The 72,089-nt window shown below is 43.3% G+C and overlaps 1 protein-coding gene across 1 annotated transcript; it reads right to left on the bottom strand.

The window, feature by feature from the left end:
- Positions 1 to 33,865: 33,865 nt before the first annotated feature.
- LOC147724769 (secreted Ly-6/uPAR-related protein 1-like) lies at positions 33,866 to 71,742 on the bottom strand. The gene is made up of 3 exons (XM_086967061.1): positions 71,588 to 71,742; positions 67,118 to 67,222; positions 33,866 to 34,336 (listed from the first exon to the last, which is right to left on the bottom strand). Exons 1-3 carry the CDS (start codon positions 71,637 to 71,639, stop codon positions 34,095 to 34,097), a joined length of 399 nt encoding a protein of 132 aa, XP_086823187.1. The 5' UTR covers positions 71,640 to 71,742; the 3' UTR covers positions 33,866 to 34,094.
- Between the last annotated feature and the right edge of the window lie 347 nt (positions 71,743 to 72,089).

Raw genomic sequence — 72,089 nt, 5'->3', positions numbered from 1 at the left:
CACTGCGACAGTTCTCCGACACGCAGAGGACGAGTTGAGTCAAATCCAGTCTGTATGGGGAGTGATGCGTCGATTCTTTGGGACGGTTCTGGTTTACAGGTGATGCATGGGGAAAGCATGCAGCACAGGTACGATGTGTGGAAAGGTATAGAGACAAAATATCGACTCCAAAATATCGACTGGACATAATATCGAGTTTTAAATATAGACTGGACAAAATATCGACTGGACATAATATCGACTACAAAAATATCGTTTTTCAGGTAAGTGAAGTAATATCGACTGTGTAAAATATAGATAGCAAAAATATCGATTTTTTAATAATATATAATATTTTATAGTGTATTTTTATGTAATAATATGTGTGAATAGTGTGTATTAATGTTATTAAATATTTTATTACATGAATTTTGTTTTGTTAATAATTGCGTAATGTAATTCTGTAGCGGGTTGTGGGTTTATAGGGGAATAGGTTGGGAAGTAATTTAATAATAATTAATTAATTAATATATGTGTGTTAATATTTTGAATTAATAATTAATTGATAATTAATAATATTAATTATTTAATTAATTAATATAATTTTGAATATATTTTGTATTAGTAAATAATTGTTAATTAATTATTTGTAATTAGTTAATTACATTAATTAGAGTACATTTTTAATATATATAATTTTGTGTTATTTTTAAGTAATTAATTTTGAAAAAATAATATTAATTATTAAAATAATTACACCTAATGTTCTAATATATTTATTTTATTGTTATTGTTAATTAATAATTAATTGGTAATTAAATAATATTGATACATTTTGGGTAAAGGAGCATTTTTAGGGTTCAGGGTCAGTTTTCAGTTCATGGGTAAAGGGGTATTTTTAGGGTTCAGGGTCAGTTTTCAGTTCATGGGTAAAGGGGTATTTTTAGGGTTCAGGGTCAGTTTTCAGTTCATGGGTAAAGGGGTATTTTTAGGGTTCAGGGTCAGTTTTCAGTTCATGGGTAAAGGGGTATTTTTAGGGTTCAGGGTCAGTTTTCAGTTCATGGGTAAAGGGGTATTTTTAGGGTTCAGGGTCAGTTTTCAGTTTTTGGGTAAAGGGGTATTTTTAGGGTTCAGGGTCAGTTTTCAGTTTTTGGGTAAAGGGGCATTTTTAGGGTTCAGGGTCAGTTTTCAGTTTTTGGGTAAAGGGGTATTTTTAGGGTTCAGGGTCAGTTTTGGGTTTTTGGGTAAAGGGGTATTTTTAGGGTTCAGGGTCAGTTTGGGGTTTTTGGGTAAAGGGGTATTTTTAGGGTTCAGGGTCAACAAATAAGATTTTAAAAAATTATTTTTATTATTTTCATTTATTATTTAATTATTATAATTTAATTTAAGTCGTTTTAAGTATATTTTAGTAATTAAAATTTAATATTAATTTAATTTAACACTGTTTTTAATAAAGTCGATATTTTTTACATCTATATTTTTGTTAACGATATTTTGTACTCGATATTTTTGTACTTACCTGTTTGTAGATACAAACTCGATATTTTGACTGTCGATATTTTGTCCACGATATTTTGGCAAGTCGATATTTTGTCAGTCGATATTATTTCAGTGATCCGTGTGGAAATCCGGGATGCATTGGCATTCTGTCAGCAGAGTCGAGCGGCGCTGCATCGGTCCTCTTCAGCCGCAATCCCTTGATGCATCGATTCTGGCAGCGGCGACAGGCACTGCAACGGTTTTTGGAGTGGCACGGCGATGCGTGGAAATTCTTCTCGCGCCATGGAGATGCGTTGAGAAAGCAGCAGCAAGAAGAGCGATGCCTCGATTTTAGCAGTTCTTCACTTTTCTTCTTTCTTCTAGCTACCAAACCACAGCAACAACCTCCAGAGGCACACAACTGGTACAGGCACCACTTGGCAGGCTACAACTCACAGCAGCAGAGTTCAGGGGTGCTGGGGGTGAAGTCTTTGTGTCCCTGAGACTTCTGAACATGGCCTGTCCCCATGAACACCCCCAAAAAATCGAAAAACACAGAAAAATCAGCACAATCCCAAACCATCCAGGCCCTCCATGATGTTTAAATTCAAGACACCCCACATAAAGACTAGGCCCATGCAACACTCACTACCCCTGGTGAAAAGCCCACAACAGCAGGCCAAAAAAACGAAATTCACAGAAAAATCAGCACAATCCCAAACAATCCAGGCCCTCCATGATGTTTAAATTCAAGACACCCCACAGAAAGACTAGGCCCATGCAACACTCACTACCCCTGGTGAAAAGGCCACAACAACAGGCCAAAAAAATGAAAATCACAGAAAAATCAGCACAATCCCAAGCCATCCAGCCCCTCCATGATGTTTAAATTCAAAACACCCCACAGAAAGACTCAGTCCACCCACCACTGAGTACCCCTGGGCAAAAGGCCCCAAAACAGCCCAAAAATCGAAAATTCCAAAATTGTAGTTGCAGCAACCGTAATGCCCCAAACAAACTTACTTGTGAAATTTCTAATCCAAAAGTGATCCAAAGAAAGTCAAAAAGGCCTCAAATCCAAATATCCAGCAGCATCCACAAAAAGTAATCCTTCCAGCTCCCAATCCAAATGAAAAGTGACCAGGAGATGGACAAAGCACTGGAAGGAGCCTGCTGGACAGGAACAGGAAGTTGAAGACAGTGGGGCACTTCCTTCCTCCCCCCCCCCTTCCCCAAAATGGACTCCTGGCAAAAAAAGTGCAGGCAAATGTCAACCTGAGGAGTTATTCAGATAAAGATCATCATTTTCAGAAGGTTTATGCTGCTTGCTGGTGGATTTCTTGTGCAGAATTGCAAATTTTGTATTTTCGCGAGTGCGAGATTGTTGCTGCTCGCCGCATCTACAAGGTCGCAATTGCGAAGTCCCGCGATACGTGATCACGGCGTACTCGCGTTGACAAACTCTCGCTGTGCAAGTTGGCAAGCCGCGATGACGTAATCGCGCCCGCCAAATTCCCGCGGGATCTCGCAGCAAGATCCAAAATGGCGCAGCACTCGCAAAATATCGAGAAAAACAACTCGGCAAACGCTGAATGACGGTAAGTAAATGCAGCGCGCCGCAAAATTGTATCATCAAGAAAAAAATATCCGCTGTGTGCGAATTTGCGGATTTTCGGTAAATTCGCGAGCGTTCGCGGATAGCGAATTTACCGAAAATCCGCAAAATCCGCGTGCGTAACGGATTTTCCGCCCATGCTTACGCGGTAGACAAGAGCTTTGCTGCTTATCCGTAAGAACATGCCCCAGATTAGATTAAAACCTCGCCACTGAATTAGCCTAAGCAAAAAAATATTTTTTTAAAATAGATAGACTAACTTAAATTTATTGCTTGCTTTATCACGGTAGGAACAAGCCAGCAAACAGGACCCGCCCCCCAGAAACAAAGCCTATAAAATTACAGATACCGGGTAAGAGCAGCAGGTCGCTTTTATAATTTATAGATAGCTCAGTGACTAATAGGTTTTAAAGTAATGAACAGATCGTTGTTTTGGTTGCAGACAATTGAAAAAATACCTGCAAATCTTGGACAGCTCGTCACAAATCAAATAGAAGACACAGTAGTGGATCATATTTTTACCAAAGAATATACAAATCAAAGGTAAAAAATTAACTAGTGCTTGAACATACTAGATGAGAAAGTGTAGTATATTAATGGCAATATAGGGTAAGCCTGTTTTTCTTTCCTACAGGAAGCACAGTTGGGTATAAAGGTACCAGAGAGGTGACTTCTAGAGAGTAAAAAAAGAACGAGGATAAGATGGTAAATATAACAAAGTGGCAGTTAAACAAAAAAAACTTTTTATCCCCAACTATAATCAAATAAGATAATGTAAAACATGTATCCACATTTCAGTAATGACCAGACCAAGATGAAGGTTTGAACGTTTTATGCAAGAAAACCCACGAAAGTAAAATCCTGTGTTATGTGAACAGGTAAATAAGAACAGTAGATAACATAAATAAATAATGTATAGGGTTGTATCAGTCAAATACTGGGTTTGGATCTATAGAGATAAACGTTCGGACAATACAACCCAAAAATTAAATCACGAGTGAAAGAAGGGAAATTAGATGCTGTCAATAGGAAGGATGTTGTGACCAATATGGATTATGAGTGGGCTAGAATAGACAGTAACAACAATTGGTTGAATGGATGTAATATGGAGGGCTATTAAATTCAAATGTATTTGTAGAAAACATGAACTATAAAGATGAGGAAGAAGAGATTGTGTAGTATGGTAACTATTATGTGTTTTTATGCTAGGTACATTAGGACCGCTTGTAATGCAATCATTAAATGTAAATGTAAGGTGTTTTGTAAAATAGTAAAATGAAACATATGCAAGACACTGATGGAAATATGTTTATCCGCAGGAGGTCTATGTAAGCGGCAACCAACCAGTGCCCAAAAATAGGAGAGACTGATTAATGTAGTCTTGATAAAGATGGTAAAACATCAATAAAAACCATTGAAACGCGTCGACGCCCCTCTGCACGATCAAGGGACCAAAAACCTAGCCTGTAGACAAAGAATCAAATATGTCCAGGACCTGGTTTTGTTTATGTCAAATCTCAAAAAGTGCACAATTTAATGACAAGTTTTAAGTCTTTGTATTCTGTTGCTGCAGCAGGGGTGATTTTGCGCCTAAAGGTGGTTTTGCTGTTAGACTTAATTTGTGATGCTAAAAGTGTTTCGTAATTCTTGCTGATTTTGTTGCAAGGGTGGGTTTGCACCTTAATGTGATTTAGTACTTACATTGATTTTACTCTTAAATGTAATAACACCATGTTGCTTACTTTGCACGAAACATGAGTATTAGAACTAATTTGACAGCTAAATGTGTTTTCTACCCCTAAATGTTGTCCACTCTTATGCTGATTTTGCACATTTATATGATGCCATCCAAAAATAATGTCACATTGTTGCATATCTTTTAAAGCTGCTGCATTTCACTCTCTACCAAATTATATTTTAGACATACATGTGATACTACACAGCTGAAGATTTTGCACCAAAGGTGATTTTACAACTGTGTTTGTGCATGTCAATGTGATTTTTGCTACTAAGCGTGCTTTTTCACCCAAAGTAACTTCTCACTCTTGCTGAAATTGCTCCAAGGGCAGTATTCCACGTTCATGTGATATTGCAGCTACATTTGATTTTGTACATTGATATGATTTATCACCTAAATGTGATTTTGCTCCTAAATGTGATTTGTTTTCCTAAAAGTACTTTCACTATCCTGCTGATATTGCTGTAAGGGTGATTCTGCACATTTATGTGGTTTGGAACGTAAATATGATTTTGCTCCTATATCCAATACCACCATACTGGGTGAATTGCAGTTACATTTGACTTTGCCCCCAAATGGGCCTTTGTACCAACATATGTTTTGCACCTAAACATTCTCCATCGTACCAAGGTTGATTCTGCTTGTAATTTGGATTTTTGCTACTACAATTGTTTCCACACCCCAGCCGATGTTGCACAAACTGTCATTTTATAAATGTATTATGATATTGCACCTACATTTGATTTTACTCCCAAATGTGATACCACAGTACTACTTGATTTGCACTAAGTGCACATTTGCACCTAAATGTGATTTTGGGCCAGATGTAAGTAGCTAAACGTTTGCGATTACCAAATAGTGAATTTTTGTGATTCGCTATTTAGTAACCACAAACACCAATATACGAAAGTGCGCTTTACACTTTCTGCGATTCCCAGTGGGTCGCAAATAGACCTACCTTATTAATGTTCATTAGGTAGGTCTCAGTTTGCAACCCATTGGGAATCGCAAAAAAACACAGGGCTGCTAGCCTGTTCGGGTCAGCAGACCACCATGTCTGTGATTGCTTTTCAATAATGCAGTCCTTTTTGTTTTTTAAATGCAGCCTGTCTTCCTTGAAGTGAAAGGGTATGTGTTTCAAAAAGAAAACGAAAAGTTTCCTTTCCTTTTTTTAAGAGTAGGCAGTGGTCCGTGGGACTACTGCCTGCTCTTAAATTTTTTTTTACAAACATTATCAAAGGAGAAGGGGCTCCTGGGGGACCTCTTACCGTTTGTTAATGAATTACCATTTACTTGAAGTAGGCGGTAAAATGCGAATGTTTTGCGACCACATTTCGGTCTCAAAACATTCCCACATACCACTGTGATTCGGCATTAGGAAGGGATGCCCTAAATACGCCCCTTAGTAACACCAAATCACAAACCCAATTTGCGATTCAGTAATAGGTCACCAAACCGCAAATAGGGCTTTGTACATTTAAAAATGCTTTTTTGCAGTTGCAAATGGCCTGATTCTGTGAATCGAGCTGCTTGTGACCTCAAATAAGCTTTGTACTTCTGGGCCATTGTACCTAGAGGCAATTTTGCCTATGATAGTGTTAGGTTTCAGTCTCAGACTAGGGCTCTCCAGGAGTCAGTCCTACAGATATAGATTATCGGCCAGTTAGGGCATGATTTTAAAAAAGGCCTTAAAAAATTGCAACAACAGCATAAATATACACAAGCCTGGAAGCTAAGGAGAATGGGTATCTGGAAAATAGAAGGATCCGTGCAGCCCAAAGAGAGTATTACACAGCAGTCAAGACTGCGAAAGGTGCTTACTTTACGGCTAGGATCCTAAAAGCAGATAACAATGATAAGGAAATCTTTGCTATAGTCCAAAGCTTTCTTTCACCTATAGCGGAGCATAAAAAGATCCCGGTTTCCGCAGAATGGTGTGAGGAGCTCTCCTCCTTCTTTATCAATAAAATCAGGCTTATTGAAGAGAGATTAGTTATGAGTACTGCTGCCTCACACCCCCCGGAGCCGGCACATAGCGCCCCCGCTAGCAGCTGCCTTTCCAAATTCACTATGGTGGAACAATTGGACATTCTAACACTTTTAAAATCCTTAAAATCAGGTTCCCCCTCGGATCCTTGCCCGGCAAGAGTTCTGGTGGGAGTAGCAGACTGTGTAGGCTCGGAGTCACTACTCTGATTAATTGGTCTCTACAATCGGCAGTGGTACCTAAGCAGTGGAAGCAAGCCAAACTCTTGCCTCTCCTGAAGAAACCCTCGGCAGACCCCACTACGGCAGCCAACTACCGCCCCATCTCCCTGCTCCCGGCACTGGCGAAAGTCTGCGAAAAGGTTGCCTTTCGGCAGCTGAATGCCTTCGTGGAGGAGTCTGGTGCGTTACATCCAGCCCAGTCGGGCTTTAGGTCTTCCTTCAGTAGTGAGACAGCTCTGGTGGAGGTGGTGGAAGCCATTAGGGAGTGCACGGACAAGGGTGGCAGAGCGGCGCTAATTTTATTGGACCTCTCTGCCGCCTTTGATACGGTTCCTCACCAGCTCCTCCTGGCTCGCCTCACTGAGATTGGCATCACCGGGGCTGTGTGGTCCTGGCTGGAATCTTTTCTGGACTCCCGCTATCAGCAAGTCTGGATGCCCCCGTACTCTTCTTCGGCCAGGCTCGTTCAGACCGGGGTCCCACAGGGCTCTACATTGAGCCCACTTCTTTTTAACATCTATATGACCCCGCTGATCTACCTGGCCGAGGAGCTGGGTGCAAAAATTATGGCCTCCGCCGATGACACCCAGCTCCTGTTCACATGGAGCAACTCGACAGTTGAAACTGATGCAGCACAAAAATGCCTGGCAGCCGTTTTCACCTGGTTAGCTCATGCCAAACTCAAATGCAATGAGGGAAAATCAGAGATTTTACTATACAGTCAATTTCCAAGCCAATTCAATGAATTAATTTGGCCCCCTGATTTTCCCCGTCCCCTCACTGAAGGTGGCACAGCCAAGAACCTAGGCATATGGTTCAACGAAGATCTGAGGTTCGCAGAGCAGATCAAGCGACTGACGGGTGCCTGCTTCGGGACCCTCAGATCTCTGAGCAGATTCTTTCCTCTCTTACCCCAGCCAGCTAAAGAAACGGTCGCTAGGGCCCTCATACTATCCCGCCTGGATTATGCCAACGCTTTGTATCTGGGTTCCCCTTCCTTTCTGGTTAATAAACTTCAGCTTATCCAGAATGCTGCCGCAAGACTCCTGCTGGGCATCTCCAGACGAAACAGCATAAGACATCAATTGGCTACTCTTCACTGGCTGCCGGTGGCCCAAAGAGTCCAATTCAAAGCTCTGGTACTTACGCATCGAGCCCTTCATGATACAGGTCCTGCCTATCTCAGGAAAAGAGTGACTTTCCATGTTCCTAGTCGCCACCTAAGGTCAGCCTCCCAACGAAGGATGGTAGTCCCCCGCTTCCGGCGAACCAGATTGGGCGGGCAATCTTTTTCGGTTAAAGCCGCCACCCTCTGGAACTCCCTCCCATTCACTCTCAGGGACACCAGAGACCTTGGATGCTTTAAGAAGCTCCTTAAGACCCATCTTTTTAACATAGCCTACTAAAGCTGCTTGGTTCTGCTGTTCAGTTCTCGACCTCTCTGTGGTTATGCTTCGCGCCAGGATACTCTTGAGTAGTTGTGCGCGCAATAAATATCCTTATAACATAACATAACATAACATCTTTACAGCTGGGGCTGTCAGTTCACGCCTGAGGGATCAGCTATTGGTTTCAGTTCCGGGACATGAGAGGCAGTGCCAGTTAAAAGGACAGCAATCATGGAATACCGTGCAAAAGCGGTTGTTGGGCTTCATGTGCATTTGCTACTTTTGACTCAGTTAATACCTGTTTGTCATTCTCTCACGTTTTTTGTGTTTTTCCATTCCAGCAAGCCCTCAGTAGTTATCTCCCTGGAAGGATTTACCTGTTTGCCCCTTCCCCCTCTTCCCCTGTAGTTCCTTGTGATTTACTAGTTGGTGTTCCTCCATTGTTGGTGCTACCTTAATTGTATCCCAGTTTGTTGGTGCTACCTTAATTTTATCCCAGTAAACACCATATTGATTCTGAGCTTTGGAGTGATGGACACTTGTTGAAGACTTGCTTCTAATGTATTGTGCGCTACTTGCTATAGAAACCTGAATGTCTATCAAGTCTTTGAGAAGTGCAAAATCACATTACCTGGAGGACCTCCCCCTCTCTCTCTCTCTCTCTCTCTCTCTCTCTCTCTCTCTCTCTCTCTCTCTCTCTCTCTCACTCTCTCTCTCTTTCTCCACCTCCGGCCAATCTTTTCCCTAGGTTAGTGGTATCTTCCTCACTCTGAGAATGCCGTATCTTACAGAGAGAAGTAGATTCTCACCGATCTTGGGAACCATAGCCAGTCTTGTGTTTAGACAAATCGTATTCCACACTCATGCTGATGTTGCACCAAAGATAAAGTGGTTCCACACACCTATCAATGCTGTAGCACTGGGATTTAGCACTTTAGTGTCTTAATTCGATTTGGCACTGAAATGTGCTTTTGTACCAACATGGATTTTGCATTTTAAAGTTATTCTTTGTGTTGGAAAGTGGGTTATTGGTCTGGTTAGGTATGTATCTACCACTAGCAATAAGGCCACCAACAGGGATTAGGGCCCAGTAAAGATTTTGGTAAATTAACCCATTGTCCGCTCTTAGTAGCTGACAATGAGCAGTCAGGCCTAACTTAGACATCAAATAAGTAAGACACAACACACAATAAAAATGCCACACCAATTTATAAAATAGGGAATATAGTTATGAATAAATGGACACCAAAATGACAACAACCTGATGTTAGGAACTGGAGGTATGAGTTTTTAAAGATTAACCACTTTATAGTGCTTAAAAACTTATAGAGCCACTCCGGGACATTTGGTCACTCTTGACCGGGACAAAATCAAAGTTTGAGGCCGACCACAATAGAAACCTAGTCAGATACACTAAGTGGGAGGCTCAGTCAAAATTTTACTTTCCCTTAGACATTTTTCTGGAGCTTTTTCTTCCGACGTCGCTTGACCCTCCATAGCAGGCCAGATTCAGAGAGGGTTCACCAGCTTGACTTTCCGCAAGGCCTCAGTCAAATGCTGGAAGTCTGGAGTTTCAGAGCTTTCAGCAGGACAAGCCTGAAATCCTGGCCGGGTCGCAGTTGAAGGTGGTCTACTTGACTCTCGAGATCCGGTTGGTCACCTCATGGATCTTTTTCACAAAAGTTCTCCAAACTTCAGGAGGAGCTTCCTAAAGGTCTTTTTATAGGTTCAAAGTGTCCTTTTAAGGATTTGTCTATGTGTAAATGAGATACTAGAATGCTGATTACTTTATACTAAGGGTGACTTTACACTGGAGGCCATCATTGACAGTAACCCCCTAATCTCAATGGGGCTTATAACAGCAGTTATTGGTCTCATCTGAATTATGAGGAGTGTGGGAACACTGCACATAGGTTTACTTTCACATTTGGGATTTTGGTTGCTGAAAGTAGGCTAAATCTCAGGGGAAAGTCCAACAAAAACACAGACATACTGGGGGAATCAAACTCAGATTTACAGATTCCCCCAGTAATTGCTCATTTGAGGACCCTAGGTTCCGCCTAATAATGGCTGGATTTACCGCACCCTGGAGTTATCTGCACTCATGGTGTTTGTAACCTCAGTTGTGAAACATCAGCTTGGTTGTCCTATTCCTTCCTAGCGGGGCCAAACATCCACCCAGCCTTGATGGCCATCCTGGGCACTTTATCAGTGACGCGTAATACAGTCTCAACATGGGCTCCGTTAAAGCTGACCTACTCTTTTTTTAAGGACATGCTCTCATGTAGTAATACACTAAGGCCCTGATTACGAGTATAGGTAGAATTTATCACACATGATGAATAGTGATACCACCGGAATGGGATTTATTGAGTGTGATAAATACCACCTATTTTGAGTTGTTGGGAAATAGCATTTGGATTTAGGTGCTCAATGCACCAAAAGCTGCATGATATGGTAAATGCCATATGGTTTCCCCCCCGTCAAATTTCGACAGGTTTGACTTACTCAAATATAACAATGGTTACAATCGGATGTATGATGTTACAATGCATACTTTTACAACGCATACCTTTACAACGCATTTTTTACAAAGGAACATCCATTACTGCGCATTCCATTACAACGCATGCATTACGATTTTTTTTAAACTACCTTTACAACGAATTCCATTACAACGCATACTACCTTTACAACGCATACCATTACAATGCATGTATTGTAAGTATTGGATAGTGTAGGGGTAAAAATTACTATTCTAACTCCAGGGGGTGCAACAGTAGGATAAGTGTTGGATAGTGTAGTGGTAAAAATTACTATTCTAACTCCAGGGGGTGAAACAGTAGGGTAAGTTTTGGATAGTGTAAGGGTACTATGCGTTGTGATGGTATGCGTTGTAATGGTATGCGTTGTAATGACTACGTTGTAATGACATGCGCTGTAATGGTATGCATTGTAGTGTCATGCGCTGTAATGGCATGCGTTGTAATGGATCTTGCATTGTAAAAGTTTAGTTGTAATGGTAGTGCATTGTAAAAGTTGCGTTGTAAAGGTTGTTTCCTGTTACAATCATCGGAAGCATTAAATAGCTAACAACTTGTAATTCCAACCATTGTGTAAACAGGGGTTTACTCAAGTGTCGGAATTAAATCCCCAACTCATAATCAGGGCCTAAGCCTTTACTTCTTAGTCTCAAAAATAACAAAAATCCATTATGAGAAATAGTTACTATCTCAAGTAAGCATAAGCAGAAAGGTGAGCTTCCCATCACCATGTACGGCAATGGGAAAGTCAAAATCCAGTTCTTCTACATCAACCTCTGTACCACCACCGTATTGTTTGATACACTGAAGGCCCACTTGCCTCCACCATGGCTTAAGGCGTTAACACAGATATCCACTTTACATACTTCAACCTCACTTGCTCTTCCTCCTCTACACCCCTATCTCTCCTTTATTATCCTTACACACAAATCAGGCCCTGAAAGCAGATAGAATAGTAGCAACATAAATCAAGGCAGTAAGGACAAACACCTGAGATGGAGCTACTACACTGACACACACCTAAACCCTGCTCAGGATCAAACTCATAGTCCAGCTGGTGGACACCACTGATCCTTGATGCAGCCTTCCTCTGTCAATCAACTACAAGTCAAGTATAGCTACACTAAAATTAAACAGCAGTCAACTACTCCACTCATACTTTCTTACATCATTTACAACTGACCAAAAAACACATCTCTTATCCACTTCCCAAAGAATGGCTTGGCCTAAAAATGAACTGCACCACCTGCCACTGATGGTACACATTCTGTGAACAAGGCTCTTCATTCCCTTCCTCCAGGCAGTGCTCTCCTAAACTGATCCCTGTTGCGATTCACTTGACATACTTTGCACCACAAGAGCTCAACATGCACACCAATTCCAATGTTTCTATGTTTGTAAGTATGTGATATTTCTATAGCTACCTAGTCAAAAGGCAGCAGAGTACTGTGCAAGGTCGAAGAAAATCAGAAAAGCAATGAGTCTTGGGGAGGGCACTGATTTGTGAACTGTTACTGCAGTGTGATGTAGTGTTCATTAAAGAGATGCGTTTTTAACTCTTTCCTAAATTGAGGAAGCCATGGGGTTGTCCTGACTGATGCAAGGATGTTTTTGCCAGATCCTGGGTGCATAAATGGAGAAATCCTGCTGCCTGTTTTTTTTTTACAAATAATAGTTTCGAGCCTGATGGTATCCTGTTGTGGGTGTGCTGAGAATCACCAGAGATATCTGTAAGAAATGCAGAGGTGCTGATGTTGACAGCTTTGTAAATGATGCAGCTGGTTTTGAAGATGGTGCAAGGGGACCCACTGTACTTCTATGTTGATAGAGGCTTCATGATCATATCTCTTCAGACCCTGGATGAGATATGCTGCAGCATGTAGGATGTCCTTAAGGACTGCCAGTGTGGAGTTTGGAAGGTCATGGAGCAGGGCATTACTAGGCCTGGGCGGAGCTTGCAGAGTTTCAGTTCGCGGAATTCTATAGAGTTCCTGAAAAACTGCAGAATTTCATGGAGTTCCACGAGCAGACGGAGTATTGCTCCCACAACTAATAAAGATGGGCAGATGGGTGCAGAACGGAGAAGCATGTTGTAAACATCACTCACTGTAATCTCAGCTGATCCCCAACAGCAAGAGGTGGAGTTTCTTGGAGCAAGAAACAGTCTACCCAGGCTTGCACCATGTTGGGTGGGTAGACAGGTGGTCAGAGTTCACCATTTCAGATCCTTCCACTCTGTCCAGATTTCACTTGAACAGTCCACTAAGGCTGTGACCCGTTGAGCCTTATGGCTCCTGTAATGGATGTCTTTTCTCCTATAATTATTGAGAGCATCACGGGGGCTTGAAACACCATTCAGGAAAACAGAAACATATCTCACCTGCGGTGAAAAAAATTGATGGGTTTTTATTAGATAGGATACATGGGATAGGCTACAAAAATTCTTGTCAGTTGTGCATTTGCTGTGTGGTGTCAGAATTTGTTTGGTGGTTTCAGAATGGCTAGGCAAACTCTTATTAGTCATCAGCTAGGAGTCAGGAGAACTATTCAGGGTAGTTACCACTTTATCCAACCCCCGACGCCGCCCTTAGAAGGTTCTCAATCACTGGCAGATGCCTTGGCCAGCTTCTTCGAGGAAAAAGTCAGTTCCATCTTCCAGACTTTCTCACGATCTGCCCCCCTACTATCTTCGAGTCCTCCCCTTACGAGCACTTCGCCAACTTTATTATCTTTCAACTCCGTAGATAAGGATCACATTCAACGTCTGGTAGCCAGCACTAAATCCGGCTCCCCCCTTGACCCATGTCCCCCTTCTATTCTCAACAGCATACCAGAAGCAATTTCCCCTTCATTGTCCACCATATGCAATGCTATGTTCGCAACAGGTATATAGCCCTCAGTCTGGAAAGAGGCGATTATAAAGCCACTGCTGAAAAAACCTACGCTAGACCCTCTTATCCCAGCAAGCTATAGACCCATCGCCTGTCTCCCATTTCCAGCAAAGATCTTTGAAAAGTCCATGAACTTGCAGCTGTCAAAATACATCAACGACAACAATTTGCTAGATGACACACAGTTTGGTTTTAGGCAGGGACACGGGACAGAGACGGCACTACTGAAAGCCGCGGACGAAATCAGAGCAACCATGTACAAGGGAGGATCAGCCGTCTTGATACTCCTAGATCTCTGCGCTGCATTTGACACGGTCGATCATATCACCTTGATCGACCGTGTCGCAGCTCTGGGAATAGGAGGAACAGCTAAAGACCTGATTGCTTCGTTCCTTGCCAACCGGCCACAGACTGTTAAAATGGGCAATTTCACCTCCCAGACCTTCTGTCTCCCCTGCGGCGTTCCACAAGGCTCCTCGCTAAGTCCGACGCTTTTTAATATCTATGTATCGGACTTGGCGAGGGTGATAAAATCCTATGGTATTGCTCTTACCACATACGCCGATGACACGCAACTAGTGCTATCGGTGTACAATAACGGAGCTAGCGTGGCAGCCAACTTCCAGGAGGGTATGAAGGCAATAAGCTCCTGGATGTCATCAAACTGCCTCAAACTTAACTCTGATAAAACGGAGGTGATGACATTCGGGAGCTTGAAACCAGCATGGTCCCCACAATGGTGGCCACCGGAGCTGGGATCCCCCCCCCCCAACCGGTGATTAAGGTTCGTAACCTGGGAGTCACCTTCGACAACAAACTGACTTTCCACCACCACGCCAATGCTGTCGTATCATCTGCATTCTACACACTCAAAAAAATCAAGAAACTCCTTCCTTACCTACCACAGTCAGCCGGCAAAACACTTATCAGTGCTTTAGTGTTTTCAATTCAAAAACGGATTATTGTAACTCTCTGCTTCTTAATGCTCAGGAAGGAGTCCTCAACAAACTCCAGACCATGCAAAACGCGACTGCCAGAACCTTACTCTCTGTTTCCAAATTCACACCTGTCTCCCATCACATTAAAGAGCTCCACTGGCTCCCAATCATGCATATCCTACAAGACCCTTAACCACCCAGGGCCTAAGTTCCTAAAAGAAGCTCTTCATCCATTGGAGCATCGCAGAACTCTTCGATCCTCCACAGCTTTCATGCTGTCCGTCCCTCGGACAAAAAAGGCCACTTGGGGAGACAGGTGTTTCACTACAGCCACTGCTAAATTGTGGAACACCCTCCCACTGCATATAAAAACTGCCCCACCCTCCTTAAATTCCGAAAAAGCCTCAAGACATGGCTTTTCTCCTCTGTCTAACCACCCCCTCAAAGTGTAAGGAGTTCTCTGATCACCAGCGCCGAGACACCTGTATGGGTATTTGCGCGCTTTAAAAATAGCAAAAAATAAATAAATAAATAAATCAGTTCGCCGTAAGAGTGTATCAGACGCAGCAATTAGCTGTTGCACGGCAGCCCGTCAGTCTACTAACTTACAGTTCTCAATGAAACGGTGCCCAAAACCAAGCCAGCAGCATGTTGTTACCAACTACCAAATATTGATTCTGTGCAAGGCAGAGTGGCGCAACTTTATCTGCTCTATTCATGTTCTTTGTTTATGGATTAACAATACTGGCAAGTGGACGACACACAAGCCGGTCAGGTATGCACATCACCGCTGTGGTGCTTATGGTTGCCTGAGTGCGCATTTGCATCCCAGCTGCTTTGTGTGGTTGCCGCGTCTCTTCTGCTTGTTAACACTGAAGGTGGGAAGCATGAAAATAGCTCTGGCTTTCGCAGAGAGACAGATCTCATTATTCAGTTTTTAAGTGTGTGGGTGAGCGCTGGAAATCCCGAGCTTCTCAGGTTTCCTTTAAGATGCTGACGAAGGCTTTTTGAACTTTCTGAACTGCTGTTCCAAGGTTAAGCATGCTGGTAAACTCAGACGTTTTAGCCAAACTCTGAGCTCCAAGTGGAGTATGGAGTGGCCGAAAGTCTGCAAACTCCACCGGCGGAGCGGAGTTTACCACCTAGCCTTAGGCATCACCACCATTCAGATGTAACAGTTTGAACCGCAACTCTAAAGTCACCTCTTAAAAGAAAGTGCTTCACTTTTGCTACATGATAGAGCTGGTACCCGTCCGTCTTTGTTTATTTGGCCATTCATTTGTTAAATAGAAGTTTGGTGTCCAGGTTGAGTCCAAGTTACTTGATGTTCAGTTAAAGTTGGGGTTCAAAGTTGTCAAGATTCATGTTAATAAGCCAATGTGTACTGTTTCTTGGTTGTTGTTCTCGGCAAATACGAGGGATCCCATTTTGGTTGGGTTGAGGATTAGGTAGGCGCTGGACATTCAGGTCTGGATGGTGTGTAGGCAGTCTTTGAGGCACTGAATGTATGAAGCTAGAAGAGTTTCAAGTAGAGTTGTGTTGTGTAATATTAGCATATTGGTGAATCTTGATGTCACTATCTGTGAGCAGTAGTAGAGAATCAAGCTGTTCCATATACATGTTGAAGAAGACAGGGAACAGGATGGAACCCTGGAAGACTCCGCAGGAGATAGGGATATTTTGAGACCTGGAGGTGCCCATTTGACGACGCTGGTGTTGATTTGAAAGGTTGGAAGAGAACCAGTGAAGGAAATAGCTGGAGAATCCAATTCGATACTCCAGGGTGCGTATGAGAGTCTGATGGTTGACTGAGTTGAAGACAGCTGAGAAGCCCAGCAATATTAGGAAGCAGGGCTCATCTTCATATGTGTCCAGGAGGACATTATATATACTGTGTAAGCATTCTCTGTGCTGCAGCATAATCTGAAGCCAGACTGGTAGCAGTTCAGGAGATAGTTTTAATATGATCTTGGAGTTGAACACAGACTGATTTTTCAATGATCTTGTAGATGAATAGTAGTGAGTGATCACCTGGTAGTTGTTGAGGTCATCAGGGTCTAGCGTTGGTTTCTTTAAGAGTGGGAGGATTTTGCATATTTGAGAGATTCTAGGAAGATGCATTGAGTTAGTGCTCGACGATCCAAGGCTGCTGGTGAACAAGTCTGGTGTTGGTGCATTAGTTTTATTAGATCTCTTGGCTGCTTTTAACACGATCAACTGTGTGCCTATGTACATTTTAAATGCGTTGCCCTGTTTTAGTATAACTGTATGTACAAAAAAGGTGTGAAGGGAATAGGGAGACAAAAGGGCAAAAGAAAAAGTGGTTCTCCCTAAGTGGTTGTTTTCTTTAAAAAACAAGACCCACACCTATTGCCCTACTAACAGTGGGCACCTCCTCACTTTGGTAGACAAATTCATCAATGCGGGTTACAGCCCTGAGGAACAGGAGAGCCTTTGAGGTGGGAAAGCCACAGTGGTTTAAGCTTTAATTTAGGGTAGAACCCTTCCAGTCATTTTTTTAACGATTCCCACTGGGGACCCTGATAAAATAACTTTTGTCCATCAGTGCATATTTATTACTGTATCTCTCTGTACACTTATCAACGGTAATACCCCTCCACCCAAGTTACCTTAGGCCCACTGATTCTGAGCAGTACACGTATAACCTGTAATTTCTTTTAGAGTGGGGTAGTAATGGTAATGTCATTGAAAATTGGCCGGATTTATGACTGCACCACCGGCAGCACAAACACCCTATTGTCAAAAAGCGAGGTAGGGGACATTGAATAGCACTTGGTACTTTACAAAAATAGGGGAAGCGTTACTCCAAACCTTCTCTCCATCCATTTCATTCAGGGAAGGTAAGGCTGATAGTCATTACAGAGTGCTAGTGCTGTCTGGAGTGAATCTGTGTGTGCGCAAAGAATGCACTATGTGGCAGCACGCTGACAATAAATTCTCAACAGGACGTGAACTCTAGCGTATTCTGGAGAAATTGTGGCCTTCTTGAATATCTTGGATATCTTACCTCGTGGCCCATAGTCTTAGCTAGAAGCAATCATGCTGCTGCCAGGACAGTGCCTTGTGGGCATATGGATTTACACTGAAGCACTGTTAACTACTTACTGAACATTTATATGAACCAATCCAAGACTGGGCATTATTACATTTGCCAATGAGTATCGTGTGAGGGAGCATCAAGGATTCATAGACTAAACAATGTTGTTCGTGTTATGCATGACAGTCAAATATAAGGCATTATAGTTCTAGTGAGAACACACACATTTTCAGGATGAAGAAACAACTGAATATTAACACTGTTTGTGTTAGAAATGATGGTCTCTAGTTGGCAGAGGTAGGTAGCTTTGTCCAAATAGGGACCCATGCTTCTAGTCAGGGTAAGGGAGATACACACTTTAGATAAACCCTGCTCACCCCTTGGTAGCTTGGCACAAGCAGACAGGCTTATCACAAAGGCAATGTGTAATGTAATTGTACCAACACTCGCAGTAACACAGTGAAAACACCACAAAAGGACACCACACCCGTTTAGAAAAAGAAAGTATCCTTATGTAAACTAAACAAGGTTTCAAGAACTTGTACCATAGAAAACTATGGATACGTGACTTTTCACCAAAGTACCTATCAAAATTCCAAAGCCAAACAGCAGCAGAGTCGGAAAGCAGAGAGATGCGACACTCCTGAGACCTTAGGGAGGCAATGTGACAGTTCTCCGACACGCAGAGGACGAGTTGAGTCGGATCCAGTCTGTAGGTGGAGAGATGTGTCGATTCTTTGTGACCGTTCTGGTTTACAGGTGATGCATGGGGAAAGCATGCCGCACAGGTATGATGTGTGGAAATCTGGGATGCATTGGCATTCTGTCAGCGGAGTCGAGTGGCGCTGCATCGGTCCTCTTCAGCCGCAATCCCTTGATGCATCGATTCTTGCAGCGGCGACAGGCACTGCAACGGTTTTTGTAGTGGCACGGCGATGCGTGGAAATTCTTCTCGCGCCATGGAGATGCGTTGAGAAAGCAGCACCAAGAAGAGCGATGCGTCGATTTTATCAGTTCTTCACTTTTCTTCTTTCTTCCAGCTCCCAAACCACAGCAACAACCTTCAGAGGCACAAAACTGGTACAGGCACCCCTTGGCAGGCTAGAACTCACAGCAGCAAAGTTCAGGGGAGCTGGGGGTGAAGTCTTTGTGTCCCTGAGACTTCTGAACAGGAGGCCAGCTCCCTTCAAGCCTTTGGAGATGTCCTTCAAGCAGGAGACACAGCACACAGAAAAGTCATTCTCCTTTCCTTGGCAGAAACAGCAACTGCAGGCCAACCCCAGACAAACAGCAAAGGCTGTTCTCTCCTCAGTCTTTCCAGCTCTTCTCCTTGGCAAATGTTCCTCTTGAATTCCAGGAATGATCTAAAGTTCAGGGGTTTTAAGTCTAATAAATATACCCCAAAATGTCTTTGTTCTCTTTGTGCAGGGAGCTCTGAGCCCAGTACAAACCAGCTCTCCCTTCACTGGTGCAGTATGACCACAGGAGGTGGAGACAGCACTGTGCAAGGGAGACAGGCTCCATTCAGATGAAAGGTAAATCTCCTCCCACCACTCTATAGGCAGCCAGGGTCTATTCAGCTCAGGCCTGAGCCATCCAGGAAGGGCCAGGCACACCTCAACCCCATCCCAGAGGGTTTCTACAGGGAATGCACATCCTCTGTCTCAGTCACACTGAAACTAGACAGTCAATCCACAAACAGGCAGAGGCACACAGGAAGGTAGAACAAGAAAATAGACACTTTCTAAAAGTGGTATTTTCAAACACACAATTAAAAAAACATCTTTACTAAAATACGTGTTATCAAATCCTGAGTTCAGGGATAGTAAACTCATTTTTCCATCGTATCCCTTAGGGAAGATATGCTTGTAAAATGTTATAAAATATTCCCCATCCTGGCCTATGGTGCAAAATAGCCTTTCAATAGTGAAATACAAAATTGGCAGTATTTTACTTTCAGGACATGTTACACACACCAGTACATGTCCTACCTTTGACATACACTGCACCCTGCCCAGGGAGGTTCCTTGGGCCTACCACAGGGGTGTTCTATGTGTAAGAAAAGTAAAGGGTAGGGCCTGACAAGTGGGTGCACTTGCCAAGTCAACGTGGCAGTTAATAAACTGAGCACAGGCACCGCAGTGGCAGGCCTGAGACCTCTTTTCAGGGCTTCTCTTGTGGGTGGCACAATCAGCGCTGCAAGCCCACTAGTAGCATTTGATTTGCCAGCCCTGGCACACTCAGTGCACTTTACTAGGGACCTACTGGTAAAACTAATTTGCCAATCTGGGAGAACCAATCACAATATCAATTTACACAGGGATCACTTGCACTTTGACACTGATCAGCAGTGGCAAAGTGCCCAAAGCATCTAACGCAGCAAAAACGAAATCCAGCACAGCATCAAAAACACAGGAGGTAGAGGCAAACAGTTAGGGAAAACCACACCAAGAATGCCACGTCTAATAGTAGTTTACCCTGCAATTATCCAAGAGTTAAGTATAACTCATCTGCCACATAGAGTTCATGGTGACAAAGCTTGAGCTAAATATTTAAGTCATAGGAAGAAGTGTTAGTGAACACATATTTGAGGTACTCATTTTTTGTGTGTTTCAGAAAATACAAGCTCCACGTTAACGTATCGTGAGTCGGTTTCACAGGGATATTTTGACTCTAAGTTCACCTTTACAGCTGCACTGGAAGACAGTTAAGATATCTCTTTGCCTTTTACGTATCCACTACATCTTGGAGACATTTTTAACCAATAGTAGTTATGAGTCAGAGTGGTGGAGTCCATTGTCTCCATTTTCTCTCTTATCCCATTCCACTTTCCTTGTTTCTACCACTGCCATTGATATTCCTATGTACGTGGCCACTAGTGGAGGTGGTAAAAGACAGAACAGTGCACGTGGCGCTCTGGTCACCCATTCTTTTTCTCTGATGTCTATCCCCTGGAAGGTGATGTCTCTGGGAGAGTGGGCTGTAGCAACAATGACAGATGCTTTCTGAGCCACCTAAAAAGAGCCTCTCATTTTAAACTGATAACTTCATCAGGCGTGGTCCGTGCAGGGTAAAGTTTCCCTCTTCGTCGTATGTTGACTCCAACCCCGCTCCGGGCCGTGCTTGATCAACATCATTCTAATATTTACTGGAATTTATATTCTCCCCACGCTAATAATCCCTTAGACACCTTGGCTACTTCACTTAAAATATAAATACATTTTTATTTCACTTAGTAGATTTATTCTAATCAATAAGCAGCACAGAGCATAGTTTCTTGTCTGATACCGAGTTTACTGTGCATGCAGTGTTGTGTAAGCAGTGTTAAAGGATAGCCACATAATGGTAGCCCTTCTCCATCAAAAATGTTTACATCTTTCCATGTCATAATGAAGAACACCCAGTATGTTAGGGCTATATGACATATGGTTTCTGACAATGACCCTTTGGGGCATACCATTTCTGGGTGCATACCAATAGGAACTGAGTTCCAATATGGCCATGATAAAATGGCACCCACAGGATTCTAGACTTACACGTTTTCCTCTTGGGAAGGAACAGCCAACTTTAATGCTAATTATTTATACAATATACTTTCCTAATCAGTGAGGCAGACTGGGAGCCTCTGCCACACTGGCAGATGTTGAATCCTCCAATGAAATCCTCATCCTCCTTATAATCTCCAAGTATATCAATATATAGATATTTGAATGCATGTTTCTAATGTAAATATGCACCTGTTGAGTTATTTGGTCACAAGTGCATGTGCAAAAGCTGCAGCAAATTGTTTTTGTCCAAGTACCTATCATGATTAGAGCTCAAAATGATGTGTGTTCATGTTTTTTTTCCAGACAATTGACAACAATGGTAATGCAAAAAGCTAAAAAAAGCGATATGAACAAGTGCAAGCTGGGTTTAGATTCTGTTAGTGACAATCACTTATACACAACTTTAGCAGCCTGTTGTCGAAAGATCTATTGTGTAATATGCCAACACATACTGTGGGCTTCGGCTCAGCCTATTGCTTTTTATTGATTAGGGTACTTGTCACCCTTGTTTGTCTGCTCCTTTTTCTTGTGTTTGGCACTTTAACCACATGGCTGCTGGGCGTTTCCCCCCCCCTCTGTGCTGGAAATTGCCATTTTAGTGGCACCATGACGAGCTCAGCTCGTCATCAGCACACGACACCCGTGGGTGATGACGAGCTGAGCTCGTCATCAGCATCGAAAGGTTAAGGAGCATAACATTTTTTTTTACCATTCTTTTGCTTGGATATCGTATTATTCCACTTCTTGTGTTCAGGGACGTACCCTTTTATTTGCTTTTAGCACTCCATAGGAGTGCACGTTTTCTTGCTGTCTCCATCTCCCTGTGTGCAGCTACTGCATTCAAACCCTCATCCCTACCACACTCTCCACGTTGCTCTCCTGCCCCCAAGCTCACCCATTGTCTCCTTCATCCCTTCACGTCATGTTTATTTTTCTTCTTTTATTTAATTTCTTAGGAGGGATCAGGAACAGTAAAGTGCTACCAGGCAGCTCCTTTCTGTAAATGCCTTTCAGCAGCTGACATTTTGGAATGTTAATTTAAAAAAGTCAAACTAGCCGCTGCATCAAGATTACAGCCCCCGGTTTTATGGTATTTCTTTTTAAACATTTCCTTCTGTATTTATCCATATTTATTTTTGGGCCATCTTATTGGTATTTATCCATATTTATTTAGTATTTTGAAAAGAAATGGAGCCATAAAATTGTATATTTCCACATTTATTTAACTGAAAAACATGCAACCATACTTTGCTGCTTTTCCCTTTTTAGCAAATTAAGCAGCCAAATATAGCACAAGTTTACATCCACAGGTAAATATCACCATTATAATACAATTATATGTTAACAGATGCAGGTATTTAGGGAAATCACAACCTTTTTTTGTGTCTTTTTACTTCCCGTGCTGTCTCATGCTCCCATGCTCAGCTATTGTCTTGGAAATCACGAAACAGCATGGGGAGTCACCCACAAGATGCACAATCTTCTGTATTTGTCCACTTTTAAAACTATTTACAGACCGGAAACAAATTGTTTTCTGTCTGTATTTATCTGTAAGAATCAGTAAAAATAGAAAACTGATAGCCTTAATCAAGATGCATGTGTGTGCCATTATAGTGGCACGTGCATGGACATTCATCATCAATTCGGGGGCCACAGTAGTGTCATGATGCATATGGGCAGCTGCATAATGACATGCTTGTACTTCATTGTGATTGTGTTTTTTTTTTGTTTGTGCTTTTTCTGACGATGCTGAAAAGGGGAGGGTGATGATAGGCACAAGGACTATCCCATCGATATTGTGAAAGTCAAGAGAGAGATAAAAAGGGGTGATATATTTACTTAGAGAGGGGAGGACAGGAATGCACATTGACTATTTTTAAAGTATATGTCCTGAACCAGGGACAGGCGCAGTACATTCGGAGTCTGGCCGATAAGGTCTAGAGAGACATGAACACCGGGGAACTTCCTCTGGTGGGGGGTTTTCATCTGGCTCCTGGTGCACAGCTGGATAGGCACCCTCAGGATAAATTCATGCAGGGTGTATTCCTAAAGAGCGTCCTCGCAGATCTGGGGCTGGTCCATCTCTGGAGGGCGAAACAGCCAGCGGAGAAGGACTTCACCTTTTTCTCCCATGTTCACATGTCCTATTCCAGGATCGACTTGTTGTGGGGGTCCCATTTATTTCTTGAGGTTACGACCACCATTGAGAAGAGCACCATAGCACTCTTGGACCATGCAAGGGTTCTGTGGGAGGGGGGTGACCAGCTGAGAATGGTGCAGGGATCACCCTTATGGCGGGTCAATAGGATCTTACTTCGGGTCCGCTCATCAAAGCAGGCACTGAGAGAATCTATTGGAACAACTTTAAGGAAAACATGGCATGTTTCGCTAATCCTTAAGGAGGGCTTTAAGTGGGCCGGGTCCTGCCAGTGCTCAACACCGGCAGTTCTTAAAAGCAGGTGTTGAAACAGGTCCCTATTTGGGTCTCCCTTTTGACCCTCACCCTCAGGATGAAAAACACATCTTAACTCTGCAGCAGTTCCACCCTTCACTGCCTTTGATGTAACTTTGAAGAGACTCGTTATAGTTCTTTCACAGTCGCATCATTTCAGAAATGAAACATTTGCAGTATTATATACATGAAAGCCACACTGACTGCTTATTTATCTTATGCAAGTAATAACCATTAACAAAGGCAATAGTTCTGGCTTGTTGTAGGTGTAATGTTACTTGTATTATATATCTGGATGCAATGACAGAAGCAGCAAAATACCAGTCGGACTGCACACTATGCTAAGCACAGATTTTTGGCTTATGTGTTTTTAAGCCACACCCTCAATTTTAACAACCACACCCCTTTGAGAGACCCCTCAGTTTTTCCATGCCACTGAAAGCCCTTCTGATAGGCCTTATAGCACTCCAGAACTCTGCTCTGAAAATCTTTTCGAGCGCATTAGCGAACAGATTCCTGATGCAGCCTTGACCAGTCAGGGTGTGACCCACAGTGGGAGGCACAGACAATATCCAACAGATATTGTACCTAACTTGAAAGGCAAGTAATAGGAACACTCCGATGGCGGTCCTACCACTGGATGTGGAAAAGGTTATTTCAGGTGCTCGCAGGAGCGGGCTCTGGAATACTTGTAGACTTGGATAGAAGCTTGGTATAAAGGCCCAACCAAGTCAGTCTGCGTAAAGGGATTGTGCACCGACCCAACTCTGTTGAGGAGGGTGGCACAGCAGGGCTGCAACCTCTCGCCTATTCTTTTTGTCCTCTCCATTGTTTCTCCAGAGGCCACAATACGCTAATGAAGGGATATTGAGATCATGCCTTTTCGGGGATGATCACCATAAGATCCCCCTATTTGCGGATGATGTCCTGCTGACTCTGACGGAACATTCCATTCCTTGCATGATTGGGGCACTAGAAACCTATGGGAAGTGTCTGGTTTCAAGGTCAATCTTGGTAAGTCCGAAATGCTTATCGTAGGTGTCCCTTCAGCCTCCAAAATAACAATTCTCCAGGCCACCTCCTTGCGCTGGGAGGAGAGGAAAGTTACAAACCTAGGGATCTACATTACCCCGTCACGTCACCTGCTCTATGCGGCTAACTTCCCTAGACCACTAGCGATCTGTGTAAATGGAAGGGACTCTTCCCATCATAGCTGGGCAGGGTAGTGGTAGTCTAACAAAATATTCTGGTGTAACTACTGTATTTTTTTTTGTGCAGATTTTATATAGCGCAAACTCGACCCGAAGGTATTGGAGCGCTTTATATGAGCACCGGTTACTTTACACAATCAGGCACGGGGAAATTAAGTGATTTGCCCAGAATCACAGAATGTGGACACGACCCGAAGGCTCGAACCCTGGTTTCCAGCACCAAAGTTGGCAGTCTAGCCTACAGACCACATCCTCTCCCCTAAGGCCAGTGCTATAGTAGAGTTAGGTTTTATAATATTAAATACTGATTTTTCATTTTTACCTCTATCACCAGCTCGGGTAGGGAGAGTGATCCTCATAGGATCAAGAGCCTTGATCAGCATGTGAACCATATTACTGCTCAGTTCATTCTGTATAGAATAGGATCTACACCAAAAGGTAGACAGAAAATATATTGTGTCACATTAGTCATGGGCTCTGACTTTTGACTTACAAATCCTTCATGTTATTTGCCGCTTTTGGCCTATCTGCCCTATTTCTGTCTCAGCCAGCTCATCTTTTTCTCCCTCCTAGGCCTACTGATGTCCAGTGCCCACATCTTCGTCTAAAGTGGTATATATAATATTATAACCAGTGGACATTTGAATTTAATACAGGTAATAGCCTAAGATGAAAGGTGAAATTTGACTTCTTCTTAGGTCATGTAATTTATCCTTGACATTGACCGTGATCATCTAGGGACTCATTGGTATTATGACCCCTCCCCCTATGAGAAAAATTATGTTTCCGCTTTGCTAGCTCTTGAGGGAATTTTACACCCCTATTTTACATCTCGATTTATGAAGCTTGTTATGGATTTACATGTTTCAGATTCCCTTGATCTATAAACACTTTTCTACTACGTGGCAATGCTGATCTAAATCTACACGGATTCTGCATCACCCACATCTTAAAGCTTCCGAGGCCTAATAAGTAAGTTTCATGTACCAAGTGACTTTGGTTTGCCACCTTGTATACCTTTTCTGGCACCTTATTGTGTATTCCTTCTCCTTCTTTCTTATATTGATCATTAACTCAAATTGGCTCAGAAGACTCGGCCAAGTTATACAACAAGTTTTTACAAAGACATCTGACACATGGAAAGGCACCATATAGACTCCTGATGTGGAATATTGACTGAAAAGCATTGCTTTTGAGTAAACAAGGTACTTTGTTTCAATAAATTTAAGATTCTCTTCCCACTGCACCCATGGCTCTAGCTTTCCTGCTTTCTCTTCTCTTCTCTTTTATATCTTTGTTCAATATCATCTAATTAATATCTATGACAGACTCAAAATATGGATGTAGGTATTCGCATACGAGCCTCAATTGTTCTCTATTTTCCTCTTCCCCCTACTCATCCAGCTGAAATGTTTCTAGATTACTACATTGAAGACATTAGTGAAATGCTTGCCATGTGGCTTGAGAACCCACCTCTCAAGTTATTCTCCGGCTGTCTTTTCAGCAATCATTGTTTTAATTTAAATGTGAAATTAGGCCTATTGTTGTTTATGTCTGTATAGGTTGGTTCTTAAAATACAGGCCTATTTTTAATCATGTTTGTTGAACTTACTTTTCTCAGGTTGTACACTGAGTTTATGTAAGTGTTGTTAATCTTTGTGTGTAATTTGATGTTCCGTATTTAATATTTATTGTAAATATGTTTGTATTAACAGCCCTGAAGAAGTCCCAGAGGGACGAAACACGTCGGCTGTACGGTGTTAACAATTGAAAATAAAGACTTTTTGAAAAACAAGAAAAATATCACTTTTCCGCGATTCATTAATAATATTGTGTCTTGAAGAATATTGTGGTGCACCTTTGCGGTTGTTTTTCTGTATTTCATTCCCTAGGGAATAGGCACAGTAACGGTGGGTGCCATACAGTGTGCACACAAACCCCTAGTGTAATTTGAGGGGATTATACATTTGTTTGGGGAGAAAGGAAGTCAGGTGCTGTTAGCAGGAAGGGTCCATCGTCATGCTTTACTTCCCAGTGAAACTGTATGTTTCACTGGCCTTACTGGCGGTGTTCCCAGATGAGGGCCCTCCAAAGAGAGACAGACACCTATATATGGGAAGGGAAAGGGGCAAGGGTATCCAGGAGGGTCTTACAGGCCTGTCGATGTTGATGGTGAGTGGGGTTGCCAGAAATAAAAAAAATACTAACAGGGGGCCCAAATGCGGCTTTTCTTCGAATGGTCCATATGCACGACTAGATCCACATGGATGCAGCAGTGATGAACCACACCCTGTGAGCCCTGCCCTGGCTGACCAAACATGCAAGGTCACCAGTCTGTTACTACTCTGAGCTTCTGAAGCCGGTAATGCAGGTATGGGATTCACTCCTTATGTCGTTCCCCCCCTCCTAAAGGTCACTGTTTGGCAAATGGGACTTTATAGGGGGTTTGATTGAATGAGATGTTCATTGGGAGGAAGGGGGCTATAGGATATTCAGGGACCTGTTTCAGGGACAGAACATTGAGACCTTTCCCTGGTGCTTGCAGGAAGCCGATCAGCTGCACTACTTCCAGCTGCAGCATTGGGTTCTCAACCCCTATAGTGAAGAGTCAGCCCTCAGACCCCTGGCGGCATGCGGGAAACGTTTTGCAACTCATTGAGATAGACAACAGCCCAATGTATCAAGTGGATCAGGACCAGACCCCAACTCCCTGTAACCCAGACGTGAGGCTCACCACCTTTCCTAATCTAAACTTAGCCTGTGGATCCTGTCTGATGAATGGGGTCAAATCAGGCTCCCCGTCCAACCCCTACCTTCCAAGGATTTTTCGTATGGCCCTTCCTGGGCTAGAAAGTAGGATTCCTTCGCTACTCAACCACTCCCTGGAGGCAGGCTATTTGCCCATTAGCAGGAAGGAAGCCAGAGTCACCCCTCTTTTGAAAAAGCCTGGGGCGGATGTGGCCAACCTTAAAAACTATAGGCCCATCTCCCAGCTTCCCTTTCTGGCAAAGATTATGGAGCAACATGTCCTCACAATATTGTCATCTTTTCTTGAGGAACATAATCTATTCCAAGGGAGACAGGCAGGCTTCAGGGCCCATCACAGCACTGAACTTGTGGTGATGGCCGTGCTTGATGAGCTCAGAGTTAGAGCTGAAAATAAAGACACAAGCACACTGATTTTGTTAGATCTGTTGGCAGCATTCGACATGGTCAACCATGCACAACTCTTGCTGAGAATTGCTAATTTGGGCATCGGCGGGCTGGCTCATCAGTGGATCAAGTCCTGTCTGTCAGGAAGGTCCCAGAGGATCCAACTGGGTGACCAAATATTGAAAAGGGGTGACCCTACCTGTGGAGTCCCTCAGGGCTCAGCTCTGTCTCCTCTTCTCTTTAACGTCTATCTGCAACCACAAGTGGCAGCACTAGCCGCTACGGACTGTCAGGTATTTAATTATGCAGATGACACCCAACTTACTCTGCAAATTAATAAATTCCCGCAAGCTCTGTCTAGCGCCCAGAACAACCTCAGATACACAGTGAATTGGATGACAGCCAATTCATTAAAGGGTTTCCCAGAGAAAACTGAGATCCTTGTTTAATCTCCCCTAAGGAGAACCCCTGGAGCGACAATTTTTGGCTTCAGGAGCTTGGAATGCCCCGAGGCCAGCATATGTCATTGAAAGTCTGGGCATTAAGATAGATAGCAACCTCTCCTCAAGTGTCCTCGGTGGTGGCAACTGCCTGGGTCTAATGCGACAGTTGCAGAAGTTGGCCCTCCTGCTCTCACCTACCACTCTAAAAATGATTGTATCTGCCACGATCGTGTCCAGGTTGGACTGTGGCAATGCTTTGTACATTGGCCTCCCTGAGAAATTAATCAGCAAGATGCAGGGGATCTTGAATGATGCAGCCAGGTTGATTTTTAGGCTGCCTAGATGGGCTCATGCCGCCCCTTTGCTGCACAGGTTACATTGGCTCCCTGTAAAACAGAGAACCAAGTTTAAGGGGCTCTGTATCGCTCATAAAGCCATTTTTGGCCAAGCTCCGGGCTACATCAAGGAGCGTCTGTTGAATTATGTTCCGGAACGCACATTGCGATCATCCACAGTAGGCTTTTTGGCCCTTCCAAGAGTTAAATTGGCATCAAAAGGTGGTTGAGTATTCTCGGAGAGGAGTTGGCCTAACGGCTGAGGCGCTTGACCTCGGACCTGAGGAACTGGGTTCAAGTCTCGGTAATGACGCCAAACATCCTGTGATTCTGGGCAAATCACTTAATCTCCCTGTGCCTAACAAAAATGTATGTGTGTCCTCATGTAAAGTAACTGGTGCTATGTAAAGCGCTCTGATACCTGATTCTGGTCAAGTTCACGCTATATAAAACGCTGGAAAAAAAAAATCTCGAATCTGGAATGAATTACCAGAGAACCTTCGGAAGGACTCTGCTCTCCTTTCATTTAGGAAAAGTCTTAAGACCTATTTGTTTAGGGAAGCTCTGGCTACAGTATAATTTACTGGCCTGCATGTTACTGGGACTCTTGTGGCTACCTGAGCTTTCTCTACAAGCACTAAGAGGCCTGCAGGTGATTATGCGCTATATAAGCTACAATTAACATAACATAGCGGCCTGAAGGGCCTTATTTCCAACATTTACGTTATATTGCCTAAAGTTGGCCCCTCCATGGAGTGGCTGTACATGAAATGCTGTCAAACAGCCTTGGGGAAACAGATCCCACTTGTCCCAGTGGGAGAAGCTGTGGGGGGTATCACATCTGTGTGCAAATGCATCTGGAACCGAGAAACCAGGTACAAAATAATGATGAGACGGTATGTGACACCTGAGAAATTGCAACTTATGTATGACACAGCAGATGAGTAATGCTGGAGAGGGTGCAGCCAGGTGGGGGATATGTTACATATGTGGTGGGCATGCCCGGAACTCCAGGTTTTCTGGAAATAATCCTAAACTACATGACAAGGGTGATCAGATTGCCACTGTGACCAGACCCGGCAACACTGATTCTGAACGTAAGATCACTAGAGATTAAATGCCAATCGATGAGGGATAGGCATCTGATTACAAATATGTCCCTTGTGGCCAAAAAATTGCTTGCACTAAAATTGAATTATAACCTGATCTCTACCATGCTGGAATGGGCAGGTAGACTATCGACATTGCTAGCAATGGAGAAACTGCCTTGTGGGTTCCTAGAGATGGGACATAAGTTTGAGGAGATGTGGGGTTCCCTGATGAGCTATCTGCAAGTAAAAGACTTTGTTTATGGATGTCCCTTATCGCTGAAATCCCTATGACTCACTATGTGATTTAGGGTGTGTAGGTGGACCACTACAGCCGCGGAACTAATAATTGAGCTCCTGCATAACATCTTCTGAAATGTCCAGTACTGCAGAGGGGAAATGTTGTCACGGCCAGATTGGAATTGAGATGAACCAATGAGGCAAATTATACAATCTGTGCTGTTGATACTGTTTATGTTTTTGCATGATTGAAAATTCAATAAAACCTCTTTTGCGCAAAAAGCACTGTCAAAACCAAAAGGTGGGAACCTATTACCTTTGTCAATGCTTGTTTATTATTTTGGACTATCACATAAGGAATATAGGGTGGTCTGATTTGCATTCACAAATAACACCAAAGTCTCAATGGACAAGCTGACCTTAGTAAGAAATGTGAGTATTAGTTAAGGGGGGTGAAAACCCACCTCAATTAATAATCATACTCCTTGTCAGAGTGAAATATAAAAGTCACTAAATAAACCAGTGCTTAACCCTCTGGCAGGTTGGCACAAAAGCAGTCAGGCTTAACTTGGAGGCAATGTGTAATGTATTTATGCAGTACTCAAAAAGGAATAAAGGGAAAACACAACACGAAAAATCATACCCCAAACCAATTTCGAAAAATAAAGAGAGTATATTTTAATAAACAAAATGGCACCAAAACTGCAAAAATCCAATCATTAGAAGCAATGATATGATTTTTAAAGTTTGAACTTAAAAATAGTACTAAAAAGCACAAAGTGCTGACTGAGGTTACATGGTTGTGTTAGACAATGTTAAAGATAAGGCCGACTGTGATGGAATTTGGATTAGATACAGGGACCAGATTTATCCGTGTGGAAAGTTTACCTTTGGAATGGACCCAAAGCAGAGGTTGACGAAAGTGGGTTGCTGAACAGGGGGATCCTGGTGCAGACATAGCGGATGAAGTATGAAGTCTGTTCCCAGGAAGGCCTCGACGTCAATGGATTGCTGCTTCACATCCATTCCAATGAAACTCTCTATGCTTGATCTGAGAAACTCTTCTGAATTTCAAATATCCTTCAAGGGGGAAAACAGCGAGTTGAGGCCAACCGGCGATTCAGCGTCAACAGCTGTGCTTTCAGCAGTGGTTCCAGTTTCCAACTGTTCTCCAGGCAGAAAGTTGGAAAAAGGTTCAAAGTTACATACCTTGCAGTTTGGGGATAGGACGAATACACTCTAACACCAGCCAACGGCCCAGAAATGGGGGAACCACCACTTGGGTTTAGAAAACCACCAACAGAAGCAAGCAGAGGCAGGGTACTGGGCATGTTCAGTTGGTACTGATCAGCTGGGCAGTTGCAGCAAAAGACCTCTGGCAGCCTTTTGTGTCCCTGTAGGTCAAACAGGAGGCCAGCCAACTGACACTTGGAGTCCATTCTAGGGTCCTGGGGTAAAGGCAGGCAGGTCCAGTCTTCCTACAGAATTCAGACAGCAGGTGAGTCCTTATTCTAGTTTTTACAGGCCGAGGGGTACTGGAGCTACCATATTTATGCCCAGTGCCAGCATGTGTGTGGGTTAAACTCCTGGCATTTCCTCACCAATGGGGTACATGTTCCCAGTGGTGTCCCCACCCAGTTTTGCAGTGATTCCTGTGTGTTGTACTGTAACCTATCCCACAGTTCTCCTCTCTACTTAAAGCCAACATAACAGGACTTTTCTTTTCCTGGTCAGACCTCCCTGCTGGCTATGGAAATGGGTAAATCATCCATTGTGGTCACTCCAAACCAGCTGTGGGCTAGATCCCACCCACCACTGGGTCAAGCTGACTAGGGAGACAAGGTGAGGCACGCCTAGGTGTGAGCTACATCTGCTACTGACAGGGCAAGCTCTGGAAGGGGCTGGGCATAGACACCCAGGCCATCCTACTAAATGAGGAAAAAAGATTCTCCACACCCAAGCCTTTCCTACACTGGGAGCAATCCAAATCTTACCACAGTGGAGCCATTCACCAATCAGGGGACACTGAAACTGACAGAAAGCCACTTTGCTTCTGCAAGAAAATGACACATTTCTAAAAATTTAATTTTCTAAATAGTAATAAAAAATCTGGCTTTGCCATTAGCTTAGATATTAAATTACTATTAAAATGAGTCCTTCAATCAATTTTGCAGCTGCCCCAAACCAAAATTAAGCACTATAAGGTGTTATAATGTAACCCAATGTTTTCCTATGGGAAAGTCAGTCTTGCTACAGTGAAAAATGACTTTGGAGGTGCTTCACTGCCAGGACATGTATATCAATAAGGGCTTAGTACGATGTCGTTTGGAATTGCCTCCGACCCACACCGTCTCGGTCCCCAGAAGGACCCACCTCCGGTCGCCGGTTCCAACCACCTGATTATGATGTGACCAAACACTGTTATGTTGGATACTCACATTTCTCTATGGGAGCTTGCATTATGGCCGTAATTCAGACTCTCATAAAGAAATGGGGGTGTGTGTAAAACCCTTCACCCTGTGGCAGGCGCCCCATGGTGACTGCCACACAGTGCATGAATTTACAGGGGGGCGCCTGAGGTACCGCCTACGCCACCAAACGTAGGCCATGGAGATAAGGGTGTCCTGCTATGGGTCCCGAAAGTCACTTTCCGACAGCCTTTCCATGTCAGAAAGGCTGGCACCGAAAGGCTGTGAGAAACCGGCATTGTTATCCAGACGGCGGAAATGCTGTCCATCTGGGATTATGATGCGGTTCCGATTGGCTGAAAGACTCTGAGTACTGGTCGGAACCACATCAAAATGACCTGCCGGTTCACACTCTGACCGGCGACATCGTAATTTGCAGGTCGGACAGCAAACCATCTGGGTTGGTCAGAAAGCCTCGGGCCGCTGTCAGAAAGCTTCTAACTAGCGGTCAGAGGACTTCCGACCGACATTGTAATTGGCCCTTAAATGTACATGCCCTGATATTTGAATACTCTGTATCCTTCCTTATGGGCATTAGGGGTGACTTGTGAGAATTGAAAAAGAAGCATAGGCCTGGCAAAAGGTTTATTGTGCCATGTCAAAATAGTAATATAAAACTGCCCACACAGGCTGCAAGGGCATGTCTGAAGACATGCTGTACGGTGCTACTTCAGTGGGTGACACAATGAGTGCTGGAGCGTACTTTTAGCATTTAATTTACAGACCCTGAGTACATTTAGTAGCATTTACCAGGGACTTAAAAAGACATGAAATATGACAATTTGGTGCATACCAATTTTACCATGTTTAGAAATGGAGAGCACACACATTTCACCACTGGTTAGCAGGAGCAAAGTATGCAGTGCCCTATGGTCAACATAAGTGGTTCAGATAAAGAAGGCAAATATTTGGGGGCCACACAAGAGATGGTACTTTCCAACACTCCTGAATTTTCTCACAATCAAACACTGATGCGAAGCACTGTTGCTCTTCAACTGAAATCGTGCTGTAAAATTGCATTACATACGAGCACTCCACCAGAGCCACTGGAAAGCAGCAAATCAAGAATCAGAACTAAGAGTTGTTAACGATTCATTTTATTGGACTACAAATCACTTTTAATTTCCAAAGTCACTCAACAACTTATTGCTCTTTCATGCTTTAAAATTACTCTAATTTTGGGTACTAAAGTAATATGAATATGCAGTGAGGTCTTTTGTGAAATCAAACAAGGCTTAACATTCTCTGTGATGGGTTTGGTGGAGAGGCTTCATTGACATCGACAAAGCGTTGCACCCATAGGCAATATTTTCTCCATCTTATAGCTCAAGCTTTAGCAGGGCGCTGATGGCAACGCACACCGAAATGGCCCCTGCTATGGAGCTGATTTTGACACTACTCGCCCCATTGCCGAAGTCAAAGTTGTCACCGATGCTCAGGTCATTGCACAGGTCCTGGCTGCAGCAGTCTTGGGTGGCGTTAGTTGAAGCTCCATCAGGTTCTGGTATATCGCATGATGGGGCGCACATCTTCGTGACCACAGGAATGTCAAAAAGATCCACTGAAACGAAGAAAGGTTCCATAGTTAGTGCACCCAACTCCAGACCACTAATACCGTTTATGCAATAGGTATGAAAGTGTATCAATAGGATTTCTATGTCTATATGGACAATTGAGAAGACTATGGCATTATGTGCTTGGTTGGATGAACAACTCAGCTGGGACCTAGATTCAATTTTATCTTAAGCATGTAGGTTTGAAAAGCAATTTTTGTCATGCTCAAATAGTAATCCTATTGGAACAATTCAATTAACACCACTGAAAGAAAACAGTTTGACGTAGAGGAAAAATGTAAAATCTGTCTTGCACATGACCAGTAGTTCAAGAAGAAGCAGGGTGTTTTGAATCAATGGGGTATCTGTTCTTCCACACCCTGCATTTTCTTATTGAAGGTTGCCACGGATGTCACTGGAACTCCTAGAAAAATCTAATAAGAGATTTTGCTCTAAAACTGGCAAATGTCCTTCACTCAGCGGCTGCTCCTCCGCTAAGGCGGAGGAGCATCGCCCGCTGCTTTAAAGCAGTGCAAAGGAAACAATTATATGATAATAACAGAATGTTATTACCATTTTATTTTTTGTACTGCAGTTGGAGCCAGGGTAGGGCGGGGTGGGCCTGGGCTCCTGTGACCCAGAGGGAGGAGGGAGTATAGCTGCTGCATCTTAAGTGCGTATGGAGGTTTGACCAGCCGTCTCCGGCCAGCTAAACCGTCATGCTCACTTTGCATGTTCTCTACCACCTGTATTGCACAGCCTGGGTGGAGGCCATCACCGCCTCCGACTCCCTCTCTGAACGCCCGAACCACGGCGCTCAGACCAATCACAACGCTGTTGTAACACAGTATTGTGATTGCCCAGGGAAGTTTTCTTTCTTTTCCTAACCCCCTCACCTTCCCCTGCCATCCTGCTACCATTTTGCCTACCAGTGGCCACTGCCTTTACTCAACCATATATGCAAAAGTCTAGAAGTTGTAATGGCCACTTTTTTTTGCCAGCCTGTTTATCAATGTAGAAAATTCGGGTACCCTTTAAAATGGGAAACCCCTTACCCATTAATTCAGAAACATAAGTGCACCAGGACAAGTAGATTGTTCTGTGGTTGTTCATTGTAAATCACATTCAGAATCTAGTTAAGTACTAGCTGTGAAATGAGGTTTGAAACTCGTATCGTCTCTTGATTTCCCCAAAATTTATTTGCGGTTATGAACGATCATGATAAAGAAACTTTTGTTGTGCACAGCCTGTGCATAACAAAAGTTTCTTTATCATTTCACAGCTAGTACTTAACGATATTCTGAATTTGATTTACAACGAACAACTACAGAACAAACTAGTTGTCCTGGTTCACTTCTTACCTTTACTCGATCATGAATCATTTCATACTTTTACCAAGAAATGTGGACATGATCCCACTAGTGGTCTAATAATTTAATTATGTCTCAATCGATATTTTCACAAATTCTCTGAATGTCTAAATTCTCTCCATCTCCAATACTAGCTACAATATGGTGATTAACTGCATTCAAAGATGCTTGAATCTCAGTGATAGTTTATATACAGGGCTCATTTTTTTATGTTATTTCTTTCTTTAACATTTATGCTGTATTTATCCATATTTATTTTTTGTCTATCTTGTTGGTATTTATCCATATTTATTTTGTGTTTTGAGAATAATTGGAGTCGTAAAATTGTATATATCCACATTTATTTAACTCTTAGATGTGCATTTGTGCATGTGCATCTTTTGTGTTTTAGCAAATTGAGTAGACACAAATAAAAAAATACTACACCCACAGATGCATATTAGCATTATACTACAATATCCGGCAACCATTACACGCTCCGACTAAGCGTTAGCAGACAGCCACAGCTGTGTTCTATAGATGGCATTACCCGCCCGTCCTAATTTTGGACGCATCCTTGATATCCTGCTGAAAAACTACCATCTTGGTCTGTTTCACTACTTAACCCGACTAGGACCGGGTTGGAAGTATCACCGGTCCCCCGATACCGCTTTGTCTCACAAGAGATCAGCCCTGAAGAGTCACGGTTAAATATCCGTTGACGAAATGCGTGTCGGTTGGCCATTTTCCCTGGTTGATCTCCTTCTGATAGGAGCATCAGTAGTGAAAAGAAATAAAAATCTTTGAGAGAATACATACTGGTGACGATCTTATCCTTTTTGTTTGAAAGTATGTGATACACTTCACAATATCTTACCTAATTTTGTGTGCTCTGGACTTGCCTTGATACTACAAATATATGTTGATATATGTGTTGGACGTGGCCATGATGTCAGGCAGCTGAGATTTGTTTTGGTCTCTCAGCTCCCCACTGTCGGACTGGTCGCTCAGAGCCCTACAGCCCGTGTTGGAGCCCCTACCAGAATGCTGCTACCCTGGTGCTTCCTCGGGGGCAGAGATAGCCAGAGCTTGAGCCTAGATTCACCTGCATTTTGGCCTGCTTGATCTCTCGGATGGTGCGAGGCCTGGGAGAGTCGGAGGCCTAGAGATCAAGGTACTGGAGGGTCGGGGAGTCCCCTGACCACTCCACCACACCCGGCCCATCCAGAGCACTGCTTCCTCCTCCGTCGACAATACCGGACTGCAGCCACCAATCCAGCCCTGAAGGCGGTCGCACGCTAAGCCACCTGGTGTGCTCGGACAGTGCTGCTACAGAAGTAGAGCCGTGGAAGTGGCCTGGGGACTTGGCTTCCCTGCAGGAGGCTGTGCTTGTGATCAGGGCTGAGTGCTACGTACTGGTCGCCATTGGCCTGGTTCTCTCCAGGGGCAGACCGGAGCTCATGATGGTGGACTTGATGTGGAGCGGTGGTGAGAGTGCATGCTGAGGCCTGGTGATGAGCCCAGGTGTCACTGGCCATCGTGACGGGTCTGCATCCCTGGGGCACAGCCCCCCTTCCTTTCCATGGAAAGCCCCATGCGACTGAAGGTTTGGGAGCTGTGCAGCCGCCTAACCCAGCCAGATTGACATCCACAGTGTGAAAGACAGTTAGGTGAGAGGCGCCCGGGGGAGGTCAATCTGGGCCTTCTGCAGAAACTTCCTGGTTGGGCTGAGTTTGAGATCTTTGTACTCCCACACTCTTTCTCCCTCCTGGGATGAGCGGAGGGAGAGAGCCCTTTGTGCGGAGGCAGCAAGGTGGGTGAGGGAGGCCTAGATGGTATTTAGAGGTCCACACACCCACTATTCCAAAATTACACATTTTATACCTTTGCGCTCAAAACTTTTGCTAGATTGGACTACTCCCTAGATGTGCCTGAGGGCTCCTCTATAGTCCAGACCATGGGTATGGAACTTTGCTCGCTCTCCCATCACTCTGACATGATAGTCGCCCTCAAGGTTCTGCCCCCTAGCTGATCCTCTTGAACCTGGTGTCTCCATGAAGCCTTAATACAACAGCCTGAGAATGTTGAGCAACTTACCAAGGCGAAGAAGGAATACTTAGCTATCAATGATACTTCTAATACTGCAATCACTACCTTGTGGGATACTTTAAAGACTGTCATAAGAGCGGGCTAATTGCAATCTCAGCCACAGACAATAAGCTATATCGGAACATGAGGGAACGCTAGTCCCATCAAGCTTTAGAACTTGAGCCTGTCCATAAGAGGACTGGTGCTCCCAGTATTAGGAGGCCACTAGAGGCGGCCCCTGCTCAACTAGAGGGTATTAATATGGACAGGGCAGAATTTGCAGCACTCTGCCTCATCACCGGTATTACATTGGAGGTGATAGCAGCAGCCATCTCCTAGCCAATAGGTTGAGTATCCAGTGTCGGGAGACTGGGGTCCCAGTGGTGAGCGACTTAATGGTTGGGAGTGAACGGATGACCCACATATAGTAGAAACCTTTTAAGATTTCTACCAAAACCTCAATGCAGCATGGCAACTGCCAGTGGACGCCCCAACTGCATGCCATCAAGAACTCACACTTCACCTCTTACCAGGTCTTATAGACCTGGGCCAAGAATGATTTGTGCACCAACAGCAATGTAGCGATGATACAAGACAGATTCTTCACCTCATCGATAAAGCACAACGGTATGACCAAGAGCGAATGGTACTCGCCATAGACGCTGAGAAATCATTTGATACAGTTCACTGGCTGTACCTAGTGGCCCCTCTTAACACTTTGAGCTTGGGGACCACTTCAGTGGATAAATCGTTAGCAGCTATAACCAACCTACTGTGGTGGGTTGGGTGAACGGACACTCCTATGCTATGTTCCCCTTAGTAGAGGTATATGGCAGGGGTGCCCTTTGTTACCCCAGCTCTTTGTTCTATATATGGCGCATAGAGCTCTGACCAATCCTAACATACGAGGGATCCTATTCAGGAGAGAGCATCATACTATTAGCCTACACACAGGTGACCCCAGAGGTTCCCTCCACTTCCCTACCTGCCTTTCTAGATGAATTGGATGCATTTTGCCAGACAGCAGATTTTAAAGTGAATATCCACAAGTCACAAGACGTTAATCTGCCCCTTCGACCACATACGTTGGACACCTTACAACAGACCTTTCCCATTCAGTGGGCAACAGCATTTATTCCCTATCTTGGGCTCCATATTATACCTGATCCTGCCAACAGTGGCTCTTAACTACCAGAATTTAACCCGGCAGATCAAGTCAAACGTACATCGATGGTGATTCTCTCCAGGATTGGGTGCATTGCTGCTGGTAAGATGGCTATTCTCCCCTAAGTTTCAGTCCCTTTTTCAAGTTCTCCTGGCCGAGCCACCTTCTGGGACACTACGATCCCTTCAAAAGGAGCTCAACTGATTTGTGTGAGCTGATAAAAATAACAGTTTGCTCAGGGATCCAAGTTACAGACCCCCAATTGAAGGAGGTCTAGGGACCCCAAAACTTTAGGGCTACTATCAGGCTGCCCAACTCAAAGCCTTTGTGGAGAGGTCTCATGAGGAGTCTGAGAAGCACTGGCTTTTCATAGATAAGGACTTAGTGGGGCAGGCCTTGTGGAGAATTCCTTTGCTCCCCCAACATGCTCAACCCAAGAGCCTCTACCTTTCGCCCATCACTAAATCTTCTCTTGATGCCTGTGATAAATTGGCGATGCAGGAGGACCTCACCTCCTTTCCCTCTCCCCTGATGCCCATAGGTGGAAACCCAGACTTCACTCCGGTGTTGAATGACCCCGTGTTTCACCTCAGCAACCAAGTGGGTCTATCGGCCATCTGTTTATCAGGAGGGGCCTGCCACCTTTGAGTCCCTGAGCACAAAAGATGCTTTGCCGGAGTCAGAGCATTGGCATTACTTCCAGATCCACCACTGGGTGACAAAACCACCTATCTGCCTTGTAGCACAGTGCCAACTCCCCCACCTTTTGTGCGTTGATTGCCCTCTAGGACATCCAAAGACCGACTCATCTCTGAGTTACATCGCTTAATAAGCACCGTGGCTACCCCATCCAAATATACTAGCCAGAAACTATAGCAGTTGGAAATAGGTCTAGAGCTGACGCTGAAAGAATGAGGGAATGTCTACTAATATCTAGGTATGTCACCTGCAATATGGCAAGTATTGAAATGGCTACAAAGATTGTCAATTACTGGTACCCGACAACTACTCGGCTACACAAGTGCAATCCATACAGAATGAATGATCGCTGGCACTATTGAGGATCTCCGGGCACGATCTTACATATCCTATGGGATTGTCCAGCGCTCATGTCTTACTGGACGTAAGTTCTTAATGACATTGATTTCCACGTTGACACTCAACTTCCCTGATCCCCGCCTCCATCATCCTGGCCCTACCAAATGAACTTACCTTTCCACTTAAGTCCCGTCGGGGAAGACAGATCGGATTGATGTTGGGGGTAGCCCTGCAGAATATCTTAACACATTGGGGCACAGGGCACACTCCAAAATACCAAGGATGGCTGCACCGAATGTGTTGTATACTAGGGATGAAAAGCATAAATCTGCCATCCATAGTACAGCTCTAGTGCATTTCCGTCGACTGCATAGTTTAACCGTGAATGTTGGCAAATAAAACAAAAATTATTGTCCGCCCTCAGGTCTAATACTACTGATCTTGTAAAAGCCCCAAGAAAGTCCTATAAAAAAGCCCTAGTTAAAGCAAAAATGGAGTGGGATGAGAGTAGGTGCAGGCTCTTTGGAGAGGCATGTGGCTGCAAGGACTCCAAATCATTCTGGCTCATAATGACTCAGGGAGACGCTGAGAGACTCTTGTTATCCTCTAGTAACATTGCAATAAAAGCTTGGTATGAACATTTTAAGTTCCTGTATGCGCCCCCCCCCCTCCCCGACCCACCCCCGGACTGATTCGGTAACATATCACCCAGAACTATCTCTAAAGGAGCTCTTCACGGGTGATGACATCTAGTGTTTTATTAATTCAATTGTCCAAGCTAAGGCCCTTGGTCCGGATGGCATGCCTGGTGACCTGTTCGTGTATGACAGTGAAAGCTGGTCGGTCTATATTCTAATACTTGTGAATGCCATAGCTGGGGTTGCCCATACACCCCAGTCATGGAAGGGAGCAGAGGTGATCCCGATCTATAAAAAAGGAGACAGGACTTCGCTAACAACTACAGACCCATTAGCCCTATTGTTTCAATACAACAATTGCAATGTCGAGCATTACTGGTTGAAATACAGGAAGTCCCTTCCAGGCTGGTTTTAGGGAAAAGACGGGAACAGTAGACCATGTTTTTTGCTTCCTTCTCCTCTTTTGAACATTTTGGTCATTGGCTGGGGAAGCCTAAATGTGGCTTTTATCGATTTAAAAAGTGCCTTTGATCTCATCCCCAGACAGAAACTGTTGTATGTCTTATCAGAAATGGGAATGATTTTATCTCTAGTTATCCATCTCAAGTTTGGTGGGATGACCAAGGCCAGCTCACTGATGCCCTTGACATTAGCAGGGGCATTCACCAAGGGTCCGTCTTGGCTGCTACACTTTTCTCCCTTTATATGAACAATATTGTGCAGTATCTTCAAGCGATGCCAGCCGATGCACCTCTGCTGGGGAGTGAAAGGGTTGTGATGCTCCTTTTTGCAGATGACACTCTTCTCGTCTCTAAAACCCCTAGGGGGCTCCAAATAATGCCTAATCATTTTATTGATTTTTTAGTCGCAGGTTCATGAGATCAATAATTCAAAGACAAAATTTCTGATGATCATTCGCCACAAATCTACAAGGGTAGTCCAACTCTGAGAGGTATCCCACTTGAGAGAGTCAGCACCTTCAACTACCTGGGAATAACTTTTGCTAAAAGTGGTACACAGACAAAATATCGAGTTTTAAATTTCGATATACAATTATATCGAAGTTTAAATATCGATGGGACAAAATATCGAAGGTAAGTAATATCGACAGTCTTAATATCGATATTAGTATGATATCAGTAATATCGAAGTTTTAAATATCGATGTCAATAATATCGAAATAAATAACTTCGATGTTACTAATATCAATTTTTAAATAAATTTAGTGTATATTATATTGTATTTATTATGTTTTATTATTTATTTTTAATGTAATTTAATTAAATATTGTCTTTTACTACTGTAGCGGGTTGTGGGTTTATAGGGGAATAGGGTGGGAAGTAATTTAATTATGTTAAATTAATTATTAATTAGTAGGAATTATTAATTAATTAATTGAGAATTAATTTGTAATTAATTTTAATTAATTGATTAATTGATAAATATGTTCTGTAGCGGGTTATGGGTTTAAAGGGGAATAGGGTGGGAAGTAATTTAATAATAATTAATTAATATATGTTTGTACATATTTTAATTAATAATTAATTGGTAATTAATTTATATTAATTAGTTAATTAATTAATATAAATTTGTACATATTTTTAAATATTAATTATTTGGTAATGAATTAATATTAATTAGTTAATTACATTAATTAGAGTAATTTTTTGTTATATATAATTTTTTGTTATTCTTAATTAATTAATTGGGAAAAATAATATTAATTATTAAATTAAATTAAATTAATTACAGCTAATGTGCTAATATATTTACTTTATTGTTATTGTTAATTAATAATTATTTGGTAATTAAATAATATTATTTTATTTCGGGTAAAGGAGTATTTTTAGGGTTCAGGGTCAGTTTTCAGTTTTTGGGTAAAGGGGTATTTTTAGGGTTCAGGGTCAGTTTTCAGTTCTTGGGTAAAGGGGTATTTTTAGGGTTCAGGGTCAGTTTTCAGTTTTTGGGTAAAGGGGTATTTTTAGGGTTCAGAGTCAGTTTTCAGTTTCTGGGTAAAGGGGTATTTTTAGGGTTCAGGGTCAGTTTTCAGTTCTTGGGTAAAGGGGTATTTTTAGGGTTCAGGGTCAGTTTTCAGTTTTTGGGTAAAGGGGTATTTTTAGGGTTCAGGGTCAGTTTTCAGTTTTTGGGTAAAGGGGTATTTTTAGGGTTCAGGGTCAGTTTTCAGTTCTTGGGTAAAGGGGTATTTTTTGGGTTCAGAGTCAGTTTTCAGTTTTTGGGTAAAGGGGTATTTTTAGGGTTCAGGGTCAGTTTTCAGTTTTTGGGTAAAGGGGTATTTTTAGGGTTCAGGGTCAGTTTTGGGTTTTTGGGGTACAGGGATATTTTTAGGGTTCAGGGTCAGTTTTGGGTTTTTGGGGTACAGGGATATTTTTAGGGCTCAGGGTCAGTTTTGGGTTTTTGGGGTACAGGCGTACAGGGTAAAAATAATAAAAATTTACATTAAATCAATTAAATGAAATTTAAAAAAAATTACATTAAATTATTAAGTGTTTTATTTATTTTAAATGTATATGTATTAGTTTTAATTTTGTTTTAATATTTTTATCTAATATTTGTAAAATTATATGTATTTTAAAATTAATTTTACATTATTATTAATACATTTAAAAAAACGATATTTTTAATTTCGATATTTTTGTACTACGATATTATTTTTTCGATATTTTTGTACTTACCTTTATGAAGATATGACTTAGATATTTTTGATGTCGATATTTTTGTGCCGATATTTTTGTATTTTGATATTCTGTCTGTCGATATTATGTCAGACATTCGCTAAAAGTATATCCTGGAAACCCCAAGCGGCCAAATCTACCCTGAAGCCCACTCAAACAGCTGGGGCTCTGAGAAAGGAACTTCCCTATAGGAAACCAGTGGCAGTGCCACTGCAGATACATTAATCCAAAGCAGTGAGCTCAGCCCTATATGGAGCAGAGCTGTGGGGTTTCAAAAGGTTGGTCGACTTAACTAGAGTTGAGAACAGGTTTCCGAGAAGTTTGGTCCAGCTACCACAGAGTACCCCCCCGCCCCTTCGCACCTTAATGATAGACTTGGGCAGTAAATCAATCGCTGACAAGGCTAAGCTCTGCCCACTTCTATTCTGGAGGAGGATTATTTATGTATTTATTTATTTGAAAGTTTTATATAGCGCGAACAAGATCTTTACAGATATCAGAGCGCTTTACAACAAAACAAGGGGAGGGAAAACATGAGAGTGAGAAACAGTCTTTTGAGCACAGAGTAACTGTAGAAAATAAGTGGGTAGCAAAATAGGGTGGGTGCATCAAAGAGTTGTAGAAAATAAGAGGGTAGGTACCAAAGAGTTGTAGAAAAGAAGAGGGTAGCAGATTAGGGTAGGAACATCATAGAGCAAAGTCGGTTAGACAAGATGAATGGTACAAGTAGATGCACAGTCTCAAGTAAATCCAAAGTAAAAGTTCAGGTGAATTTAGCCATGACGATAGCTTTTACTTCCTTCTTGAAAAATGCAGAGGAGGAGATAAGTCTGGTTTCTGGAGGGAGTGGTTCCAGATCCTGGGTGCCATTCCTGAGAAGTAGCATTTATACGTTTTTTCCTTCCGAAATCTATGAGGTTTCAGGAGAAGATTTTTTGTGCTTCTAGTGGCTCTTGAGCCACCTGAGATAGAGAGCTTCTGAGTGAGGTAGCTAGGCAAATTGTGGTGTACAGCCATGTGCGTCATGCAGGCGATTTTCAGATGGATTCTGGCTTCAAAAGGTAGCCAGTTCAGGGATTTAAAGTCATGGGAAATGTGCGAGCGTTTTTTGGATCCAGTGATGAGTCTCGCTGCAGCATTCAGGGAGGCTCTTAGGGGTGCGGTTGTTGATAGGGGGAGTCCGCAGAGGGCGACGCTTCCGTAGTCTATCCCAGGAATGACTAGGGCGTGTACTGCAGTTTGGAAGTCCTTAGCTGGGAGGAAGGGTTTAAGTTTCCTCAAAGTATTGATTTGGAGATTAGCCCCCCTAGTTGCTTTGCTGATATGAAGTTGCATATCCAGATTGGTATCAAGGGTTATGCCTAAGGATTTCACAGAGTCCACAATGGTAGGTTGGACATTGAGTGCAGTAAGGTGCTTAAGCCATGTTTGAGTGATGGAGGTCTTCGCGGGGGTGAAATCAGAAGGAACTCGGTTTTCAATGCATTGAGTTTGAGGTGATTTTCGGCCAGCCATGATTGGGTGTTTCTGAGCGTTGAGTTCAGAAGTTCGATGTCTTCGGGGGATTGTAATTTGAGATAGAGTTGGGTGTCGTCAGCGTACATGTGAAATTGTACATTAGATGCCTGTAACAGCGTGGTGAGTGGCTTCATGACTAGGTTAAACAGTGTAGGGGATAGGGAAGATCCTTGTGGGATGCCTAATGTTACAGGCACCGGTGGGGACATCAAATTATTACTCTTGAATTTCTGGGACCGGTTATGTAGAAAGGAAGTAAACCATCTGAGTACAGTCCCTGATAGACCCATTCTGATTTTTAACAGCTCGAGTAAGTTCTCGTGTTTGACAGTGTCAAATGCTGAGGAGAGATCAAGTAGGATGAGGAGGCAGCTATCGTTTTGGTCAAGAATTTGGAGGGCGTCGTCAATTATGTGTGTCATGGCTGTTTCCGTACTGTGTCCTGCACGGAAGCCTGATTGATGAGGGTTGAGGAGGTCAAACTGAACAATGTGTTCTGTTAATTGGAGTTGTACGCATTTTTCCAGCAGTTTGGCCAAGGTGGGGATATTGGTAATAGGACGGTAATTGTTTAGGTCAGTAGGGTCGGCTGTTGGTTTCTTGAGTATAGGCGTGACTTGTCCCACTTTGAGGGAGTCGGGTATGAGTCCTTGTTGAAGTGAACTGTTAATAATTTTGGTCCAAAGTGGGAGGAGCAGTGGGGAGAGATCCTTTGCAGCGTTAGCAGGAAGGGGGTCTGTGAGGTGATTAGAAGGTTTCAATGTGCTGAGCAGTTTGCTGATTGTTTCTTCTGAGTAGGTGTCAAAGGACGACCATGTGGCATTGTTTTTTGGTTCAGTGGGTATTGTGCTGTGGGGGCTAGAGTAAAGTCTTACGTCATTGAGGAGATCGCTCCTGATGTTATCAGCCTTAAGGTTAAAGAAAGCAGAGAAGTCTTCACTGGATGGTATATCGCCCATAGTGTTATGTGATTGTTCCTTGGATTGTGTTTTGATGAACTCAAACAGTTTTCTTGGTCGGTTTTTAGCTTGGGCGAGCTGGAGGCTAAAGAAATCGGTTTTTGAGCGTTTGATGTTCCTGAAGTAGGCATTTCTCTTTTTCTTAAGGGTCTTAAGGTGCAATGCCGAGGGGGCTGATCTCCATGTGCGTTCTGCCAGACGCATGGCACGTCTCTCTTCGTTGAGTCTACCATCATACCAAGGGTTAGAGTTCTTAGTGGAAACTCTCTTCAACTGCAGGGGGCGGCCTCATCGATTATTGAGGTCATGGAGTTGAGGTAGTGATCGGTTAGAACTTGAACGTCTGAGGCACCGATGGGGGGAAGGAGGAGATTGCGGCTGGGCGAAGGTAAAGAGTTGGGGTTGAGTTTCTTCAGGTCCACCCCTGAGCTAGGCTCCTATGCCAAGGCCCTTGATGAAGTATTTTCTCTGGATAAGCAGAACAAGATTGGGTCGTTAAAGAATGTAAAGTATCTATTATCCTATTTAGGGTTTGAAGGACCACTGGGAGAAAAAAGGGACCCAGTTTCACTTCCTATCAATGCCCATATCAAAATGCAGTACTAGAGATGGGTAGCCCAGGCAGTAACCACCAATCTTAACTAAGGAGTTCAGAGACCATAAATCCATTGCCTTCCTAGAACCATATTTAGAAATAATCCAGATCCCTAGGGATAGGAAACTATACATGCAGTTAAGGTTTAGCACGCTTCCCCTTAATTCCAGCACCAGCACCTGGAGTAACAGCTCAGTGCCATCTTGGTTCTGCTCTCTTTGAATCGCTAGCGTAGAATCGCCAGCACATGTCCTGTTTACCTGTCCAGCCTATTTATGGCCAAGAGCTAAGTGGCTCGCACCAATAAGCAGGTAGATGAGAAAACATAGTCATGCTGAAGCGTTAAGTATGAGTGGCCTGCGCAGTGGCAATTTTGTTTAGCCTTATGTGGGGCATCAGGAGGAAGCTGTTACAAGCAGATCGAGGTTGAGGGGGAAGAGAAGTAGCTTACCTTATCTGCTTTGTAATAACTAGGGGCCCGATTCAAAACATTAGTCTAACTTTACGAATTTCGGTATTCACAAAAGGCATTTAGTAGTAGTAAAGTTAGGAATACTAACTTTACTACTACTAATTGCCTTTTGTGAATACTGAAAGTCATAAAGTTAGGATTTTGTCTCAGTTTAAAAGTAGTGAAGTTAGGAATCCTAACTTTACTACTACTAAATGCCTTTTGTGAATACCGAAAGTCGTAAAGTTAGGATTTTGTCTCAGTTTAGTATTAGTAAAGTTAGGAATCCTAACTTTAGTACTACTAAATCCCTTTTGTGAATACCATAAGTCGTAAAGTTAGGTTTTTGTCTCAGATTACTTTTGTGAATCGGGCCCTAGATATCGCTGCTGTTTTGCATCTTATCATTGACACCCCAAGATCTGCGTTGGCTGCATATCATTTGCTGGTTGACATCATAATGGACCTCATTGAAGATTTTGGCTCTTTGGAGGCTATTGTTGTTATTGCCTTGGGTTGCTGCGAATATGCATCATACTCCTGGTTCCAGCCCTATACGGTCCAATAATGATGAGGGTTTTTTTTACATTTTTAACAATTTATACTTTTTATGATTGAGTTGAATCCCACATTTCAACCTAGAAATGTGATGCCTATGATATGTTTTTTTTCTTTTAATAGTTTTAAAGTTTTTATCAATCTATAACTCTGAATGTATGAGTTGAACTGTACTTTAGAGTTTCTTCTCACTTGAGCTTAATAATGAAACTCTTTGGGTATTTAAAGAGAGTCCCTAAGATTGACCTTTTGTTCATTTATCGCCAGCCCGTGAACAAGGATTGGAGTATCTGAAACGCGTTGGGCAAAGAATAAAAACTGAAGTGATGCGCAGATTCTGGTGGATTGCAAAGTTATTTTATCTGTTGTGAGTGAGCCTCGTTTTTGGACAAATGTGAAAAGTGATGTAAACACGGCAGTCCAGCCGTGGAGGCGCACCTCCGCCTGGGACTGTAATGGCGGACCTGGGGCCCTTTGAACACGGAGCCCGGCAGGACATCAGATTGCGGATTTAATTCACCAGGTATTCTGTGTACCTTCACAACTTATCAGGGTTGATATGGAGAAAACAATGACTGTGAATAATGACGATATATGATGAATTGGCGATGGACTACTATTTCCATGATGCAATACGAACGATCATGTGCTCACTTGAGCTTAATAATGAAACTCTTTGGGTATTTAAAGAGAGTCCGTAAGATTGACCTTTTGTTCATTTATCGCCAGCCCGTGAACAAGGATTGGAGGATCTGAAACGCGTTGGGCAAAGAATAAAAACTGAAGTGATGCGCAGATTCTGGTAGATTGCAAAGTTATTTTATCTGTTGTGAGTGAGCCTCGTTTTTGGACAAATGTGAAAAGTGATATATTAATATATATATATATATATTCAATGAAAAAACCATTGGTTTTAGGCCATATATAGTTAGGGATTTGCATTTACAAAACCTTATTTTACTCGCATAAAACCATTGAAATTCCATATATAGTTATAAGCGCTAACTATATATCGCGCACCCGCAATCCACTGCTGATGATGTCACATATTACATCATTCATGACATGGTTAGTGACATCACTGATGACATCACTGATGACATCTCAAATGACATCACTGATGACATCACTGAAAACATCTCATTTGACATGACTGATAACATCACTGATGATATCATTCATGTGATAATACGATGAACCTCTTCAGACTCTAATATAACCTTAGATACAATCAGTGTAAACAGACACTCACAGACTGTCACTCATCCATGGAGTTACTCACACACCTAGTCAGTCATGCAAAGAATCAATCACACCTCCATTTCCTCAAATATACAGTTATACAAACTTTACTTATTCAAACATATACTAACACATATTTACTCTCTTATACAATCCCTGATACAAGTTCACAATGATCCATACAGCCACTCACACATTCACTGGCTCTTATGCACAGTTATTTATATATGTCAACTCTCACATGTACTGTGTTTTACATATGTACTTACTTTGACATGTAGCACTGAGATATCCATTCACTCACCAATACACTCATGCACACAGTCAACCGCCCATACAGCTGTTTCCACATGGACTTTTGAAACCATACATCTAGTGAATCAACTGCTCACACATCTATGCACAGAGTCACACACCTCCCAGCTACCCACACACACACTCAGTATCCCATACAAATACTTGGGCAACCAATCAATAACCCATATAGTTACTCATATAGCTACTTATCAACACATGGAACAGTTTACAGAACAACAGACATAATGATGCACAAATTAAGACAGTTTAGCCATTAACCCATGCACTCAGTGAGACACATTTAATCACTCACTCATACAGTCAGTCATGCACCTACTAAATCCTTCATCCAGACACTTATATATCCACTCATTCTTCAATATGTAAGAGATATTTTAACTTTACAGAAACATACAGTCACTGGATGTTGTCATCAGTGATGTCATCAGTGATGTCATTTGAGATGTCATCAGTGATGTCACTAACCATGTCATGAATGATGTAATATGTGACATCATCAGCAGTGGATTGCGGGTGCGCGATATATAGTTAGCGCTTATAACTATATATGGAATTTCAATGGTTTTATGCGAGTAAAATAAGGTTTTGTAAATGCAAATCCCTAACTATATATGGCCTAAAACCAATGGTTTTTTCATTGAATTTTCAAGGTTTTGTAAATGCAAATTCCTAACTATATATCCACTATAACCTATGGTTTTTTCTGTGAATTTCATTGGTTTTTTAATAGCAAATATCAAAAGCTTTAAAATGTCAAGTACGTGATAAATAAAAACATTTTCGTATTTATGCACGCTGATGTGCTTTGAACGCTGCACCCCCCCCCCCTCCCCTCTTTTGTCTTAGTAGTACTCTCTCTTTGCAGATACTGAAGGGTAGTTAACGCAGGCCTTTACCCCCGTTGTAATCCGTCGTGGCTGCTTGTCTCTCCATTTGATTGATTGTTGTCCAAGCATTTACTGTTTTAGAATTGGTTCTCTTTGGATCATTCTCTATTTACAAACAAGCACAAAGTCGCAATACTCTGTTTAGTCTTTGCAGATAGTGAAAAATCGTGTAAAAAAAATAAAAGTAATCGAGCAAAATCAGTAGGCCACTAATTGGATCTCTTTTTGACCTCGCTAAAATAGAAATATTAGGAACAACCCTTCATGAGAAATACGAAAATAGTGAGATGAACTGAGCTCCACACCATGAGGGCTGCAAGACAGCTCGGCTCCATCACCCATCCCGCACAAAATAACGACAAACCCTATGCAAATATTAAAAATATAGACAACACACCAGCAAAGAAACAGGGTAAAACATTTTATTAAAAAACTATTTACATAACGTTGGTTTATAAGATGATGTCAGTAGTGGACCGATGTGTGAATAGATCGAAAGCAGCACAAGGCTCCAAGATCCGGATGGCAAGCTCCTGGATGTTGGGTGCCATAGTTTAGAGTTCTGAATTTGAGCCTTTTCAATGTCTGTGCTTTGTTGAATCAAATTTGCGGCTTGACACAAAGCTGACTCAAGCGTTGCTACTGATGCTATGCAGACCAAAACTGGTTTTCAGTTTGTACATTTTTCTAGATTTTTAATCCAAGTTTGGTTGACTTTGTAGAACGATGGCTTCAAATTTTCAACATACGGTGTGGTGGCGCTGACTGGGAGGGGGCGCTTCGCTCCTGCCCCCTCCCCAAGTAAGATTTTCATACGTGAAAGTACGTTAATGGTTTTGGTCCCTGAGATGCTTCGATGTCACTGCCATTCTCAAATAGCATAAGTTCTGGATGTTGGGTGCCATAGTTAAGAGTTCTGAGCAGCGCTTGTAACACTGTCTGAAGCTTATTTCCACCTACTGCAGCTTCACTATTCTCAAAGTAAGTGAGTGTCGTTTGTGGACCTGACTGCATTAGAAAACAATGTGATATGTTACCTTCCTAAACAGCTTGACGGAGGCCCCTGAGGGGCGGTGTGATGGCCATGGACTCGGAGAAGACGCTTGGCTCCGACACCCTCCCCAAGTCTTATAGCACTGGTGTAGCCTGAGATCGCCCCCGACATAGGCGGCCGGCTCCCGGGATCCGGCGGAACTTTTTGCCTTTTGATGACACTTCAATTCTGAACCTTGTCCCATCTAGTTGAGTTGCGCCCACTCTTGCGGCTACAGCGTCTTGCCCACCATCCAGCTGAATTGCGCCCACTCTTGCGGTGCAGCGATAGGCGGCTGCCACAGGACTCTCAAAATGGCGGCCGGCTCTTCGGTTTTGGGCCTGGTCCACTAAAATGGCCCTGGGACACCTTTGAACTCGGACGCTTCCCTGATAGGGCTTGGGTCCCATTCTCGAAAAGCGTCCCCTCAGCCGTGAAGATTCTACAAAAGTCTTGGGGGCCTCCGACTCCCGCAGGCTTCTGGTGGGGAGCGGCTGCCATGATTGCTCGTGGAATGGCCACGACGGAGCTACGAGATGGTAGTGGTCTCATGCTGACGCCAGCTTTAGTCTGAAACATCCAGAAACACTGTAGACTACCAATTCGATCAGTTCCGGTAGCGCCCCAACATGACCCGGAAGAGAAGAACTTGCCCTCCCCTCTTTGACTGATGGTTCTTGTTGCCTGTCCCCTCTGTTGTCATTTAACAGAACTTTTTGGGCTGCTGAAAGGAGTTGTGTTCCGAACGCTGGTTGGTGGAGACATTTTGACTATATTCTTGACCTACGTTGTCGCGTAATGCGTTATATGACACGCCGCGTTACCGCACCCGGAAGTGATCCGAGGCGCGGCGCGCAGCGCGTAACGTAAGCATAACAGGACATGTGACTTGTTAATAAAACTTTTCATTGATTCATTTTACTTTTGTTAATTTAATGATGAAAAGCTTGGTCATATGACCTAAAAATTACGCTTTTTATTGTTTTCGAACAATATTTTTTTTTCAAACATATGTTATAATATTCCAGGCTAATGTACTTTCCCGGAAAATTTACAACTGTCTTGTAAGTAAAATATATTCCTTTTTCGAGAAAAAGGGCGTTTCTTCCTTCCATGACGGAGCCGTTGAGTAAAAGAGATTCGGCCTGCTATCTTAGTCGCCGATACGCCTGATTATCAGATTCTTATCGATCACTTTATATTGCAGACATGAAAAACACAACTGCTATTAAGCATTTATCTTTACTGCGTTCCTACATATTATACCTTTTATCCGTCATGTAATTGGACTGCTTTATTTCACTTACCTTTACTGATTCGAAAACAGTGACTAAAAGTAAAAACTTTACCAATGTAAATACTACTACCGTGTTTTGTTTTAAAAACCTTTATTGTGAAAATGTCAGTATACAAATACGGGCCTATAACCACGTGGGCCGGCCACGGAGCAAACTGAAATCGTATATGATGAGGAGACATTTACACTGTAGAAGAACGTAACAAGCGGGCCATTAGGTTGCAAGAACAAAGGTGTCTAACAGTTGCGGAATCGGTGGACGTACATTTTGTAATTAAAATACGACACGGCCACTTACAATAACATTTTCTAGATATACATTTGCGGGCAAGGAGTTACGAGTCCCAATTATACCGGCGCCATTTTGGGCGAGGCCGGGCAGGTCCAAGATATAGTCAAAATGTCTCCACCAACCATCGGCCAGACCAGAACCCCTTTCGTCCCTTTATGCTACAAGATGGTGTCTTCCATTCAGAAAATATTGTTGGCAGCATTTTGAAAGGAAACAGAAACAGCCATTCTCCTAGTGAGTTTCACATTGTTACATTTAGGAAGAATGTTGAAGAGTAGTATGTGGAAAATCTGAAGCCATTTTTCTACAAACTCTCAATCAGACTTGGATGGAAAAAAAAAACCTGAAGAATGTACAAACTGAAAACCAATTTTTGTCTGTATAGCATCAACAGTAACGCTTGAGTCAGCTTTGTGTCAAGCCGCCATTTTCATTCAATCAATAGCGTCCCGCTGCACACATTCAGGGACCTGGTCGTGTCTTCAGATGAAACGGATTGTAGGAAAAGAAGCAGAAAGGAAAAGGAAAAAAGTTCCGCCGGACCTCGGGAGCCGGCCGCCTATGTCATGTGCCACCTTTGGCCACACCAGGGCAATAGTGAAGCTGCAGCAGGTGCAAATAAGCTTCAGACAGTCTTACAAGCACTGCTCAGAACTCTCAACTGAGGCACTCAACATCCAGGACTTGCCATTCGGATCTTGGCGCCTTGTGCTGGTTCCGACCTATTCACACATCAGTCCACTACTGACATCACCTCATAAGCCAACGGGGCACCCCACGCCGACTTTCGGCGCAGCATTGTAGGATGGCCACACCAGTGCAGCAACTTGCTGGACACAACATCGGGGCCATCCAGATCTCGGCGCGTTCGACTCACTGTACCGCAAGAGTGACCGCAACTCAGCTGGACACGCCATCTTTCGGCGCAGCATTGTAGGATGGCCACACCAGTGCGGCAATTTGCTGGACACCACCTCGGTGCCATCCGGATCTCGGCGCGTTCGAGTCACTGTACCGCAACAGTGACCGCAACTCAGCTGGACACGCCGTCTTTCGGCGCAGCATTGTAGGATGGCCACACCAGTGCGGCAATTTGCTGGACACCACCTCGGTGCCATCCGAATCTCGGCGCGTTCGAGTCACTGTACCGCAACAGTGACCGCAACTCAGCTGGACACGCCGTCTTTCGGCACAGCATTGTAGGATGGCCACACCAGTGCGGCAATTTGCTGGACACCACCTCGGTGCCATCCGAATCTCGGCGCGTTGTGCTGCCTTCGGCCTATTCGCACATCGGTCCGCTACTGACGCCGCCTCACGTGCCAACGGATTTTCTACGCTTTTTGTAGCCCTATGCCGCATAACAGGTCATGTGACTTGTTTATAAAACTTTTCATTGGTTCATTTTACTTTTGGTTTCCTAAAGAGGGAAGGCTTGGTCATATGACCTAAAAATAACACTTTTCATTGGTTTAGAACATTTTTTTTTCCCAAACGATGAAAGCCCCACCTTGTTTCTGGATCATTCAGACTGAAGCTGGCGTCAGCATGAGAGCACCACAATCTCGTGGCTCCGTCGTGGTCATTCCGCGAGCAATCATGGCAGCCGCTCCCCACCGGAAGCCTGCGGGAGTCGGGGGCCCCCAAGACTTTTGTAGAATCTTCACGGCTGAGGGGACGCTTTTCGAGAATGGAGCCCAAGCCCTAGCAGGCAAGCGTCCGAGTTCCAAGGTGTCCCAGGGCCATTTCAGTGGACCAGGCCCAAAACCGAGGAGCCGTCCGCCATTTTAAGAGCCATGTGGCAGCCGCCTATCGCTGCACTGCAAGAGTGGGAGCAACTCAACAACATGGTGAGCGAGACGCTGTAGCCGCAAGAGCGGGCGCAACTCAGCTAGATGGCCGCCACCTGGGGAGGCCCGTTCACGCCGCCTCCCCCAGCCGCCGCACGCCAATTTTCGGAGCAGCATTGTAGGATACCAAAACCAGTGTGGCAGTTTACTGGACATCACCTGGGTGCCTGTCGTACATGTTGTGTCAGCCATGTGACACTGGACACAGTCCCATCAACATCTCAACGCGTTCTGCTGCCTTGGGACTATTCGCACAACAGACCGCTACTGACGAGGCCTCCCCCCGCACCACCCGGGACGCCCCACGCTGTTTTTCTGTGCTGCATTGTAGGATCCCAAAACCAGTGCGGCACCCAGGCGACATCACCTGGGTGCCGTCCAGAACTCTGCACGTTGTGCTGCCTTGGGACTATTCGCACAAAAGACAGCTTCTAACCATTGTTGCTTTTTGTGTTGAAAAATGTTTAAATGTTTTTAGTTTTTGTTCCGTTCGTTATAGTTAATAGTTAATAAAGTTTTATAATCTTACTTTGTTGGAGTGTTATCTATTTTTTTTAAAAACGGGTGAATGGGGCCTTGAATCGGGTTATTGTCATGTGTGGGCTTTGGAAGTGTGCTGCTGCAGGATCGGACATTTCAAACTCAAATGCAGGTTCTTTTTCTTACCTTTCCGAAGCATGGAGCGCAATAGCAGGCAGAGAAAGGGTGATGCACGTGTTGAACACTACCTGACCTGGCAAGTTGCTGGCAGTGCCCCCCCGCCCGCTCCTAAAAGAGGGCACACACACACCGCCGCCCCGAGTACTTCACAAATCTTTAAAAGACCATGCGCTTGTTCATGAGGCTTAAATGGTTTATCACCTCTTCTAGAACCCCTGCATCGACCCTCTGACGTTTCCTGGAAAAATTACCATGTAACACAATACCAAGCCCTGTCAGCTGAAACCCCCAAGGAATCGTGGGGCATATTATCAAGGGGGTTTATCTCCGCTTTTTTGGCTTTAAAAGCCATGAAAGCGGAGATAAAATTATCTCCCTATTACCAAGCTGTCGCTAACACCAGTTAGTGACAGCTAAAAGGAGATAGCGACCATCTTGGGCCCCGCTTTGCATGTCAGTGATACTTATCACTAATGACATGCAAAGTGGCGTACCAAGATGTTAGCGACTGGAAACAGTCCCTAACATCGCTATCTTCTATTACCAACTTTTGGAGATATTCGCGCTAAGCGCGAATATCTCCAAAATCTAACACCTGCCCTGAGCAGTTCTTAGCCATGTTATCCAATGGGAGGTGGATAACATGGCTAAGAGCATTTGCTCGATAATACATGAATATCGCTGACTTTTCTGCGATAATAGCAAGGTTTATCTGCGATAAAAATCGCCGATAATTTTTGTCTCTAAACAAGTTAGAGACAAAAATTATCGCTAGTTGTTCGTAATATGCCCCCGGGTTTTTGCTTGCAGAAATCGGGAGGCGGGAGACTAGCACTGAAATCAGTAGTCACACGCCTGAATCAGGAGGGTTGGCATGTCTGAATTCTCTACAGCTGGGGCCATAAACTACATCCGCAGGGGTAGGTGATAGCCTGGGACCAGCCTGGCATCTAAAATGGCTGCCGTGCACGACAAAATTGTGGCATTGGAAAAAAGGCAAGATGGCGCAGCCGCTGGAAGAGATGTATCAACATATATGAGCCTCCTCAGCCACCCTCAGGAAACATAGGGGATTAGGATACGTCTCCCGCACCCCCTTATACCTAGTAATTTAATTAACGAAGCACAAAATGGCGAATTCCCGTTTCGCTACCAGTTTGCGGCCCAGTTCGCGGCCCGTGAAGCGCTTCTACCGTGAAAAATCATTTTTTTTTTCTTTTCCCCACGGGACCCTTTAATAACCCCAACAACATTCCTAGGGGGTCAAGAGGGGGATACCTTGCCCCCTTTCATTAAATTCCCCCTTAGTTTTTCACCTCTTCTTCTCTCTCGATCCTACCGAGAGACAAGATGGCGGCCGCTCCGGACTGTCACGCAGCAAAATAAAAAAAAGCTCACGCACAGCCGCTGGAAGAGATGTATCAACATATATCAGCCTCCTCAGCCACCCTCAGGAAACATAGGGGATTAGGATACGTCTCCCGCACCCCCTTATACCTAGTAATTTAATTAACGAAGCACAAAATGGCGAATTCCCGTTTCGCTACCAGTTTGCGGCCCAGTTCGCGGCCCGTGAAGCGCTTCTACCGTGAAAAATCATTTTTTTTTCCTTTTCCCCACGGGACCCTTTAAAACCCCAACAACATTCCTAGGGGGTCAAGAGGGGGATACCTTGCCCCCTTTCATTAAATTCCCCTTTCGTTTTTCACCTCTTCTTCTCTCTCGATCCTACCGAGAGACAAGATGGCGGCCGCTCCGGACTGTTTAGAATGTTGACAGACACCGGAGAGCCAATCAGCTTTCTGCGCGCAAAGTTCCGAAACGCGAAAAGTAAGCGGACCGGATCGCTGCCCGGAGCGCTGTTACAGATATATATCTTGAATTAAACGTTAATTTCTCAAACTCCACTGAAGCACATATATTGAGACCTAGCAAAGGCACATCGGGCTACCAGTCCCTACAATTTTGCCAAGTTTCGTGCAAATCCATTCAGCCGTTCGAGCTAAAAGTGAGGCCAACCGCCCTATGGAAAACTCAATGTAAAAAACGCGTTTTGGGACCCCCCTTTCTTCTCAGCCCCCCCTTGACGAAACCCCACCAAATTTTCAGGGGCTGCTCAGAAACAAAATGTGCCATTTTCCTGAAAATTTCAGCCGATTCCGTCCACAAACGCCAAAGTTATTAGACATAGAATTTTCAGAAATCCCATAGGGAATTAATCCTAACTATATATACCTACTGGCGATAGCCAGTAGGTAATATATATATATATATATATATATATATATATATATATATATATATATATATATATATAAGCTTACGGAGCTGAAGCTGGCACCTAGCTGCTTGCAGCTACAAAGTATCGAGGTATCGATAGTCTCCGTCAGCTGCCAGAGGACCTGGATGAGTGTCGTGGAGCAAAGAGGTATTCCACCTCGAAGGGATTCACAGCCCGCATTGACTGCCCCGACCCGGCACTCTGCCCTTGGTACACTGGTGCGGTGGTTATGAGGGGACGCAGGACAGCGGCCGTCCAATTTCTCTCTCGCCAAGGCTTGTACCATCCACCACCTACCTACAATCAGCAGGACTTACAGTCGACCTCATTTCCCCACACCATCGACCCAGTCGAGCCGGAACAGTGCCTGCTGGGAGTTTGGGTCCAACATTCAAAACGGACTACAACGCGATGTGTCGAGTGCATTAGGGGGAGGAGCGTCAGGTGCTGAACGAATAAGGCATAGGGAGGAACATTGGTGGGACGTTACATTTGCTGCAATGCTGGGCGCTGAGGAAGGCTTACAATAGCTGAAATGCATTCGCCGCCATTGTTGGGGAAAGAAATAAAACGTGTTGTCTGACCTGAATTCCCCTTGGATCTCCGCGTTCTTCTTGGAGGGATGTTTGGAAATATATATATATATATATATACATGGGTCAATCTCTGCTTGAAATGGTTATGACCACAGAAAAACACGGACCACCACACGGCTCTTCGAGTGTTACAGCAGAGGTTTATTATCCATAACAGGTTAAGATAGGCACGACGCGTTTCGGGCAAGGACTGCCCTTGATATATATATACATGTTTTTTTTTGCATAATTTATACGTCACTCTATGCCTAAAAGGGTTTTGTTTTTACTTATACTGGGTGCTTCCTTGTGTCTGGACAAAGCTATACCTCTCTGAAGAGCTCTAATGAGAGCGAAACATGTGTAAGGGGTTGTTTTTGTTCATTTCAGGTTGGCTTTACGGTATTTTACCAATCTAGAGCTGTAATACTGTGCCTGGAGTGGTAAAAAGGCTTTGGCCATTTCACAGCTCAGCATGGATAGCACTGTGCTAATTCTATGCTTAAGGACTTTGCTGTAGAAATGGCAAAAGACTTTGGCCTAGATGTATCATCGTTCTCATTTGCGAATTCTTAATAGCGATTTTTACCGAATCGCTATTAAGAATTAGCAAAATGGGATGTATGTAGAAAATCGCTTTTTTTTTGCGATTCCTTATGATTCCTAATTTGCGAATTCGCACGTTGCGAATTCGCAAATTAGGAATAATTTTCTATTCATTCCTATGGGCCAGGAGGCCCATCGGATTGATTTTGAAAAAATTCTCAAATTGCGATTTCGCTATTTGCTAATCGCAATTTGAGAATTATTGCAAGGGTGCAGGGGTGTCTCATGGACACCCTGCTGCACCCCTCAAACTTACATGTGTGTGCATATGGCGCACATACATGCCCTGTGGGCATGTATGTGTGTCACATGCCACACTCAAAATTGGCACATTTTGCTTTTGTAAAGGAATTCGCAAATTAACACGAACCTCAAGTTCGTGTTAATTTGCGATTCCTTAACCTGAATTCGCAAGAAAAAAAAAGCTTCATACATGGCATTTAAGGAATCGCAAATTTGCGATTCCTTAAATGCTTAAGCAAAATAAGGAATCGCAATTTTTTGCGATTCCTTATTTTGCTAATTTTACATACATCTCAAAAAATGCAAAATGTCCGTTTGCGATTCCTTAAGGCCGAAATTCGCAGAATTTCGGCCTTAAGGAATCGCAAAAGGCTTGATACATCTAGGCCTTTGTCCCTTTTTTTCTCGGTGTGGATGGCACTGTTCTAATCCTACGCTTACAAACTTTGATAGAAAAGCAGACATTTTAGGTGAGCAAAGTGTTGCTGGTGTTGAGAGTGCTTTATAATGGGGCTGCTTCCCACCTAAACTAGAAAACTACCCAGAGTTTGCTGCTTCATTTTTTTGTATAATTTATCCGAAACGGCGTTAAAATTATTGCCGCTTTAGCGACAGGAAACTGCTGCTAAAGCGGCGAAAATGGGCTTAATAATATGCCCTTGTGAATTCCCATAGAAGCCCATGTTCTGGTGTGAACAAGGGCTTCTATTGGAATTCTCAAGGGCATATTATAAAGCCCATTTTCTAATTTTAACGCTGTTCTTGATAATATGCCCCTCTGAGCTTTAAAAACAGCCATGAATCAACACAAATCAATGAATGGAGCTGATTTCTCCTGGCAGAATTCTAGTTCCTGACGCCTGAAGTTTAGCAACTGTGCACTGTTAATTGTGAGCAAGAGCCCTTCCTCGTGTCTCCGCACATGGGACAGAGTCAATAGCAGCACCCATCACATCACGAGGGAGCTCGCGACATCTTTTCTAAGTTGTTTCTCCTCCTCCACCCTCAAGGGCATATTTATGTAGGAGTTACGTTCCCCTTGCACCATGCAACGTGGCGCAAGAGCGACGCCACTTCTAAGTTTGATTTATCAAGCCACACAACAAGGCCACCTTGTGTGGCCTGATAAATCCAGTGAAGAGCAAATCGCTGAAAATCACTGCATTACATCACTGCCCCAGGGAGGCGTTCCATGGGTGTGTGTGGGTGTTCCGAAGCACCACCCATGGATTTTGGTCCATTCCCAGATTTACCCTCGGTGGTAAACCTGGGAATGTGTCAAAATATGACATCTTCCCAAGTGAGGGGTACCGAGGAGAAATATCTTTACTTATCCCTGTTACTTTGTCTTTTAGGCCCTTATTTATGGCATTTTGGCGTAGGGCAGTGCAGTACCTTGCTGCACTACCCTACGCCAAATTGAAAGGTCAGGAATGCACCATATTTAAGCAATACAGTGCATTTCCGTCATTTCTACCTGCACTGGCACAGTTTTGGCAATCCTTGGGCAGTAAATCAATCGCTGACAAGGCTAAGCTCTGCCCACTTCTATTCTGGAGGAGGATTATTTATGTATTTATTTATTTGAAAGTTTTATATAGCGCGAACAAGATCTTTACAGATATCAGAGTGCTTTACAACAAAACAAGGGGAGGGAAAACATGAGAGTGATAAACAGTCTTTTGAGCACAGAGTAACTGTAGAAAATAAGTGGGTAGCAAAATAGAGTGGGTGCATCAAAGAGTTGTAGAAAATAAGAGGGTAGGTACCAAAGAGTTGTAGAAAAGAAGAGGGTAGCAGATTAGGGTAGGAACATCATAGAGCAAAGTCGGTTAGACAAGATGAATGGTACAAGTAGGTGCACAGTCTCAAGTAAATCCAAAGTCAAAGTTCAGGTGAATTTAGCCATGAGGATAGCTTTTACTTCCTTCTTGAAAAATGCAGAGGAGGAGATAAGTCTGGTTTCTGGAGGGAGTGCGTTCCAGATCCTGGGTGCCATTCCTGAGAAGGAGCATTTATAAGTTTTTTCCTTCCGAAATCTATGAGGTTTCAGGAGAAGATTTTTTGTGCTTCTAGTGGCTCTTGAGCCTCCTGAGATAGAGAGCTTCTGAGTGAGGTAGCTAGGCAAATTGTGGTGTACAGCCATGTGCGTCATGCAGGCGATTTTCAGATGGATTCTGGCTTCAAAAGGTAGCCAGTTCAGGGATTTAAAGTCATGGGAAATGTGCGAGCGTTTTTTTGATCAGTGATGAGTCTCACTGCAGCATTCAGGGAGGCTCTTAGGGGTGCGGTTGTTGATAGGGGGAGTCCGCAGAGGGCGACGCTTCCGTAGTCTATCCCAGGAATGACTAGGGCTTGTACTGCAGTTTGGAAGTCCTTAGCTGGAAGGAAGGGTTAAAGTTTCCTCAAAGTATTGATTTGGAGATTAGCTCCCCTAGTTGCTTTGCTGATATGAAGTTGCATATCCAGATTGGTATCAAGGGTTATGCCTAAGGATTTCACAGAGTCCACAATGGTAGGTTGGACATTGAGTGCAGTAAGGTGCTTAAGCCATGTTTGAGTGATGGAGGTCTTCGCGGGGGTGAAATCAGAAGGAACTCGGTTTTCAATGCATTGAGTTTGAGGTGATTTTCGGCCAGCCATGATTGGGTGTTTCTGAGCGTTGAGTTCAGAAGTTCGATGTCTTCGGGGGATTGTAATTTGAGATAGAGTTGGGTGTCATCAGCGTACATGTGAAATTGTACATTAGATGCCTGTAACAGCGTGGTGAGTGGCTCCATGACTAGGTTAGGTGTAGGGGATAGGGAAGATGTATGTAAATGTAAATGTATAGGCATTTATATAGCGCACTACTTACCCGTAGGGTCCCAAGGCGCTTCGACCGCTGCAAAACCCTTCCTGGCTTCCCTGAGAGATGGTCCCTTAATGGGTATCTCCACAGTGAGACCAGGCATCCCCGGCGGTCTGGTGGGGCCGTTAGTGAAGATGAGGCAAGCTAATGCCCAGAGTTGCCGAGTGTGATCGCTGATCAGAGTGGGCACCGAGGCGAGAGAATTATCGAGTCCGCTGACCCTGGTCCAGAAACCTGCCGCGCCGGGAATCAAACCCTGGTCCCGGGCCGTCCTCTGCTCTCGGGTCTGCCGCCTCTAACCAGTGAGCCACACAAGATCCTTGTGGGATGCCTAATGTTACAGGCACCGGTGGGGACATCAAATTATTACTCTTGAATTTCTGGGACCGGTTATGTAGAAAGGAAGTAAACCATCTGAGTACAGTCCCTGATAGACCCATTCTGATTTTTAACAGCTCGAGTAAGTTCTAGTGTTTGACAGTGTCAAATGCTGAGGAGAGATCAAGAGATCAAGTAGGATGAGGAGGCAGCTATCGTTTTGGTCAAGAATTTGGAGGGCGTCGTCAATTATGTGTGTCATGGCTGTTTCCGTACTGTGTCCTGCACGGAAGCCTGATTGATGAGGGTTGAGGAGGTCAAACTGAACAATGTGTTCTGTTAATTGGAGTTGTACGCATTTTTCCAGCAGTTTGGCCAAGGTGGGGATATTGGTAATAGGACGGTAATTGTTTAGGTCAGTAGGGTCGGCTGTTGGTTTCTTGAGTATAGGCGTGACTTGTCCCACTTTGAGGGAGTCGGGTATGAGTCCTTGTTGAAGTGAACTGTTAATAATTTTGGTCCAAAGTGGGAGGAGCAGTGGGGAGAGGTTCTTTACAGCGTTAGCAGGAAGGGGGTCTGTGAGGTGATTAGAAGGTTTCAATGTGCTGAGCAGTTTGCTGATTGTTTCTTCTGAGTAGGTGTCAAAGGACGACCATGTGGCATTGTTTTTTGGTTCAGTGGGTATTGTGATGTGGGGGCTAGAGTAAAGTCTTACGTCATTGAGGAGATCGCTCCTGATGTTATCAGTCTTAAGGTTAAAGAAAGCAGAGAAGTCTTCACTGGATGGTATATCGCCCATAGTGTTATGTGATTGTTGGGGTTGTTCCTTGGATTGTGTTTTGGTTAACACAAACAGTTTTCTTGGCCGGTTTTTAGCTTGGGCGAGCTGGAGGCTAAAGAAATCGGTTTTTGAGCGTTTGATGTTCCTGAAGTAGGCATTTCTCTTTTTCTTAAGGGTCTTAAGATGCAATGCCGAGGGGGCTGATCTCCAGGTGCGTTCTGCCAGACGCATGGCACGTCTCTCTTCGTTGAGTCTACCATCATACCAAGGGTTAGAGTTCTTAGTGGAAACTCTCTTCAACTGCAGGGGGGCGGCCTCATCGATTATTGAGGTCATGGAGTTGAGGTAGTGATCGGTTAGAACTTGAACGTCTGAGGCACCGATGGGGGGAAGGAGGAGATTGCGGCTGGGCGAAGGTAAAGAGTTGGGGTTGAGTTTCTTCAGGTCCACCCCTAAGCTAGGCTCCTATGCCAAGGCCCTTGATGAAGTATTTTCTCTGGATAAGCAGAACAAGATTGGGTCGTTAAAGAATGTAAAGTATCTATTATCCTATTTAGGGTTTGAAGGACCACTGGGAGAAAAAAGGGACCCAGTTTCACTTCCTATCAATGCCCATATCAAAATGCAGTACTGGAGATGGGTAGCCCAGGCAGTAACCACCAATCTTAACTAAGGAGTTCAGAGACCATAAAGCCATTGCCTTCCTAGAACCATATTTAGAAATAATCCAGATGCCTAGGGATAGGAAACTATACATGCAGTTAAGGTTTAGCACGCTTCCCCTTAATTCCAGCACCAGCACCTGGAGTAACAGCTCAGTGCCATCTTGGTTCTGCTCTCTTTGAATCGCTAGCGTAGAATCGCCAGCACACGTCCTGTTTACCTGTCCAGCCTATTTATGGCAAAGAGCTAAGTGGCTCGCACCAATATGCAGGTAGATGAGAAAACATAGTCATGCTGAAGTGTTAAGTATACTCAGATCAGACGCTAGGCCTGTGGTGGCCTGCCCAGTGGCAATTTTGTTTAGCCTTATGTGGGGCATCAGGAGGAAGCTGTTACAAGCAGATCGAGGTTGAGGGGGAAGAGAAGTAGCTTACCTTATCTGCTTTGTAATAACTAGAGGCCCGATTCAAAACATTAGTCTAACTTTACGAATTTCGGTATTCACAAAAGGCATTTAGTAGTAGTAGTAAAGTTAGGAATCCTAACTTTACTACTACTAATTGCCTTTTGTGAATACTGAAAGTCATAAAGTTAGGATTTTGTCTCAGTTTAAAAGTAGTGAAGTTAGGAATCCTAACTTTACTACTACTAAATGCCTTTTGTGAATACCGAAAGACGAAAAGTTAGGGTTTTGTCTCAGTTTAGTATTAGTAAAGTTAGGAATCCTAACTTTAGTACTACTAAATCCCTTTTGTGAATACCATAAGTCGTAAAGTTAGGTTTTTGTCTCAGATTACATTTGTGAATCGGGCCCTAGATATCTCTGCAGTTTTGCATCTTATCATGGACACCCCAAGATCTGCGTTGGCTGCATATCATTTGCTGGTTGACATCATAATGGACCTCATTGAAGATTTTGGCTCTTTGGAGGCTATTGTTGTTATTGCCTTGGGTTGCTGCGAATATGCATCATACTCCTGGTTCCAGCCCTATACGATCCAATAATGATGATGTTTTTTTTTACATTTTTAACAATTTATACTTTTTATGATTGAGTTGAATCCCAAATTCAACCTAGAAATGTGATGCCTATGATATGTTTTTTTTCTTTTAATAGTTTTAAAGTTTTTATCAATCTATAACTCTGAATGTATGAGTTGAACTGTACTTTACAATTAGGGGTCTTTGCAATGTACTGTTTGCTTGACTCATATTTTATCATTTTAAGCAAGAGTTATATTGTACATTGCAATTTTACGGACGAATGACCGAAATAAAGTTTGGAAGTTCTCCTGCATTCTCTCATGCATTTTGGTGTAAACCGCGAATTACAAAGACTGGCAAACCTGGGTTTGCGCCAAAATGGTGCGCCTAATCAACAAAGGCAAAACGGGGAGAAATATCTTCTTGATCGTCATCATTACTTCCTCTTTCCATGTTTGCTGATTTCTTCAGGACTCATAGAAAGAGGAATTTTTCTGGAAGAACAGTTTTTGTGCAGGATATGTAGCACTAACAGAAACCTTCCTGTAACGCAGGCACCCTTGATCCATGGTGCAAGGGTGTCTGCATTAACTCCATTAACTCTTGGCAGCCACAAGTGCACCAGAGCAAAGAGTGAGCTAAGCAGATCCATATCTTAGCTGTGTTCTGCCCATGCAACGCAGAGCAACAACCTTCCTTGGGGAAGAGTATGTGGCATAAGAGCCAGCGCTGGCGACTTAAGAAATGGGGAACCAGGTTCGAGTCTTGCGTCAGCATTCTGGGCAAATCACTTAATCTCCCCGTGCCTACCAAAAATAAATGTGCCCTTGTGTAAAGTAACTAGTGCTCATGTAAAGCGCTCCAATACCTTTGTCGGTCGAGTTTGCGCTATATAAAACTGCACAAAACATATACACACACACACACACACATATATATATATATATATATATATATATATATGGGTCAATCTCTGCTTGAAATGGTTATGACCACAGAAAAACACGGACCACCACACGGCTCTTCCAGTGTTACAGCAGAGGTTTATTATCCATAACAGGTTAAGATAGGCACGACGCGTTTAGGGCAAGGACTGCCCTTGATATATATATATGCTTTTTTTTGCATAATTTATACGTCACTCTATGCCTAAAAGGGTTTTGTTTTTACTTATACTGGGTGCTTCCTTGTGTCTGGACAAAGCTATACCTCTCTGAAGAGCTCTAATGAGAGCAAAACATGTGTAAGGGGTTGTTTTTATTCATTTCAGGTTGGCTTTATGGTATTTTACCAATCTAGAGCTGTAATACTGTGCCTGGAGTGGTAAAAAGGCTTTGGCCATTTCACAGCTCAGCATGGATAGCACTGTGCTAATTCTATGCTTAAAGACTTTGCTGTAGAAATGGCAAAAGACTTTGTCCCTTTTTTTCTCGGTGTGGATGGCACTGTTCTAATCCTACGCTTAAAAACTTTGATAGAAAAGCAGACATTTGAGGTGAGCAAAGTGTTGCTGGTGTTGAGAGTGCTCTATACTGAGGCTGCTTCCCACCTAAACTAGAAAACTTCCCAGAGTTTGCTGCTTCATTTTGTTGTATAATTTATCAGAAACGGCGTTAAAATTATTGCTGCTTTAGCGACAGGAAACTGCTGCTAAAGCGGCGAAAATGGGATCAATAATATGCCCTTGTGAATTCCCATAGAAGCCCATGTTCTGGTGTGAACAAGGGCTTCTATTGGAATTCTCAAGGGCATATTATCAAGCCCATTTTCTAATTTTAACGCTGTTCTTGATAAAATGCCCCTCTGAGCTTTAAAAACAGCCATGTATCAACACAAATCAATGAATGGAGCTGATTTCTCCTGGCAGAATTCTAGTTCCTGACGCCTGAAGTTTAGCAACTGTGCACTGTTAATTGTGAGCAAGAGCCCTTCCTCGTGTCTCCGCACATGGGACAGAGTCAATAGCAGCACCCATCACATCACGAAGGAGCTCACAACATCTTTTCTAAGTTGTTTCTCCTCATCCACCCTCAAGGGCATATTTATGTAGGAGTTACGTTCCCCTTGCACCATGCAACGTGGCGCAAGAACGACGCCACTTCTAAGTTTGATTTATCAAGCCACACAACAAGGCCACCTTGTGTGGCCTGATAAATCCAGTGAAGAGCAAATCGCTGAAAATCACTGCATTACATCACTGCCCCAGGGAGGCGTTCCATGGGTGTGTGTGGGTGTTCCGAAGCACCACCCATGGATTTTGGTCCATTCCCAGATTTACCCTCGGTGGTAAACCTGGGAATGTGTCAAAATATGACATCTTCCCAAGTGAGGGGTACCGAGGAGAAATATCTTTACTTATCCCTGTTACTTTGTCTTTTAGGCCCTTATTTATGGCATTTTGGCGTAGGGCAGTGCAGTACCTTGCTGCACTACCCTACGCCAAATTGAAAGGTCAGGAATGCACCATATTTAAGCAATACAGTGCATTTCCGTCATTTCTACCTGCACTGGCACAGTTTTGGCAATCCAGTGCCAACGTCGGCACCCATGCACTATGGGGCAACAGTGCCTCCGTTGCAGGCAGAATTATTTTTGTGCAGGAACGGTCACCTTCCTGCACAAAAATAATCCTTCAAGGCTGTTTCCTCTTTCTATGTGTGCTGCCGAATGCAGCACTCATGGAAAGAGGAAAAAACGAGGAGAAAAAAACATATTTTCCTCCTTATGCCTCAACTAGGGAGGCATGCAGATTTCATTCTTCCTCAGGTTTACATCACATTGTAAATCTGGGTCAGCATCAAATTCCATGGGGCCCTTGGTATCCAACTGCTGTTGTTAAAGTGTTAACCTTCTTACCTACTGAGGTGAAGCAGACTTTTTCGTGTGGTGCACACTGCTCAACGTCCTCGCAGTCTTTGTCGTTTATCGCTGCCATGCATGAGTAGCACCGCAAAGAGTAAGCTGCAAAAGAAAATACAATATATATATATATACATCAATATGTGTACAACAACTGACGAAAGCCTATGCTGAAACGCGTCTTGATGTGCTGAGGGTTTTCCATTAAAATCGAAGTGGAAACCTCCCCCGCGAGTGCTGCGTTCCTTATCAGGTTGTGTGCCGGGGGATGTTGGGAGCAATATATATACATCTATATGTATTTTTTTAATTACATTTGTTTCTCATAAGAACTCACTTGACATAGGAGAGTGGGGGATCACTTCTATATATACAAACACTATGGGCCTGATCGAGATCTTGGTGGATGGGTTCCCTCGTCACAACGGTGGCGGGTATCCCATCCGCCGAAATATAAATTCCATAGGATATAATGGGATTCATATGGTCAACAGGATATCTGTCACCATTGTGATGGACTAACCCGTTCCCCAAGATCTAAATCGGGCCATTAGGGATACTAACATGGAGCTTGCTCCAATGAATTAAAAAATATATTTTGGGGGGGAATCTTATGAATGTCATGTCCACCAATTTCTGAAGTCTCTATGAAGGTACTTTGTGAGCTCAAAGGGCGTTATTTGTTAGTCCACCAGGTGGAAACATACACTGGATAATTTGATGTTCAGTTTACTGATTATGTGCTTAGTTAAAAGCTTCAAAATCAGTCATAACAGGGAAACAACACTTACAATGCAACTTTTACAACGCACTACCTTTACAATGAAACTTTTACAACGCAACATCCATTACAACGCATGCCATTACAACGCAACCATTAGAATGAATGTCACTACAATGCATACCACTACAACTCATGTCATTACAACGCAGTCATTACAACGCATACCATTACAACCCATACCTACACTATCCAACACTTACCCTACTGTTGCACCCCCTTGAGTTAGAATAGAAATTTTTACCCCTACACTATCCAACACTTACCCTATTGATGCACCCCCTGGAGTTAGAATAGTAAATTTTACCCCTACACTATCCAATGCTTACCATACATGCTATGTAATGGTATGCGTTGTAATGGTATGCTTTGTAAATGTAGTATGCGTCGTAGTGGAATGCGTTGTAAAGGTAGTTTCAAAGAATTCGTTCTAATGGCATGCGTTGTAATGGAATGCGTTGTAATGGATGTTGCGGTAAAAAAATGCGTTGTAAAGGTATGCGTTGTAAAAGTATGCGTTGTAACGACATACATCCGTCATAACATGACAGTGATTTGACCTCCTACCTGCACTTTTTGCTCACAGGTCTTCATACTTACAGAAGTGAAGTAGAGGTTAGTTTTCTAAAGAATGAAGTTGTTCAAAGGTCAATTCATTAATAATTCTTTTTGTTGTCAGTAAAACATGTGTGCTCAGGGAGAGCTTTATTTCTCAGATAATACCAGCCTTAGCCACTATGTTAGTCCAAGTACTTTTTAAAAAGTCAGATAAAAACATTCTGAGAGGGCAGCTAGACTTACAATCTCATACACAGCAGCCATCTTAGAATAATTTTTATTTTGGCTCAAGTAAAATCATTCCATTATGTCTGCCTCTGGAGTGTGTCGCTGGAGAGACATATTGACACTGCAAATGCTTGTTGGAGGTTTCATTATCAGAGTGTGTTCATATCTATATTTTTAGCACGTCTGATTTTTTGCTTTGGCATTTGAGGCACCTTCACCTTGACCATAAGGTACCATCTATTTGCTAGCCATCTCTGTTTCTGATCCGCTTCTCTCCACCCCTCCAGCTCGCATGTTTCATCCTCCATTTCCCAGCTGCATCATTTCATGGGGCTTGGTTTTTTATTTGCAGTTCAACTGTAAGCAAACCACACCCCAACAATGTGCGCTCACTCATTGATTCAGTCTTGTATCCCAATTAAAGCTTCCAAAAAGGCAGCAGTCTTTCTGGCAACTTACATTTTCAACAACAAACTTCATTATGCAGAACTTCAGTAGGTACTCTCAAATAATGGCAATAATATCCTGTAGACCAATGGGAATATTGACATTTCCTGCACACATCGGTGTAATGACGTGAGCGGATTGAATCTCACTCACTAAAATCTGCATCCCCTGGATACATTTTAGGACATCAACCATCCTGATATTTACCAGGAGAAAAATGCCTGAAAAATACCAGGACATACAGATTTGGGTGCAGTAACCACCAAAATCCGCTTTTTATGCCAGATTTCTGAGAGCGCAATTTGGACTAGGCGCTAACGTATCAGTAGCTAGCAATGACTGAGGGCGCGGATATGTAACAAAAGGAGAAAAGGGCAAAACGTATGGGAGAAGGAGGAGAAATCTCCACCACTGACTTTAACTCCACATTTGAAGCACATTTCAAAGTTTTGGAGTTATCCAACAATCCCAGGGCTCCTGGGAAGCCGCGAAGCATCAGGCTTCCAGATGTGCTTTCGTGGACATGAGTAGTAAAAGCACACTGGACATGGTGAATTTGTTTACAGGGAAATGTTTCTACTGCAGAGAATCCTTTTTTTTTCAGAGCCCCGACAATTTTGTTCCTCCCACCTCCACCCCACCCCCACCCCCGCCTTCACCCCTCTCCATTCCACCATTTATGGAATTGTACTCTTGCTTTTGACAGGTGTAAATCTAAGATTGTATCCATTGCGACAGTGGCCAAGAAAACCTTTGAGGATTAGAACAAACTCGCAGGTTTATGTAGGGTCACCAGCTATGCTTGGCAAGCCTGTCCTGAACCGCCCACTTTCACATTTGCACAGGGGGAAATGTTCTCCCAATCAATATTACACCATTCAAATGTAATGTTATCGTGTGAGTAAATCATTTTTGAAGCACATCTACATAGGGAGAAATCTAAGCTTCAATTAACACATACCATGCAATTAGTACGCCTAGGCGAACATAGGATGAAAATGCATTATGAATCGTGTCCATAAAATGGCGTGAAACCACATATGATGCAAAAGTGGATTAGAGATTCAGAAAAGAATCGATTAATGATGACAACTCATTTGAGGTTCAGTAAGAAGTGGTTGGAGTAGTATCCTACAAAAAGAAACTAACAGAATAGCTTGTAAAAAACGCAGGTAGTTGGAAAACCGACATAAATCGAAAAACAACTAGGAAACAGGAATATGTAAGAGTAAAAACTTCTTAGACATTAAGCACTTTTTCTAAATAGTATGTGTGATGAGCAAAAGCGAACACCAAACAGAAGATTTCAAACAGATCTATAAATTAATGCAACTGAGAAAGTCCGTATGAATCACCTAAACTCTAATTTGGCAAAGTCGACTCTATGTGCTATCTTCTCGGATTCTGCGCTGGAATTCAAGTTCACCATTTACAAATGGTCCCTGCTGGACTGATTAGAGCCTATGTGGCTGTTTAGAGATAAGACTATATATTGCCTGCAGAACAAAACATGGGTCTTCTATAAGGTGCACCAGAAATCAGCTACTTTCCCAGAAAGAATCAATGAATAACTATAAAGCATTTTTTCATGTTGCATCACTGGATATTTCCAGCAAAAGATAATCAGCCTATACCAGTTTTCAGGTAAAACACCCAAGAGCATATTTACAAGGAGTTAACATCACCAGAATGTCACTTTTTTTGCTTTTTTGGTGACGTTAAGGTTAAGTCCTTCCCTTTATTTACGACGTTAACCTACTAAACGTGGCTTAACTTTGCCTTCTAAATAACCCCCCTATAGCGTGAAAGTCGCATGCAATGGGTGTTGCAGTGGGAGTTCCGCCAGAACACCCATTGCTATTTGATGATGCCCCATATTTACAAGGTATGGGGCAGCGCCAATAATATCACCAGGGAATACCTGGTCTTCAGCAAGAGGCATGAGTAGAAATGTTTAATTTCTCCTCGTATTTTGGTCTCAGAAACAGCAGATCACCTGCAGGAAGGGACACCTTCCTGCACATAAACAATCACCCCTGAAGCGCAGGCACCCTTGCAACAGGGTGGAAGGGTGCATGTGCTGGCGCTAGGGAGCTCCTTTAGCGCCAGCGCTAGGAGAAATGCAGGAGTGTGCCACATTTTTGTAAATATGTCGCATGCCTGCATTTTGAAACTGACAGAGTGGGACATTACCAATTTTGGCATAACACAGCACTCCCCTAGTTTCTAGTAAATATGCCCCTATGGTTATGTTTAAGGAGTTTAGTGGGAAAATTAAGGAGTTAAAATGCAAAGGGCTGGGTGGGTGTGATGACACAATAAATAAACACTGCAAACAGATAAACCCAAAAGTTGTTTCAAATGGTAATCAGGAACATTCCAGAATGCAGAGCCGAGTACCTACCACTATGAAGATTATGGATTTGTTTTGACAAAGGTGGAAACCATCTTACCTGGCCCCACAAACAGTGAAGCAGCCAGTAGAGTGACCAAAACAGTCTTCATGTCTTCAGTTTGGTCTGCAAGTGCGTCAAATGGTGACTCTGACTGTCCAAGGGTATTTATGCAATGGACATAACTACGCCTTGCTTTTGTTTGCTATGGGCGCAGCTGGACGAGAAGAACAGGTGTGATTACTAAGTGTAGGTGGGGAACAGGTGAGCCTCACCAGGATTTATACACATACATTTCTATTCTCTGCTTTTACCTGTCCCCCCCCCTCCCCTGCGTGATTGTCGGCATCTGTGAATCATCAGAAGGATTTCACCTTCAATTGAGCAGTGTGTACAGGATATGCATGCACCAGGGAGGTTCAAAAACCTTTGTGAACCCTCTCAAGCTTTTATGTTTTTATAAATGCAATCTTATTTTTTTTAGCAAAGACTGCTCCTTTGCCCTTGACGTTCTCCTCTCGCCCACGCCCTGCCGCAGCTGTGAATTGCATGGTCTGAGGTT

The sequence above is a fragment of the Lissotriton vulgaris genome, chromosome 4_1, assembly GCF_964263255.1.
Source record: "Lissotriton vulgaris chromosome 4_1, aLisVul1.2, whole genome shotgun sequence".
Taxonomy (NCBI): Eukaryota; Metazoa; Chordata; class Amphibia; order Caudata; family Salamandridae; genus Lissotriton; species Lissotriton vulgaris.
Note: the sequence above shows the minus strand (reverse complement) of the source record. Positions and strands in the feature narration are given on the sequence as shown.

Excerpts from the sequence above, each read along its gene's own strand:
- LOC147724769 (XM_086967061.1), bottom strand. The coding sequence starts at position 71,639 with ATGAAGACTGTTTTGGTCACTCTACTGGCTGCTTCACTGTTTGTGGGG. Across the intron at positions 67,223-71,587 it reads TTCACTGTTTGTGGGGCCAG|CTTACTCTTTGCGGTGCTAC; the intron begins GTAAGATGGTTT and ends TTTCTTTTGCAG. Across the intron at positions 34,337-67,117 it reads AGTCTGCTTCACCTCAGTAG|TGGATCTTTTTGACATTCCT; the intron begins GTAAGAAGGTTA and ends TCTTCGTTTCAG.